Genomic DNA, 72089 nt, shown 5'->3' with positions numbered 1-72089 from the left:
TAACAGTTAACCAATGAAAGGTTTGTCTGTTATCGTTAGGAGAACTTAACTAAAAAATTTGCACTATGCACTAGTTATATAGGTCCTAAAAAGTGCTTTGTGAACTATATGGTGCCAAATGTGCAATTCACATTGCAAAAAGTTCTAACGGGTCTCAAAATGTTTATTAGAGTCTAATAAGTAAATAATAAAAGTATAACAGTTAACCAATAAAAGCTTTGTCTGTTATCGTTAAAAGAACTTAACTAAAAAATTTGCACTATACATTAGTTATATAGGTCCTAAAAAGTACCTTGTGAACAATATGGTGCCAAATGTGCAATTCACATTGCAAAAAGTTCTAACTGGTCTCAAAATGTTTATTAGAGTCTAATAAGTAAATAATAAAAGTATAACAGTTAACCAATGAAAGGTGTGTCTGTTATCGTTAAAAGAACTTAACTAAAAATTTGCACTATACATTAGTTATATAGGTCCTAAAAAGTACCTTGTGAACTATATGGTGCCAAATGTGCAATTCACATTGCAAAAAGTTCTAACGGGTCTCAAAATGTTTATTAGAGTCTAATAAGTAAATAATAAAAGTATAACAGTTAACCAATAAAAGCTTTGTCTGTTATCGTTAAAAGAACTTAACTAAAAAATTTGCACTATACATTAGTTATATAGGTCCTAAAAAGTACCTTGTGAACTATATGGTGCCAAATGTGCAATTCACATTGCAAAAAGTTCTAAATGGTCTCAAAATGTTTATTAGAGTCTAATAAGTAAATAATAAAAGTATAACAGTTAACCAATAAAAGCTTTGTCTGTTATCGTTAAAAGAACTTAACTAAAAAATTTGCACTATACATTAGTTATATATGTCCTAAAAAGTACCTTGTGAACAATATGGTGCCAAATGTGCAATTCACATTGCAAAAAGTTCTAACTGGTCTCAAAATGTTTATTAGAGTCTAATAAGTAAATAATAAAAGTATAACAGTTAACCAATGAAAGGTGTGTCTGTTATCGTTAAAAGAACTTAACTAAAAATTTGCACTATACATTAGTTATATAGGTCCTAAAAAGTACCTTGTGAACTATATGGTGCCAAATGTGCAATTCACATTGCAAAAAGTTCTAACTGGTCTCAAAATGTTTATTAGAGTCTAATAAGTAAATAATAAAAGTATAACAGTTAACCAATAAAAGCTTTGTCTGTTATCGTTAAAAGAACTTAACTAAAAAATTTGCACTATACATTAGTTATATAGGTCCTAAAAAGTACCTTGTGAACAATATGGTGCCAAATGTGCAATTCACATTGCAAAAAGTTCTAACGGGTCTCTAAATGTTTATTAGAGTCTAATAAGTAAATAATAAAAGTATAATAGTTAACAAATAAAAGGTTTGTCTGTTATCGTTAAAAAAACTTAACTAAAAAATTTGCACTATACATTAGTTATATAGGTCCTAAAAAGTGCTTTGTGAACTATATGGTGCCAAATGTGCAATTCACATTGCAAAAAGTTCTAACGGGTCTCAAAATGTTTATTAGAGTCTAATAAGTAAATAATAAAAGTATAACAGTTAACCAATAAAAGCTTTGTCTGTTATCGTTAAAAGAACTTAACTAAAAAATTTGCACTATACATTAGTTATATAGGTCCTAAAAAGTGCTTTGTGAACTATATGGTGCCAAATGTGCAATTCACATTGCAAAAAGTTCTAACTGGTCTCAAAATGTTTATTAGAGTCTAATAAGTAAATAATAAAAGTATAACAGTTAACCAATGAAAGGTTTGTCTGTTATTGTTAAAAGAACTTAACTAAAAAATTTGCACTATACATTAGTTACATAGGTCCTAAAAAGTACTTTGTGAACAATATGGTGCCAAATGTGCAATTCACATTGCAAAAAGTTCTAACTGGTCTCAAAATGTTTATTAGAGTCTAATAAGTAAATAATAAAAGTATAACAGTTAACCAATGAAAGGTTTGTCTGTTATCGTTAAAAGAACTTAACTAAAAAATTTGCACTATACATTAGTTATATAGGTCCTGAAAAGTACCTTGTGAACTATATGGTGCCAAATGTGCAATTCACATTGCAAAAAGTTCTAACAAGTCTTAAAATGTTTATTAGAGTCTAATAAGTAAATAATAAAAGTATAACAGTTAACCAATGAAAGGTTTGTCTGTTATTGTTAAAAGAACTTAACTAAAAAATTTGCACTATACATAAGTTACATAGGTCCTAAAAAGTACTTTGTGAACAATATGGTGCCAAATGTGCAATTCACATTGCAAAAAGTTCTAACTGGTCTCAAAATGTTTATTAGAGTCTAATAAGTAAATAATAAAAGTATAACAGTTAACCAATAAAAGCTTTGTCTGTTATCGTTAAAAGAACTTAACTAAAAAATTTGCACTATACATTAGTTATATATGTCCTAAAAAGTACCTTGTGAACAATATGGTGCCAAATGTGCAATTCACATTGCAAAAAGTTCTAACTGGTCTCAAAATGTTTATTAGAGTCTAATAAGTAAATAATAAAAGTATAACAGTTAACCAATGAAAGGTGTGTCTGTTATCGTTAAAAGAACTTAACTAAAAATTTGCACTATACATTAGTTATATAGGTCCTAAAAAGTACCTTGTGAACTATATGGTGCCAAATGTGCAATTCACATTGCAAAAAGTTCTAACTGGTCTCAAAATGTTTATTAGAGTCTAATAAGTAAATAATAAAAGTATAACAGTTAACCAATAAAAGCTTTGTCTGTTATCGTTAAAAGAACTTAACTAAAAAATTTGCACTATACATTAGTTATATAGGTCCTAAAAAGTACCTTGTGAACAATATGGTGCCAAATGTGCAATTCACATTGCAAAAAGTTCTAACGGGTCTCTAAATGTTTATTAGAGTCTAATAAGTAAATAATAAAAGTATAATAGTTAACAAATAAAAGGTTTGTCTGTTATCGTTAAAAAAACTTAACTAAAAAATTTGCACTATACATTAGTTATATAGGTCCTAAAAAGTGCTTTGTGAACTATATGGTGCCAAATGTGCAATTCACATTGCAAAAAGTTCTAACGGGTCTCAAAATGTTTATTAGAGTCTAATAAGTAAATAATAAAAGTATAACAGTTAACCAATAAAAGCTTTGTCTGTTATCGTTAAAAGAACTTAACTAAAAAATTTGCACTATACATTAGTTATATAGGTCCTAAAAAGTGCTTTGTGAACTATATGGTGCCAAATGTGCAATTCACATTGCAAAAAGTTCTAACTGGTCTCAAAATGTTTATTAGAGTCTAATAAGTAAATAATAAAAGTATAACAGTTAACCAATGAAAGGTTTGTCTGTTATTGTTAAAAGAACTTAACTAAAAAATTTGCACTATACATTAGTTACATAGGTCCTAAAAAGTACTTTGTGAACAATATGGTGCCAAATGTGCAATTCACATTGCAAAAAGTTCTAACTGGTCTCAAAATGTTTATTAGAGTCTAATAAGTAAATAATAAAAGTATAACAGTTAACCAATGAAAGGTTTGTCTGTTATCGTTAAAAGAACTTAACTAAAAAATTTGCACTATACATTAGTTATATAGGTCCTGAAAAGTACCTTGTGAACTATATGGTGCCAAATGTGCAATTCACATTGCAAAAAGTTCTAACAAGTCTTAAAATGTTTATTAGAGTCTAATAAGTAAATAATAAAAGTATAACAGTTAACCAATGAAAGGTTTGTCTGTTATTGTTAAAAGAACTTAACTAAAAAATTTGCACTATACATAAGTTACATAGGTCCTAAAAAGTACTTTGTGAACAATATGGTGCCAAATGTGCAATTCACATTGCAAAAAGTTCTAACTGGTCTCAAAATGTTTATTAGAGTCTAATAAGTAAATAATAAAAGTATAACAGTTAACCAATAAAAGCTTTGTCTGTTATCGTTAAAAGAACTTAACTAAAAAATTTGCACTATACATTAGTTATGGTACTACGACACCTTATCGAAAGACACTTTATCGAAAGACACTTTATCGAACGACACCTGATCGAAACGACAGCTGATCGAAAGACACTTTATCGAACGACAGTTAATCGAGCCGACAGTTGATCGAACGACACTTTATCGAAACGACAGCTGATCGAACGACACTTTATCGAACCGACAGTTAATCAAAACGACAGTTGATCGAACGACACTTTATCGAACCGACAGTTCAAGCAAGATTTTTGCGTGTTTCTCAAACATTGAAACAATGAGCCATTGTGATGTGCGGTCTTTGTAATGGTGTGCATTAATGAATTGTGATGTATATATCATAAAGTTGACGATTTATATTTTATATCTATATTTTATATTTGTATCATAAAGTGTTCGATTTCGCATGGCGGCCGGCCCGCCCACATATTAATAAGATATCACAAGAATACGCACGAGAATTGCTAAGTACGAGATTGTCTGTACAGTAGACTAGACTAGTCATTATAGATACAAAGAGTAAGGAATTGAAGGCAAAATTTTATAGGAAGGGGCATGTCGCTGCCTGACTTTTACACAAAGTAGCTTCTTGAAAGTAGTCTTTGTCCCAGCTTGACCGACAGCGCAAAATAAATGGCTTCGATGCTTGGTAGCACGTACACATGTGAACAAATATTTTCAACAATGAAATTCACGAAAAGCAAGCTAAGATCACGCATTTCCGACGCCTATTTAGAAAATGTTCTGGTTCTTGCTTCATATGACTTGTCACCAGATGTTGAAAAACTTTCACAAAGCAAACAGCATCAAGTGTCACTTTAATGCTGTGTTGTTGAAGTGTGAATACAGATATTTTGCGCTTCTTGTGATTGGTACGATTGAGATTGCAGAGTCAATGTACTGAAGTGAGTGTGAATTATTGTATTAATGAGGCGTCAGGTAAGTAAATAAAGTGACTAACCGCTAGAAGGGAAAAAGTGTTACCGTAGTCTGTGATATAAATTCATAATCAACAGGAAATATTTCATTTATTTATATGTTATTATTTATTTATGAGTAGGGCAACCAAAAGTCATTATGGTCAATTTTTTTACCTGCTCAGAATGCTATGAAACAAGCACAAAACAAATTTCAGCTTTGTACGACGTGTGGTATAGAAGTTATTAGGTCAGATAAAGTCAAAATGTTACGTTAGGTCAAAATACAGCATATAATGCTCTTTCTTCCAGCTTCCCTCGGGCAGAAATTCTCGGCTACCTTTTCCATTTTGGCCAATGTAGCTTCCGGAAAATTCAGGCTCTCTCTCTGCAGCGGTGGTTCAATGAAGATGCAGAGCACGCCCTTCGCATAAAATGCTTCCAGGCACTGGCATTCGTTCCGCCTGACGACGTTGTACAACGGTTCGAGGACTTCCTGGCCACGTTCAGTGACGACGATGAGCAGCACTTGTCTGAATACATTGACTATTTTGAAACTACTTGGATTGGACGATTGTGTCGCAGGAATCGTCGTCAACCTCTATTTCCTATCCGGTGTTGGAATGTTTTCCACCGGGTTCAAGATGACCTTCCAAGAACGAATAATAGCATTGAAGGATGGCACAATGCGTTCAGCAAGCGTGTCTCATTATCCCATCCGACGCTTCGAAGACTCGTCAAAAAAATTAAGCGGGAACAAGGTTCCAACGAAATGTTAATTGAGCAATTGAGTGCTGGAATCGATGGCCCACCTCGGAAGAAGCGCTACGACGCTGTCAACCAACGGCTGAAGAGCATAGTTGAAAATTATGACTCAACAAATATGGACATAAAAAGTTATCTTCGAGCAATTGCACACAACTTGTAATTAAATGAATGCGATTGAAATGTGCACTTCGTCAGTTGTCGTGCTTTTAACAGTGCATATCGTCAGTTGTTTCGATAAATTGTGGTTCTTTTAATAAATTGTCGTTCTTTTAACAGTGCATATCGTCAGTTGTTTCGATAAATTGTGGATCTTTTAACCCTATCCTAACCAGGCTCGCGAGTTTACTAAAAAAGCTAGGTGTGGCCAACCCCGCACACACATTTGCAATCGTTAATTACTAGAAACCTATGCGTCGTAGACTGATGAGATTATTACAGGTTAGTAGAAACATCATCTGGCTTCCTGTATACATCATAATTGTAAAACTAAAGAAAGTGAATTTAGTGTAAATTAGGTATTTCTAAAAGTGACACATTTCTATAAATTCTTCTTGTTACGCCGCGCCCCCGCTGTGAGAAGAGAACGAAAAAGAATAGTTAGTCAAGTTATTGGTGCGTAAATGAGTAATACGTTTCAATGCGGAGAGAGAGCAAAATTATATAAATATCACAATATCTCAAAAATTACACAATCCAACTTTATCAAACAAACATGGACAGATAGCTGAACATCACAATGACCCATTGTTTCAATGTTTGAGAAACACGCAAAAATCTTGCTTGAACTGTCGGTTCGATAAAGTGTCGTTCGATCAACTGTCGTTTTGATTAACTGTCGGTTCGATAAAGTGTCGTTTGATCAACTTTCGGTTCGATAAAGTGTCTTTCGATCAACTGTCGTTTCGATCAGGTGTCGTTTCGATCAGGTGTCGTTCGATTAAGTGTCTTTCGATAAAGTGTCGTTCGATTAAGTGTCGTTCGATAAAGTGTCTTTCGATAAGGTGTCGGGTCACGATTAGTTATATAGGTCCTAAAAAGTACCTTGTGAACAATATGGTGCCAAATGTGCAATTCACATTGCAAAAAGTTCTAACTGGTCTCTAAATGTTTATTAGAGTCTAATAAGTAAATAATAAAAGTATAACAGTTAACCAATGAAAGGTGTGTCTGTTATCGTTAAAAGAACTTAACTAAAAATTTGCACTATACATTAGTTATATAGGTCCTAAAAAGTACCTTGTGAACTTTATGGTGCCAAATGTGCAATTCACATTGCAAAAAGTTCTAACGGGTCTCAAAATGTTTATTAGAGTCTAATAAGTAAATAATAAAAGTATAACAGTTAACCAATAAAAGCTTTGTCTGTTATCGTTAAAAGAACTTAACTAAAAAATTTGCACTATACATTAGTTATATAGGTCCTAAAAAGTACCTTGTGAACAATATGGTGCCAAATGTGCAATTCACATTGCAAAAAGTTCTAACGGGTCTCTAAATGTTTATTAGAGTCTAATAAGTAAATAATAAAAGTATAATAGTTAACAAATAAAAGGTTTGTCTGTTATCGTTAAAAAAACTTAACTAAAAAATTTGCACTATACATTAGTTATATAGGTCCTAAAAAGTGCTTTGTGAACTATATGGTGCCAAATGTGCAATTCACATTGCAAAAAGTTCTAACTGGTCTCAAAATGTTTATTAGAGTCTAATAAGTAAATAATAAAAGTATAACAGTTAACCAATGAAAGGTTTGTCTGTTATTGTTAAAAGAACTTAACTAAAAAATTTGCACTATACATTAGTTACATAGGTCCTAAAAAGTACCTTGTGAACAATATGGTGCCAAATGTGCAATTCACATTGCAAAATGTTCTAACTGGTCTCAAAATGTTTATTAGAGTCTAATAAGTAAATAATAAAAGTATAACAGTTAACCAATGAAAGGTTTGTCTGTTATCGTTAGGAGAACTTAACTAAAATATTTGCACTATACACTAGTTATATAGGTCCTAAAAAGTGCTTTGTGAACTATATGGTGCCAAATGTGCAATTCACATTGCAAAAAGTTCTAACGGGTCTCAAAATGTTTATTAGAGTCTAATAAGTAAATAATAAAAGTATAACAGTTAACCAATAAAAGCTTTGTCTGTTATCGTTAAAAGAACTTAACTAAAAAATTTGCACTATACATTAGTTATATAGGTCCTAAAAAGTACCTTGTGAACAATATGGTGCCAAATGTGCAATTCACATTGCAAAAAGTTCTAACTGGTCTCAAAATGTTTATTAGAGTCTAATAAGTAAATAATAAAAGTATAACAGTTAACCAATGAAAGGTGTGTCTGTTATCGTTAAAAGAACTTAACTAAAAATTTGCACTATACATTAGTTATATAGGTCCTAAAAAGTACCTTGTGAACTATATGGTGCCAAATGTGCAATTCACATTGCAAAAAGTTCTAACGGGTCTCAAAATGTTTATTAGAGTCTAATAAGTAAATAATAAAAGTATAACAGTTAACCAATAAAAGCTTTGTCTGTTATCGTTAAAAGAACTTAACTAAAAAATTTGCACTATACATTAGTTATATAGGTCCTAAAAAGTACCTTGTGAACAATATGGTGCCAAATGTGCAATTCACATTGCAAAAAGTTCTAACGGGTCTCTAAATGTTTATTAGAGTCTAATAAGTAAATAATAAAAGTATAATAGTTAACAAATAAAAGGTTTGTCTGTTATCGTTAAAAAAACTTAACTAAAAAATTTGCACTATACATTAGTTATATAGGTCCTAAAAAGTGCTTTGTGAACTATATGGTGCCAAATGTGCAATTCACATTGCAAAAAGTTCTAACTGGTCTCAAAATGTTTATTAGAGTCTAATAAGTAAATAATAAAAGTATAACAGTTAACCAATGAAAGGTTTGTCTGTTATTGTTAAAAGAACTTAACTAAAAAATTTGCACTATACATTAGTTACATAGGTCCTAAAAAGTACCTTGTGAACAATATGGTGCCAAATGTGCAATTCACATTGCAAAATGTTCTAACTGGTCTCAAAATGTTTATTAGAGTCTAATAAGTAAATAATAAAAGTATAACAGTTAACCAATAAAAGGTTTGTCTGTTATCGTTAAAAGAACTTAACTAAAAAATTTGCACTATACATTAGTTATATAGGTCCTGAAAAGTACCTTGTGAACTATATGGTGCCAAATGTGCAATTCACATTGCAAAAAGTTCTAACGGGTCTCAAAATGTTTATTAGAGTCTAATAAGTAAATAATAAAAGTATAACAGTTAACCAATAAAAGCTTTGTCTGTTATCGTTAAAAGAACTTAACTAAAAAATTTGCACTATACATTAGTTATATAGGTCCTAAAAAGTACCTTGTGAACTATATGGTGCCAAATGTGCAATTCACATTGCAAAAAGTTCTAAATGGTCTCAAAATGTTTATTAGAGTCTAATAAGTAAATAATAAAAGTATAACAGTTAACCAATAAAAGCTTTGTCTGTTATCGTTAAAAGAACTTAACTAAAAAATTTGCACTATACATTAGTTATATAGGTCCTAAAAAGTACCTTGTGAACAATATGGTGCCAAATGTGCAATTCACATTGCAAAAAGTTCTAACTGGTCTCAAAATGTTTATTAGAGTCTAATAAGTAAATAATAAAAGTATAACAGTTAACCAATGAAAGGTGTGTCTGTTATCGTTAAAAGAACTTAACTAAAAATTTGCACTATACATTAGTTATATAGGTCCTAAAAAGTACCTTGTGAACTATATGGTGCCAAATGTGCAATTCACATTGCAAAAAGTTCTAACTGGTCTCTAAATGTTTATTAGAGTCTAATAAGTAAATAATAAAAGTATAACAGTTAACCAATGAAAGGTTTGTCTGTTATCGTTAGGAGAACTTAACTAAAAAATTTGCACTATACACTAGTTATATAGGTCCTAAAAAGTGCTTTGTGAACTATATGGTGCCAAATGTGCAATTCACATTGCAAAAAGTTCTAACTGGTCTCAAAATGTTTATTAGAGTCTAATAAGTAAATAATAAAAGTATAACAGTTAACCAATGAAAGGTTTGTCTGTTATCGTTAAAAGAACTTAACTAAAAAATTTGCACTATACATTAGTTATATAGGTCCTGAAAAGTACCTTGTGAACTATATGGTGCCAAATGTGCAATTCACATTGCAAAAAGTTCTAACTGGTCTCAAAATGTTTATTAGAGTCTAATAAGTAAAGAATAAAAGTATAACAGTTAACCAATAAAAGCTTTGTCTGTTATCGTTAAAAGAACTTAACTAAAAAATTTGCACTATACATTAGTTATATAGGTCCTAAAAAGTACCTTGTGAACAATATGGTGCCAAATGTGCAATTCACATTGCAAAAAGTTCTAACTGGTCTCAAAATGTTTATTAGAGTCTAATAAGTAAATAATAAAAGTATAACAGTTAACCAATGAAAGGTGTGTCTGTTATCGTTAAAAGAACTTAACTAAAAATTTGCACTATACATTAGTTATATAGGTCCTAAAAAGTACCTTGTGAACTTTATGGTGCCAAATGTGCAATTCACATTGCAAAAAGTTCTAACGGGTCTCAAAATGTTTATTAGAGTCTAATAAGTAAATAATAAAAGTATAACAGTTAACCAATAAAAGCTTTGTCTGTTATCGTTAAAAGAACTTAACTAAAAAATTTGCAATATACATTAGTTATATAGGTCCTAAAAAGTACCTTGTGAACAATATGGTGCCAAATGTGCAATTCACATTGCAAAAAGTTCTAACGGGTCTCTAAATGTTTATTAGAGTCTAATAAGTAAATAATAAAAGTATAATAGTTAACAAATAAAAGGTTTGTCTGTTATCGTTAAAAAAACTTAACTAAAAAATTTGCACTATACATTAGTTATATAGGTCCTAAAAAGTGCTTTGTGAACTATATGGTGCCAAATGTGCAATTCACATTGCAAAAAGTTCTAACTGGTCTCAAAATGTTTATTAGAGTCTAATAAGTAAATAATAAAAGTATAACAGTTAACCAATGAAAGGTTTGTCTGTTATTGTTAAAAGAACTTAACTAAAAAATTTGCACTATACATTAGTTACATAGGTCCTAAAAAGTACCTTGTGAACAATATGGTGCCAAATGTGCAATTCACATTGCAAAATGTTCTAACTGGTCTCAAAATGTTTATTAGAGTCTAATAAGTAAATAATAAAAGTATAACAGTTAACCAATGAAAGGTTTGTCTGTTATCGTTAGGAGAACTTAACTAAAAAATTTGCACTATGCACTAGTTATATAGGTCCTAAAAAGTGCTTTGTGAACTATATGGTGCCAAATGTGCAATTCACATTGCAAAAAGTTCTAACGGGTCTCAAAATGTTTATTAGAGTCTAATAAGTAAATAATAAAAGTATAACAGTTAACCAATAAAAGCTTTGTCTGTTATCGTTAAAAGAACTTAACTAAAAAATTTGCACTATACATTAGTTATATAGGTCCTAAAAAGTACCTTGTGAACAATATGGTGCCAAATGTGCAATTCACATTGCAAAAAGTTCTAACTGGTCTCAAAATGTTTATTAGAGTCTAATAAGTAAATAATAAAAGTATAACAGTTAACCAATGAAAGGTTTGTCTGTTATCGTTAGGAGAACTTAACTAAAAAATTTGCACTATGCACTAGTTATATAGGTCCTAAAAAGTGCTTTGTGAACTATATGGTGCCAAATGTGCAATTCACATTGCAAAAAGTTCTAACGGGTCTCAAAATGTTTATTAGAGTCTAATAAGTAAATAATAAAAGTATAACAGTTAACCAATAAAAGCTTTGTCTGTTATCGTTAAAAGAACTTAACTAAAAAATTTGCACTATACATTAGTTATATAGGTCCTAAAAAGTACCTTGTGAACAATATGGTGCCAAATGTGCAATTCACATTGCAAAAAGTTCTAACTGGTCTCAAAATGTTTATTAGAGTCTAATAAGTAAATAATAAAAGTATAACAGTTAACCAATGAAAGGTGTGTCTGTTATCGTTAAAAGAACTTAACTAAAAATTTGCACTATACATTAGTTATATAGGTCCTAAAAAGTACCTTGTGAACTATATGGTGCCAAATGTGCAATTCACATTGCAAAAAGTTCTAACGGGTCTCAAAATGTTTATTAGAGTCTAATAAGTAAATAATAAAAGTATAACAGTTAACCAATAAAAGCTTTGTCTGTTATCGTTAAAAGAACTTAACTAAAAAATTTGCACTATACATTAGTTATATAGGTCCTAAAAAGTACCTTGTGAACTATATGGTGCCAAATGTGCAATTCACATTGCAAAAAGTTCTAAATGGTCTCAAAATGTTTATTAGAGTCTAATAAGTAAATAATAAAAGTATAACAGTTAACCAATAAAAGCTTTGTCTGTTATCGTTAAAAGAACTTAACTAAAAAATTTGCACTATACATTAGTTATATATGTCCTAAAAAGTACCTTGTGAACAATATGGTGCCAAATGTGCAATTCACATTGCAAAAAGTTCTAACTGGTCTCAAAATGTTTATTAGAGTCTAATAAGTAAATAATAAAAGTATAACAGTTAACCAATGAAAGGTGTGTCTGTTATCGTTAAAAGAACTTAACTAAAAATTTGCACTATACATTAGTTATATAGGTCCTAAAAAGTACCTTGTGAACTATATGGTGCCAAATGTGCAATTCACATTGCAAAAAGTTCTAACTGGTCTCAAAATGTTTATTAGAGTCTAATAAGTAAATAATAAAAGTATAACAGTTAACCAATAAAAGCTTTGTCTGTTATCGTTAAAAGAACTTAACTAAAAAATTTGCACTATACATTAGTTATATAGGTCCTAAAAAGTACCTTGTGAACAATATGGTGCCAAATGTGCAATTCACATTGCAAAAAGTTCTAACGGGTCTCTAAATGTTTATTAGAGTCTAATAAGTAAATAATAAAAGTATAATAGTTAACAAATAAAAGGTTTGTCTGTTATCGTTAAAAAAACTTAACTAAAAAATTTGCACTATACATTAGTTATATAGGTCCTAAAAAGTGCTTTGTGAACTATATGGTGCCAAATGTGCAATTCACATTGCAAAAAGTTCTAACGGGTCTCAAAATGTTTATTAGAGTCTAATAAGTAAATAATAAAAGTATAACAGTTAACCAATAAAAGCTTTGTCTGTTATCGTTAAAAGAACTTAACTAAAAAATTTGCACTATACATTAGTTATATAGGTCCTAAAAAGTGCTTTGTGAACTATATGGTGCCAAATGTGCAATTCACATTGCAAAAAGTTCTAACTGGTCTCAAAATGTTTATTAGAGTCTAATAAGTAAATAATAAAAGTATAACAGTTAACCAATGAAAGGTTTGTCTGTTATTGTTAAAAGAACTTAACTAAAAAATTTGCACTATACATTAGTTACATAGGTCCTAAAAAGTACTTTGTGAACAATATGGTGCCAAATGTGCAATTCACATTGCAAAAAGTTCTAACTGGTCTCAAAATGTTTATTAGAGTCTAATAAGTAAATAATAAAAGTATAACAGTTAACCAATGAAAGGTTTGTCTGTTATCGTTAAAAGAACTTAACTAAAAAATTTGCACTATACATTAGTTATATAGGTCCTGAAAAGTACCTTGTGAACTATATGGTGCCAAATGTGCAATTCACATTGCAAAAAGTTCTAACAAGTCTTAAAATGTTTATTAGAGTCTAATAAGTAAATAATAAAAGTATAACAGTTAACCAATGAAAGGTTTGTCTGTTATTGTTAAAAGAACTTAACTAAAAAATTTGCACTATACATAAGTTACATAGGTCCTAAAAAGTACTTTGTGAACAATATGGTGCCAAATGTGCAATTCACATTGCAAAAAGTTCTAACTGGTCTCAAAATGTTTATTAGAGTCTAATAAGTAAATAATAAAAGTATAACAGTTAACCAATAAAAGCTTTGTCTGTTATCGTTAAAAGAACTTAACTAAAAAATTTGCACTATACATTAGTTATATATGTCCTAAAAAGTACCTTGTGAACAATATGGTGCCAAATGTGCAATTCACATTGCAAAAAGTTCTAACTGGTCTCAAAATGTTTATTAGAGTCTAATAAGTAAATAATAAAAGTATAACAGTTAACCAATGAAAGGTGTGTCTGTTATCGTTAAAAGAACTTAACTAAAAATTTGCACTATACATTAGTTATATAGGTCCTAAAAAGTACCTTGTGAACTATATGGTGCCAAATGTGCAATTCACATTGCAAAAAGTTCTAACTGGTCTCAAAATGTTTATTAGAGTCTAATAAGTAAATAATAAAAGTATAACAGTTAACCAATAAAAGCTTTGTCTGTTATCGTTAAAAGAACTTAACTAAAAAATTTGCACTATACATTAGTTATATAGGTCCTAAAAAGTACCTTGTGAACAATATGGTGCCAAATGTGCAATTCACATTGCAAAAAGTTCTAACGGGTCTCTAAATGTTTATTAGAGTCTAATAAGTAAATAATAAAAGTATAATAGTTAACAAATAAAAGGTTTGTCTGTTATCGTTAAAAAAACTTAACTAAAAAATTTGCACTATACATTAGTTATATAGGTCCTAAAAAGTGCTTTGTGAACTATATGGTGCCAAATGTGCAATTCACATTGCAAAAAGTTCTAACGGGTCTCAAAATGTTTATTAGAGTCTAATAAGTAAATAATAAAAGTATAACAGTTAACCAATAAAAGCTTTGTCTGTTATCGTTAAAAGAACTTAACTAAAAAATTTGCACTATACATTAGTTATATAGGTCCTAAAAAGTGCTTTGTGAACTATATGGTGCCAAATGTGCAATTCACATTGCAAAAAGTTCTAACTGGTCTCAAAATGTTTATTAGAGTCTAATAAGTAAATAATAAAAGTATAACAGTTAACCAATGAAAGGTTTGTCTGTTATTGTTAAAAGAACTTAACTAAAAAATTTGCACTATACATTAGTTACATAGGTCCTAAAAAGTACTTTGTGAACAATATGGTGCCAAATGTGCAATTCACATTGCAAAAAGTTCTAACTGGTCTCAAAATGTTTATTAGAGTCTAATAAGTAAATAATAAAAGTATAACAGTTAACCAATGAAAGGTTTGTCTGTTATCGTTAAAAGAACTTAACTAAAAAATTTGCACTATACATTAGTTATATAGGTCCTGAAAAGTACCTTGTGAACTATATGGTGCCAAATGTGCAATTCACATTGCAAAAAGTTCTAACAAGTCTTAAAATGTTTATTAGAGTCTAATAAGTAAATAATAAAAGTATAACAGTTAACCAATGAAAGGTTTGTCTGTTATTGTTAAAAGAACTTAACTAAAAAATTTGCACTATACATAAGTTACATAGGTCCTAAAAAGTACTTTGTGAACAATATGGTGCCAAATGTGCAATTCACATTGCAAAAAGTTCTAACTGGTCTCAAAATGTTTATTAGAGTCTAATAAGTAAATAATAAAAGTATAACAGTTAACCAATAAAAGCTTTGTCTGTTATCGTTAAAAGAACTTAACTAAAAAATTTGCACTATACATTAGTTATGGTACTACGACACCTTATCGAAAGACACTTTATCGAAAGACACTTTATCGAACGACACCTGATCGAAACGACAGCTGATCGAAAGACACTTTATCGAACGACAGTTAATCGAGCCGACAGTTGATCGAACGACACTTTATCGAAACGACAGCTGATCGAACGACACTTTATCGAACCGACAGTTAATCAAAACGACAGTTGATCGAACGACACTTTATCGAACCGACAGTTCAAGCAAGATTTTTGCGTGTTTCTCAAACATTGAAACAATGAGCCATTGTGATGTGCGGTCTTTGTAATGGTGTGCATTAATGAATTGTGATGTATATATCATAAAGTTGACGATTTATATTTTATATCTATATTTTATATTTGTATCATAAAGTGTTCGATTTCGCATGGCGGCCGGCCCGCCCACATATTAATAAGATATCACAAGAATACGCACGAGAATTGCTAAGTACGAGATTGTCTGTACAGTAGACTAGACTAGTCATTATAGATACAAAGAGTAAGGAATTGAAGGCAAAATTTTATAGGAAGGGGCATGTCGCTGCCTGACTTTTACACAAAGTAGCTTCTTGAAAGTAGTCTTTGTCCCAGCTTGACCGACAGCGCAAAATAAATGGCTTCGATGCTTGGTAGCACGTACACATGTGAACAAATATTTTCAACAATGAAATTCACGAAAAGCAAGCTAAGATCACGCATTTCCGACGCCTATTTAGAAAATGTTCTGGTTCTTGCTTCATATGACTTGTCACCAGATGTTGAAAAACTTTCACAAAGCAAACAGCATCAAGTGTCACTTTAATGCTGTGTTGTTGAAGTGTGAATACAGATATTTTGCGCTTCTTGTGATTGGTACGATTGAGATTGCAGAGTCAATGTACTGAAGTGAGTGTGAATTATTGTATTAATGAGGCGTCAGGTAAGTAAATAAAGTGACTAACCGCTAGAAGGGAAAAAGTGTTACCGTAGTCTGTGATATAAATTCATAATCAACAGGAAATATTTCATTTATTTATATGTTATTATTTATTTATGAGTAGGGCAACCAAAAGTCATTATGGTCAATTTTTTTACCTGCTCAGAATGCTATGAAACAAGCACAAAACAAATTTCAGCTTTGTACGACGTGTGGTATAGAAGTTATTAGGTCAGATAAAGTCAAAATGTTACGTTAGGTCAAAATACAGCATATAATGCTCTTTCTTCCAGCTTCCCTCGGGCAGAAATTCTCGGCTACCTTTTCCATTTTGGCCAATGTAGCTTCCGGAAAATTCAGGCTCTCTCTCTGCAGCGGTGGTTCAATGAAGATGCAGAGCACGCCCTTCGCATAAAATGCTTCCAGGCACTGGCATTCGTTCCGCCTGACGACGTTGTACAACGGTTCGAGGACTTCCTGGCCACGTTCAGTGACGACGATGAGCAGCACTTGTCTGAATACATTGACTATTTTGAAACTACTTGGATTGGACGATTGTGTCGCAGGAATCGTCGTCAACCTCTATTTCCTATCCGGTGTTGGAATGTTTTCCACCGGGTTCAAGATGACCTTCCAAGAACGAATAATAGCATTGAAGGATGGCACAATGCGTTCAGCAAGCGTGTCTCATTATCCCATCCGACGCTTCGAAGACTCGTCAAAAAAATTAAGCGGGAACAAGGTTCCAACGAAATGTTAATTGAGCAATTGAGTGCTGGAATCGATGGCCCACCTCGGAAGAAGCGCTACGACGCTGTCAACCAACGGCTGAAGAGCATAGTTGAAAATTATGACTCAACAAATATGGACATAAAAAGTTATCTTCGAGCAATTGCACACAACTTGTAATTAAATGAATGCGATTGAAATGTGCACTTCGTCAGTTGTCGTGCTTTTAACAGTGCATATCGTCAGTTGTTTCGATAAATTGTGGTTCTTTTAATAAATTGTCGTTCTTTTAACAGTGCATATCGTCAGTTGTTTCGATAAATTGTGGATCTTTTAACCCTATCCTAACCAGGCTCGCGAGTTTACTAAAAAAGCTAGGTGTGGCCAACCCCGCACACACATTTGCAATCGTTAATTACTAGAAACCTATGCGTCGTAGACTGATGAGATTATTACAGGTTAGTAGAAACATCATCTGGCTTCCTGTATACATCATAATTGTAAAACTAAAGAAAGTGAATTTAGTGTAAATTAGGTATTTCTAAAAGTGACACATTTCTATAAATTCTTCTTGTTACGCCGCGCCCCCGCTGTGAGAAGAGAACGAAAAAGAATAGTTAGTCAAGTTATTGGTGCGTAAATGAGTAATACGTTTCAATGCGGAGAGAGAGCAAAATTATATAAATATCACAATATCTCAAAAATTACACAATCCAACTTTATCAAACAAACATGGACAGATAGCTGAACATCACAATGACCCATTGTTTCAATGTTTGAGAAACACGCAAAAATCTTGCTTGAACTGTCGGTTCGATAAAGTGTCGTTCGATCAACTGTCGTTTTGATTAACTGTCGGTTCGATAAAGTGTCGTTTGATCAACTTTCGGTTCGATAAAGTGTCTTTCGATCAACTGTCGTTTCGATCAGGTGTCGTTTCGATCAGGTGTCGTTCGATTAAGTGTCTTTCGATAAAGTGTCGTTCGATTAAGTGTCGTTCGATAAAGTGTCTTTCGATAAGGTGTCGGGTCACGATTAGTTATATAGGTCCTAAAAAGTACCTTGTGAACAATATGGTGCCAAATGTGCAATTCACATTGCAAAAAGTTCTAACTGGTCTCTAAATGTTTATTAGAGTCTAATAAGTAAATAATAAAAGTATAACAGTTAACCAATGAAAGGTGTGTCTGTTATCGTTAAAAGAACTTAACTAAAAATTTGCACTATACATTAGTTATATAGGTCCTAAAAAGTACCTTGTGAACTTTATGGTGCCAAATGTGCAATTCACATTGCAAAAAGTTCTAACGGGTCTCAAAATGTTTATTAGAGTCTAATAAGTAAATAATAAAAGTATAACAGTTAACCAATAAAAGCTTTGTCTGTTATCGTTAAAAGAACTTAACTAAAAAATTTGCACTATACATTAGTTATATAGGTCCTAAAAAGTACCTTGTGAACAATATGGTGCCAAATGTGCAATTCACATTGCAAAAAGTTCTAACGGGTCTCTAAATGTTTATTAGAGTCTAATAAGTAAATAATAAAAGTATAATAGTTAACAAATAAAAGGTTTGTCTGTTATCGTTAAAAAAACTTAACTAAAAAATTTGCACTATACATTAGTTATATAGGTCCTAAAAAGTGCTTTGTGAACTATATGGTGCCAAATGTGCAATTCACATTGCAAAAAGTTCTAACTGGTCTCAAAATGTTTATTAGAGTCTAATAAGTAAATAATAAAAGTATAACAGTTAACCAATGAAAGGTTTGTCTGTTATTGTTAAAAGAACTTAACTAAAAAATTTGCACTATACATTAGTTACATAGGTCCTAAAAAGTACCTTGTGAACAATATGGTGCCAAATGTGCAATTCACATTGCAAAATGTTCTAACTGGTCTCAAAATGTTTATTAGAGTCTAATAAGTAAATAATAAAAGTATAACAGTTAACCAATGAAAGGTTTGTCTGTTATCGTTAGGAGAACTTAACTAAAATATTTGCACTATACACTAGTTATATAGGTCCTAAAAAGTGCTTTGTGAACTATATGGTGCCAAATGTGCAATTCACATTGCAAAAAGTTCTAACGGGTCTCAAAATGTTTATTAGAGTCTAATAAGTAAATAATAAAAGTATAACAGTTAACCAATAAAAGCTTTGTCTGTTATCGTTAAAAGAACTTAACTAAAAAATTTGCACTATACATTAGTTATATAGGTCCTAAAAAGTACCTTGTGAACAATATGGTGCCAAATGTGCAATTCACATTGCAAAAAGTTCTAACTGGTCTCAAAATGTTTATTAGAGTCTAATAAGTAAATAATAAAAGTATAACAGTTAACCAATGAAAGGTGTGTCTGTTATCGTTAAAAGAACTTAACTAAAAATTTGCACTATACATTAGTTATATAGGTCCTAAAAAGTACCTTGTGAACTATATGGTGCCAAATGTGCAATTCACATTGCAAAAAGTTCTAACGGGTCTCAAAATGTTTATTAGAGTCTAATAAGTAAATAATAAAAGTATAACAGTTAACCAATAAAAGCTTTGTCTGTTATCGTTAAAAGAACTTAACTAAAAAATTTGCACTATACATTAGTTATATAGGTCCTAAAAAGTACCTTGTGAACAATATGGTGCCAAATGTGCAATTCACATTGCAAAAAGTTCTAACTGGTCTCAAAATGTTTATTAGAGTCTAATAAGTAAATAATAAAAGTATAACAGTTAACCAATGAAAGGTTTGTCTGTTATTGTTAAAAGAACTTAACTAAAAAATTTGCACTATACATTAGTTACATAGGTCCTAAAAAGTACCTTGTGAACAATATGGTGCCAAATGTGCAATTCACATTGCAAAATGTTCTAACTGGTCTCAAAATGTTTATTAGAGTCTAATAAGTAAATAATAAAAGTATAACAGTTAACCAATAAAAGGTTTGTCTGTTATCGTTAAAAGAACTTAACTAAAAAATTTGCACTATACATTAGTTATATAGGTCCTGAAAAGTACCTTGTGAACTATATGGTGCCAAATGTGCAATTCACATTGCAAAAAGTTCTAACGGGTCTCAAAATGTTTATTAGAGTCTAATAAGTAAATAATAAAAGTATAACAGTTAACCAATAAAAGCTTTGTCTGTTATCGTTAAAAGAACTTAACTAAAAAATTTGCACTATACATTAGTTATATAGGTCCTAAAAAGTACCTTGTGAACTATATGGTGCCAAATGTGCAATTCACATTGCAAAAAGTTCTAAATGGTCTCAAAATGTTTATTAGAGTCTAATAAGTAAATAATAAAAGTATAACAGTTAACCAATAAAAGCTTTGTCTGTTATCGTTAAAAGAACTTAACTAAAAAATTTGCACTATACATTAGTTATATAGGTCCTAAAAAGTACCTTGTGAACAATATGGTGCCAAATGTGCAATTCACATTGCAAAAAGTTCTAACTGGTCTCAAAATGTTTATTAGAGTCTAATAAGTAAATAATAAAAGTATAACAGTTAACCAATGAAAGGTGTGTCTGTTATCGTTAAAAGAACTTAACTAAAAATTTGCACTATACATTAGTTATATAGGTCCTAAAAAGTACCTTGTGAACTATATGGTGCCAAATGTGCAATTCACATTGCAAAAAGTTCTAACTGGTCTCTAAATGTTTATTAGAGTCTAATAAGTAAATAATAAAAGTATAACAGTTAACCAATAAAAGCTTTGTCTGTTATCGTTAAAAGAACTTAACTAAAAAATTTGCACTATACATTAGTTATATAGGTCCTAAAAAGTACCTTGTGAACAATATGGTGCCAAATGTGCAATTCACATTGCAAAAAGTTCTAACGGGTCTCTAAATGTTTATTAGAGTCTAATAAGTAAATAATAAAAGTATAATAGTTAACAAATAAAAGGTTTGTCTGTTATCGTTAAAAAAACTTAACTAAAAAATTTGCACTATACATTAGTTATATAGGTCCTAAAAAGTGCTTTGTGAACTATATGGTGCCAAATGTGCAATTCACATTGCAAAAAGTTCTAACGGGTCTCAAAATGTTTATTAGAGTCTAATAAGTAAATAATAAAAGTATAACAGTTAACCAATAAAAGCTTTGTCTGTTATCGTTAAAAGAACTTAACTAAAAAATTTGAACTATACATTAGTTATATAGGTCCTAAAAAGTGCTTTGTGAACTATATGGTGCCAAATGTGCAATTCACATTGCAAAAAGTTCTAACTGGTCTCAAAATGTTTATTAGAGTCTAATAAGTAAATAATAAAAGTATAACAGTTAACCAATGAAAGGTTTGTCTGTTATTGTTAAAAGAACTTAACTAAAAAATTTGCACTATACATTAGTTACATAGGTCCTAAAAAGTACCTTGTGAACAATATGGTGCCAAATGTGCAATTCACATTGCAAAATGTTCTAACTGGTCTCAAAATGTTTATTAGAGTCCAATAAGTAAATAATAAAAGTATAACAGTTAACCAATGAAAGGTTTGTCTGTTATCGTTAAAAGAACTTAACTAAAAAATTTGCACTATACATTAGTTATATAGGTCCTAAAAAGTGCTTTGTGAACTATATGGTGCTAAATGTGCAATTCACATTGCAAAAAGTTCTAACGGGTCTCTAAATGTTTATTAGAGTCTAATAAGTAAATCATAAAAGTATAACAGTTAACCAATAAAAGCTTTGTCTGTTATCGTTAAAAGAACTTAACTAAAAAATTTGCACTATACATTAGTTATATAGGTCCTAAAAAGTGCTTTGTGAACTATATGGTGCTAAATGTGCAATTCACATTGCAAAAAGTTCTAACGGGTCTCTAAATGTTTATTAGAGTCTAATAAGTAAATAATAAAAGTATAACAGTTAACCAATGAAAGGTTTGTCTGTTATCGTTAAAAGAACTTAACTAAAAAATTTGCACTATACATTAGTTATATAGGTCCTAAAAAGTGCTTTGTGAACTATATGGTGCTAAATGTGCAATTCACATTGCAAAAAGTTCTAACGGGTCTCTAAATGTTTATTAGAGTCTAATAAGTAAATAATAAAAGTATAACAGTTAACCAATAAAAGCTTTGTCTGTTATCGTTAAAAGAACTTAACTAAAAAATTTGCACTATACATTAGTTATATAGGTCCTAAAAAGTGCTTTGTGAACTATATGGTGCCAAATGTGCAATTCACATTGCAAAAAGTTCTAACTGGTCTCAAAATGTTTATTAGAGTCTAATAAGTAAATAATAAAAGTATAACAGTTAACCAATGAAAGGTTTGTCTGTTATTGTTAAAAGAACTTAACTAAAAAATTTGCACTATACATTAGTTATATAGGTCCTAAAAAGTACCTTGTGAACAATATGGTGCCAAATGTGCAATTCACATTGCAAAATGTTCTAACTGATCTCAAAATGTTTATTAGAGTCCAATAAGTAAATAATAAAAGTATAACAGTTAACCAATGAAAGGTTTGTCTGTTATCGTTAAAAGAACTTAACTAAAAAATTTGCACTATACATTAGTTATATAGGTCCTAAAAAGTACTTTGTGAACTATATGGTGCTAAATGTGCAATTCACATTGCAAAAAGTTCTAACGGGTCTCTAAATGTTTATTAGAGTCTAATAAGTAAATAATAAAAGTATAACAGTTAACCAATGAAAGGTTTGTCTGTTATCGTTAAAAGAACTTAACTAAAAAATTTGCACTATACATTAGTTATATAGGTCCTGAAAAGTACCTTGTGAACTATATGGTGCCAAATGTGCAATTCACATTGCAAAAAGTTCCAACGGGTCTCAAAATGTTTATTAGAGTCTAATAAGTAAATAATAAAAGTATAACAGTTAACCAATAAAAGCTTTGTCTGTTATCGTTAAAAGAACTTAACTAAAAAATTTGCACTATACATTAGTTATATAGGTCCTAAAAAGTACCTTGTGAACAATATGGTGCCAAATGTGCAATTCACATTGCAAAAAGTTCTAACTGGTCTCAAAATGTTTATTAGAGTCTAATAAGTAAATAATAAAAGTATAACAGTTAACCAATGAAAGGTGTGTCTGTTATCGTTAAAAGAACTTAACTAAAAATTTGCACTATACATTAGTTATATAGGTCCTAAAAAGTACCTTGTGAACTATATGGTGCCAAATGTGCAATTCACATTGCAAAAAGTTCTAACTGGTCTCAAAATGTTTATTAGAGTCTAATAAGTAAATAATAAAAGTATAACAGTTAACCAATAAAAGCTTTGTCTGTTATCGTTAAAAGAACTTAACTAAAAAATTTGCACTATTCATTAGTTATATAGGTCCTAAAAAGTACCTTGTGAACAATATGGTGCCAAATGTGCAATTCACATTGCAAAAAGTTCTAACTGGTCTCTAAATGTTTATTAGAGTCTAATAAGTAAATAATAAAAGTATAACAGTTAACCAATGAAAGGTTTGTCTGTTATCGTTAAAAGAACTTAACTAAAAAATTTGCACTATACATTAGTTATATAGGTCCTAAAAAGTACCTTGTGAACAATATGGTGCCAAATGTGCAATTCACATTGCAAAATGTTCTAACTGATCTCAAAATGTTTATTAGAGTCCAATAAGTAAATAATAAAAGTATAACAGTTAACCAATAAAAGGTTTGTCTGTTATCGTTAAAAGAACTTAACTAAAAAATTTGCACTATACATTAGTTATATAGGTCCTAAAAAGTACTTTGTGAACTATATGGTGCTAAATGTGCAATTCACATTGCAAAAAGTTCTAACGGGTCTCTAAATGTTTATTAGAGTCTAATAAGTAAATAATAAAAGTATAACAGTTAACCAATGAAAGGTTTGTCTGTTATCGTTAAAAGAACTTAACTAAAAAATTTGCACTATACATTAGTTATATAGGTCCTGAAAAGTACCTTGTGAACTATATGGTGCCAAATGTGCAATTCACATTGCAAAAAGTTCCAACGGGTCTCAAAATGTTTATTAGAGTCTAATAAGTAAATAATAAAAGTATAACAGTTAACCAATAAAAGCTTTGTCTGTTATCGTTAAAAGAACTTAACTAAAAAATTTGCACTATACATTAGTTATATAGGTCCTAAAAAGTACCTTGTGAACAATATGGTGCCAAATGTGCAATTCACATTGCAAAAAGTTCTAACGGGTCTCAAAATGTTTATTAGAGTCTAATAAGTAAATAATAAAAGTATAACAGTTAACCAATGAAAGGTGTGTCTGTTATCGTTAAAAGAACTTAACTAAAAATTTGCACTATACATTAGTTATATAGGTCCTAAAAAGTACCTTGTGAACTATATGGTGCCAAATGTGCAATTCACATTGCAAAAAGTTCTAACTGGTCTCAAAATGTTTATTAGAGTCTAATAAGTAAATAATAAAAAGTATAACAGTTAACCAATAAAAGCTTTGTCTGTTATCGTTAAAAGAACTTAACTAAAAAATTTGCACTATACATTAGTTATATAGGTCCTAAAAAGTACCTTGTGAACAATATGGTGCCAAATGTGCAATTCACATTGCAAAAAGTTCTAACGGGTCTCTAAATGTTTATTAGAGTCTAATAAGTAAATAATAAAAGTATAATAGTTAACAAATAAAAGGTTTGTCTGTTATCGTTAAAAAAACTTAACTAAAAAATTTGCACTATACATTAGTTATATAGGTCCTAAAAAGTGCTTTGTGAACTATATGGTGCCAAATGTGCAATTCACATTGCAAAAAGTTCTAACGGGTCTCAAAATGTTTATTAGAGTCTAATAAGTAAATAATAAAAGTATAACAGTTAACCAATAAAAGCTTTGTCTGTTATCGTTAAAAGAACTTAACTAAAAAATTTGCACTATACATTAGTTATATAGGTCCTAAAAAGTGCTTTGTGAACTATATGGTGCCAAATGTGCAATTCACATTGCAAAAAGTTCTAACTGGTCTCAAAATGTTTATTAGAGTCTAATAAGTAAATAATAAAAGTATAACAGTTAACCAATGAAAGGTTTGTCTGTTATTGTTAAAAGAACTTAACTAAAAAATTTGCACTATACATTAGTTACATAGGTCCTAAAAAGTACCTTGTGAACAATATGGTGCCAAATGTGCAATTCACATTGCAAAATGTTCTAACTGGTCTCAAAATGTTTATTAGAGTCCAATAAGTAAATAATAAAAGTATAACAGTTAACCAATGAAAGGTTTGTCTGTTATCGTTAAAAGAACTTAACTAAAAAATTTGCACTATACATTAGTTATATAGGTCCTAAAAAGTGCTTTGTGAACTATATGGTGCTAAATGTGCAATTCACATTGCAAAAAGTTCTAACGGGTCTCTAAATGTTTATTAGAGTCTAATAAGTAAATAATAAAAGTATAACAGTTAACCAATAAAAGGTTTGTCTGTTATCGTTAAAAGAACTTAACTAAAAAATTTGCACTATACATTAGTTATATAGGTCCTAAAAAGTACCTTGTGAACAATATGGTGCCAAATGTGCAATTCACATTGCAAAAAGTTCTAACGGGTCTCAAAATGTTTATTAGAGTCTAATAAGTAAATAATAAAAGTATAACAGTTAACCAATAAAAGCTTTGTCTGTTATCGTTAAAAGAACTTAACTAAAAAATTTGCACTATACATTAGTTATATAGGTCCTAAAAAGTGCTTTGTGAACTATATGGTGCCAAATGTGCAATTCACATTGCAAAAAGTTCTAACGGGTCTCAAAATGTTTATTAGAGTCTAATAAGTAAATAATAAAAGTATAACAGTTAACCAATAAAAGCTTTGTCTGTTATCGTTAAAAGAACTTAACTAAAAAATTTGCACTATACATTAGTTATATAGGTCCTAAAAAGTACCTTGTGAACAATATGGTGCCAAATGTGCAATTCACATTGCAAAATGTTCTAACTGGTCTCAAAATGTTTATTAGAGTCCAATAAGTAAATAATAAAAGTATAACAGTTAACCAATGAAAGGTTTGTCTGTTATCGTTAAAAGAACTTAACTAAAAAATTTGCACTATACATTAGTTATATAGGTCCTAAAAAGTACTTTGTGAACTATATGGTGCTAAATGTGCAATTCACATTGCAAAAAGTTCTAACGGGTCTCTAAATGTTTATTAGAGTCTAATAAGTAAATAATAAAAGTATAACAGTTAACCAATGAAAGGTTTGTCTGTTATCGTTAAAAGAACTTAACTAAAAAATTTGCACTATACATTAGTTATATAGGTCCTGAAAAGTACCTTGTGAACTATATGGTGCCAAATGTGCAATTCACATTGCAAAAAGTTCCAACGGGTCTCAAAATGTTTATTAGAGTCTAATAAGTAAATAATAAAAGTATAACAGTTAACCAATAAAAGCTTTGTCTCTTATCGTTAAAAGAACTTAACTAAAAAATTTGCACTATACATTAGTTATATAGGTCCTAAAAAGTACCTTGTGAACAATATGGTGCCAAATGTGCAATTCACATTGCAAAAAGTTCTAACTGGTTTCAAAATGTTTATTAGAGTCTAATAAGTAAATAATAAAAGTATAACAGTTAACCAATGAAAGGTGTGTCTGTTATCGTTAAAAGAACTTAACTAAAAATTTGCACTATACATTAGTTATATAGGTCCTAAAAAGTACCTTGTGAACTATATGGTGCCAAATGTGCAATTCACATTGCAAAAAGTTCTAACTGGTCTCAAAATGTTTATTAGAGTCTAATAAGTAAATAATAAAAGTATAACAGTTAACCAATAAAAGCTTTGTCTGTTATCGTTAAAAGAACTTAACTAAAAAATTTGCACTATACATTAGTTATATAGGTCCTAAAAAGTACCTTGTGAACAATATGGTGCCAAATGTGCAATTCACATTGCAAAAAGTTCTAACGGGTCTCTAAATGTTTATTAGAGTCTAATAAGTAAATAATAAAAGTATAATAGTTAACAAATAAAAGGTTTGTCTGTTATCGTTAAAAAAACTTAACTAAAAAATTTGCACTATACATTAGTTATATAGGTCCTAAAAAGTGCTTTGTGAACTATATGGTGCCAAATGTGCAATTCACATTGCAAAAAGTTCTAACGGGTCTCAAAATGTTTATTAGAGTCTAATAAGTAAATAATAAAAGTATAACAGTTAACCAATAAAAGCTTTGTCTGTTATCGTTAAAAGAACTTAACTAAAAAATTTGCACTATACATTAGTTATATAGGTCCTAAAAAGTGCTTTGTGAACTATATGGTGCCAAATGTGCAATTCACATTGCAAAAAGTTCTAACTGGTCTCAAAATGTTTATTAGAGTCTAATAAGTAAATAATAAAAGTATAACAGTTAACCAATGAAAGGTTTGTCTGTTATTGTTAAAAGAACTTAACTAAAAAATTTGCACTATACATTAGTTACATAGGTCCTAATAAGTACCTTGTGAACAATATGGTGCCAAATGTGCAATTCACATTGCAAAATGTTCTAACTGGTCTCAAAATGTTTATTAGAGTCCAATAAGTAAATAATAAAAGTATAACAGTTAACCAATGAAAGGTTTGTCTGTTATCGTTAAAAGAACTTAACTAAAAAATTTGCACTATACATTAGTTATATAGGTCCTAAAAAGTGCTTTGTGAACTATATGGTGCTAAATGTGCAATTCACATTGCAAAAAGTTCTAACTGGTCTCAAAATGTTTATTAGAGTCTAATAAGTAAATAATAAAAGTATAACAGTTAACCAATGAAAGGTGTGTCTGTTATCGTTAAAAGAACTTAACTAAAAATTTGCACTATACATTAGTTATATAGGTCCTAAAAAGTACCTTGTGAACAATATGGTGCCAAATGTGCAATTCACATTGCAAAAAGTTCTAACGGGTCTCAAAATGTTTATTAGAGTCTAATAAGTAAATAATAAAAGTATAACAGTTAACCAATGAAAGGTTTGTCTGTTATTGTTAAAAGAACTTAACTAAAAAATTTGCACTATACATTAGTTACATAGGTCCTAAAAAGTACCTTGTGAACAATATGGTGCCAAATGTGCAATTCACATTGCAAAATGTTCTAACTGATCTCAAAATGTTTATTAGAGTCCAATAAGTAAATAATAAAAGTATAACAGTTAACCAATGAAAGGTTTGTCTGTTATCGTTAAAAGAACTTAACTAAAAAATTTGCACTATACATTAGTTATATAGGTCCTAAAAAGTACTTTGTGAACTATATGGTGCTAAATGTGCAATTCACATTGCAAAAAGTTCTAACGGGTCTCTAAATGTTTATTAGAGTCTAATAAGTAAATAATAAAAGTATAACAGTTAACCAATGAAAGGTTTGTCTGTTATCGTTAAAAGAACTTAACTAAAAAATTTGCACTATACATTAGTTATATAGGTCCTGAAAAGTACCTTGTGAACTATATGGTGCCAAATGTGCAATTCACATTGCAAAAAGTTCCAACGGGTCTCAAAATGTTTATTAGAGTCTAATAAGTAAATAATAAAAGTATAACAGTTAACCAATAAAAGCTTTGTCTGTTATCGTTAAAAGAACTTAACTAAAAAATTTGCACTATACATTAGTTATATAGGTCCTAAAAAGTACCTTGTGAACAATATGGTGCCAAATGTGCAATTCACATTGCAAAAAGTTCTAACTGGTCTCAAAATGTTTATTAGAGTCTAATAAGTAAATAATAAAAGTATAACAGTTAACCAATGAAAGGTGTGTCTGTTATCGTTAAAAGAACTTAACTAAAAATTTGCACTATACATTAGTTATATAGGTCCTAAAAAGTACCTTGTGAACTATATGGTGCCAAATGTGCAATTCACATTGCAAAAAGTTCTAACTGGTCTCAAAATGTTTATTAGAGTCTAATAAGTAAATAATAAAAGTATAACAGTTAACCAATAAAAGCTTTGTCTGTTATCGTTAAAAGAACTTAACTAAAAAATTTGCACTATACATTAGTTATATAGGTCCTAAAAAGTACCTTGTGAACAATATGGTGCCAAATGTGCAATTCACATTGCAAAAAGTTCTAACGGGTCTCTAAATGTTTATTAGAGTCTAATAAGTAAATAATAAAAGTATAATAGTTAACAAATAAAAGGTTTGTCTGTTATCGTTAAAAAAACTTAACTAAAAAATTTGCACTATACATTAGTTATATAGGTCCTAAAAAGTGCTTTGTGAACTATATGGTGCCAAATGTGCAATTCACATTGCAAAATGTTCTAACTGGTCTCAAAATGTTTATTAGAGTCCAATAAGTAAATAATAAAAGTATAACAGTTAACCAATGAAAGGTTTGTCTGTTATCGTTAAAAGAACTTAACTAAAAAATTTGCACTATACATTAGTTATATAGGTCCTAAAAACTGCTTTGTGAACTATATGGTGCTAAATGTGCAATTCACATTGCAAAAAGTTCTAACTGGTCTCAAAATGTTTATTAGAGTCTAATAAGTAAATAATAAAAGTATAACAGTTAACCAATGAAAGGTGTGTCTGTTATCGTTAAAAGAACTTAACTAAAAATTTGCACTATACATTAGTTATATAGGTCCTAAAAAGTACCTTGTGAACAATATGGTGCCAAATGTGCAATTCACATTGCAAAAAGTTCTAACGGGTCTCAAAATGTTTATTAGAGTCTAATAAGTAAATAATAAAAGTATAACAGTTAACCAATGAAAGGTTTGTCTGTTATTGTTAAAAGAACTTAACTAAAAAATTTGCACTATACATTAGTTACATAGGTCCTAAAAAGTACCTTGTGAACAATATGGTGCCAAATGTGCAATTCACATTGCAAAATGTTCTAACTGATCTCAAAATGTTTATTAGAGTCCAATAAGTAAATAATAAAAGTATAACAGTTAACCAATGAAAGGTTTGTCTGTTATCGTTAAAAGAACTTAACTAAAAAATTTGCACTATACATTAGTTATATAGGTCCTAAAAAGTACTTTGTGAACTATATGGTGCTAAATGTGTAATTCACATTGCAAAAAGTTCTAACGGGTCTCTAAATGTTTATTAGAGTCTAATAAGTAAATAATAAAAGTATAACAGTTAACCAATGAAAGGTTTGTCTGTTATCGTTAAAAGAACTTAACTAAAAAATTTGCACTATACATTAGTTATATAGGTCCTGAAAAGTACCTTGTGAACTATATGGTGCCAAATGTGCAATTCACATTGCAAAAAGTTCCAACGGGTCTCAAAATGTTTATTAGAGTCTAATAAGTAAATAATAAAAGTATAACAGTTAACCAATAAAAGCTTTGTCTGTTATCGTTAAAAGAACTTAACTAAAAAATTTGCACTATACATTAGTTATATAGGTCCTAAAAAGTACCTTGTGAACAATATGGTGCCAAATGTGCAATTCACATTGCAAAAAGTTCTAACTGGTCTCAAAATGTTTATTAGAGTCTAATAAGTAAATAATAAAAGTATAACAGTTAACCAATGAAAGGTGTGTCTGTTATCGTTAAAAGAACTTAACTAAAAATTTGCACTATACATTAGTTATATAGGTCCTAAAAAGTACCTTGTGAACTATATGGTGCCAAATGTGCAATTCACATTGCAAAAAGTTCTAACTGGTCTCAAAATGTTTATTAGAGTCTAATAAGTAAATAATAAAAGTATAACAGTTAACCAATAAAAGCTTTGTCTGTTATCGTTAAAAGAACTTAACTAAAAAATTTGCACTATACATTAGTTATATAGGTCCTAAAAAGTACCTTGTGAACAATATGGTGCCAAATGTGCAATTCACATTGCAAAAAGTTCTAACGGGTCTCTAAATGTTTATTAGAGTCTAATAAGTAAATAATAAAAGTATAATAGTTAACAAATAAAAGGTTTGTCTGTTATCGTTAAAAAAACTTAACTAAAAAATTTGCACTATACATTAGTTATATAGGTCCTAAAAAGTGCTTTGTGAACTATATGGTGCCAAATGTGCAATTCACATTGCAAAAAGTTCTAACGGGTCTCAAAATGTTTATTAGAGTCTAATAAGTAAATAATAAAAGTATAACAGTTAACCAATAAAAGCTTTGTCTGTTATCGTTAAAAGAACTTAACTAAAAAATTTGCACTATACATTAGTTATATAGGTCCTAAAAAGTGCTTTGTGAACTATATGGTGCCAAATGTGCAATTCACATTGCAAAAAGTTCTAACTGGTCTCAAAATGTTTATTAGAGTCTAATAAGTAAATAATAAAAGTATAACAGTTAACCAATGAAAGGTTTGTCTGTTATTGTTAAAAGAACTTAACTAAAAAATTTGCACTATACATTAGTTACATAGGTCCTAAAAAGTACCTTGTGAACAATATGGTGCCAAATGTGCAATTCACATTGCAAAATGTTCTAACTGGTCTCAAAATGTTTATTAGAGTCCAATAAGTAAATAATAAAAGTATAACAGTTAACCAATGAAAGGTTTGTCTGTTATCGTTAAAAGAACTTAACTAAAAAATTTGCACTATACATTAGTTATATAGGTCCTAAAAAGTGCTTTGTGAACTATATGGTGCTAAATGTGCAATTCACATTGCAAAAAGTTCTAACGGGTCTCTAAATGTTTATTAGAGTCTAATAAGTAAATAATAAAAGTATAACAGTTAACCAATAAAAGGTTTGTCTGTTATCGTTAAAAGAACTTAACTAAAAAATTTGCACTATACATTAGTTATATAGGTCCTAAAAAGTACCTTGTGAACAATATGGTGCCAAATGTGCAATTCACATTGCAAAAAGTTCTAACGGGTCTCAAAATGTTTATTAGAGTCTAATAAGTAAATAATAAAAGTATAACAGTTAACCAATAAAAGCTTTGTCTGTTATCGTTAAAAGAACTTAACTAAAAAATTTGCACTATACATTAGTTATATAGGTCCTAAAAAGTGCTTTGTGAACTATATGGTGCCAAATGTGCAATTCACATTGCAAAAAGTTCTAACTGGTCTCAAAATGTTTATTAGAGTCTAATAAGTAAATAATAAAAGTATAACAGTTAACCAATGAAAGGTTTGTCTGTTCTTGTTAAAAGAACTTAACTAAAAAATTTGCACTATACATTAGTTACATAGGTCCTAAAAAGTACCTTGTGAACAATATGGTGCCAAATGTGCAATTCACATTGCAAAATGTTCTAACTGGTCTCAAAATGTTTATTAGAGTCCAATAAGTAAATAATAAAAGTATAACAGTTAACCAATGAAAGGTTTGTCTGTTATCGTTAAAAGAACTTAACTAAAAAATTTGCACTATACATTAGTTATATAGGTCCTAAAAAGTGCTTTGTGAACTATATGGTGCTAAATGTGCAATTCACATTGCAAAAAGTTCTAACGGGTCTCTAAATGTTTATTAGAGTCTAATAAGTAAATAATAAAAGTATAACAGTTAACCAATAAAAGGTTTGTCTGTTATCGTTAAAAGAACTTAACTAAAAAATTTGCACTATACATTAGTTATATAGGTCCTAAAAAGTACCTTGTGAACAATATGGTGCCAAATGTGCAATTCACATTGCAAAAAGTTCTAACGGGTCTCAAAATGTTTATTAGAGTCTAATAAGTAAATAATAAAAGTATAACAGTTAACCAATAAAAGCTTTGTCTGTTATCGTTAAAAGAACTTAACTAAAAAATTTGCACTATACATTAGTTATATAGGTCCTAAAAAGTGCTTTGTGAACTATATGGTGCCAAATGTGCAATTCACATTGCAAAAAGTTCTAACGGGTCTCAAAATGTTTATTAGAGTCTAATAAGTAAATAATAAAAGTATAACAGTTAACCAATAAAAGCTTTGTCTGTTATCGTTAAAAGAACTTAACTAAAAAATTTGCACTATACATTAGTTATATAGGTCCTAAAAAGTGCTTTGTGAACTATATGGTGCCAAATGTGCAATTCACATTGCAAAAAGTTCTAACGGGTCTCAAAATGTTTATTAGAGTCTAATAAGTAAATAATAAAAGTATAACAGTTAACCAATAAAAGCTTTGTCTGTTATCGTTAAAAGAACTTAACTAAAAAATTTGCACTATACATTAGTTACATAGGTCCTAAAAAGTACCTTGTGAACAATATGGTGCCAAATGTGCAATTCACATTGCAAAATGTTCTAACTGGTCTCAAAATGTTTATTAGAGTCCAATAAGTAAATAATAAAAGTATAACAGTTAACCAATGAAAGGTTTGTCTGTTATCGTTAAAAGAACTTAACTAAAAAATTTGCACTATACATTAGTTATATAGGTCCTAAAAAGTACTTTGTGAACTATATGGTGCTAAATGTGCAATTCACATTGCAAAAAGTTCTAACGGGTCTCTAAATGTTTATTAGAGTCTAATAAGTAAATAATAAAAGTATAACAGTTAACCAATGAAAGGTTTGTCTGTTATCGTTAAAAGAACTTAACTAAAAAATTTGCACTATACATTAGTTATATAGGTCCTGAAAAGTACCTTGTGAACTATATGGTGCCAAATGTGCAATTCACATTGCAAAAAGTTCCAACGGGTCTCAAAATGTTTATTAGAGTCTAATAAGTAAATAATAAAAGTATAACAGTTAACCAATAAAAGCTTTGTCTGTTATCGTTAAAAGAACTTAACTAAAAAATTTGCACTATACATTAGTTATATAGGTCCTAAAAAGTACCTTGTGAACAATATGGTGCCAAATGTGCAATTCACATTGCAAAAAGTTCTAACTGGTCTCAAAATGTTTATTAGAGTCTAATAAGTAAATAATAAAAGTATAACAGTTAACCAATGAAAGGTGTGTCTGTTATCGTTAAAAGAACTTAACTAAAAATTTGCACTATACATTAGTTATATAGGTCCTAAAAAGTACCTTGTGAACTATATGGTGCCAAATGTGCAATTCACATTGCAAAAAGTTCTAACTGGTCTCAAAATGTTTATTAGAGTCTAATAAGTAAATAATAAAAGTATAACAGTTAACCAATAAAAGCTTTGTCTGTTATCGTTAAAAGAACTTAACTAAAAAATTTGCACTATACATTAGTTATATAGGTCCTAAAAAGTACCTTGTGAACAATATGGTGCCAAATGTGCAATTCACATTGCAAAAAGTTCTAACGGGTCTCAAAATGTTTATTAGAGTCTAATAAGTAAATAATAAAAGTATAACAGTTAACCAATAAAAGCTTTGTCTGTTATCGTTAAAAGAACTTAACTAAAAAATTTGCACTATACATTAGTTATATAGGTCCTAAAAAGTGCGTTGTGAACTATATGGTGCCAAATGTGCAATTCACATTGCAAAAAGTTCTAACGGGTCTCAAAATGTTTATTAGAGTCTAATAAGTAAATAATAAAAGTATAACAGTTAACCAATAAAAGCATTGTCTGTTATCGTTAAAAGAACTTAACTAAAAAATTTGCACTATACATTAGTTATATAGGTCCTAAAAAGTACCTTGTGAACAATATGGTGCCAAATGTGCAATTCACATTGCAAAATGTTCTAACTGGTCTCAAAATGTTTATTAGAGTCCAATAAGTAAATAATAAAAGTATAACAGTTAACCAATGAAAGGTTTGTCTGTTATCGTTAAAAGAACTTAACTAAAAAATTTGCACTATACATTAGTTATATAGGTCCTAAAAAGTACGTTGTGAACTATATGGTGCCAAATGTGCAATTCACATTGCAAAAAGTTCTAACGGGTCTCTAAATGTTTATTAGAGTCTAATAAGTAAATAATAAAAGTATAACAGTTAACCAATGAAAGGTTTGTCTGTTATCGTTAAAAGAACTTAACTAAAAAATTTGCACTATACATTAGTTATATAGGTCCTGAAAAGTACCTTGTGAACTATATGGTGCCAAATGTGCAATTCACATTGCAAAAAGTTCCAACGGGTCTCAAAATGTTTATTAGAGTCTAATAAGTAAATAATAAAAGTATAACAGTTAACCAATAAAAGCTTTGTCTCTTATCGTTAAAAGAACTTAACTAAAAAATTTGCACTATACATTAGTTATATAGGTCCTAAAAAGTACCTTGTGAACAATATGGTGCCAAATGTGCAATTCACATTGCAAAAAGTTCTAACTGGTTTCAAAATGTTTATTAGAGTCTAATAAGTAAATAATAAAAGTATAACAGTTAACCAATGAAAGGTGTGTCTGTTATCGTTAAAAGAACTTAACTAAAAATTTGCACTATACATTAGTTATATAGGTCCTAAAAAGTACCTTGTGAACTATATGGTGCCAAATGTGCAATTCACATTGCAAAAAGTTCTAACTGGTCTCAAAATGTTTATTAGAGTCTAATAAGTAAATAATAAAAGTATAACAGTTAACCAATGAAAGGTTTGTCTGTTATCGTTAAAAGAACTTAACTAAAAAATTTGCACTATACATTAGTTATATAGGTCCTGAAAAGTACCTTGTGAACAATATGGTGCCAAATGTGCAATTCACATTGCAAAAAGTTCTAACGGGTCTCTAAATGTTTATTAGAGTCTAATAAGTAAATAATAAAAGTATAACAGTTAACCAATGAAAGGTTTGTCTGTTATTGTTAAAAGAACTTAACTAAAAAATTTGCACTATACATTAGTTACATAGGTCCTAAAAAGTACTTTGTGAACAATATGGTGCCAAATGTGCAATTCACATTGCAAAAAGTTCTAACTGGTCTCAAAATGTTTATTAGAGTCTAATAAGTAAATAATAAAAGTATAACAGTTAACCAATGAAAGGTTTGTCTGTTATCGTTAAAAGAACTTAACTAAAAAATTTGCACTATACATTAGTTATATAGGTCCTGAAAAGTACCTTGTGAACTATATGGTGCCAAATGTGCAATTCACATTGCAAAAAGTTCTAACGGGTCTCAAAATGTTTATTAGAGTCTAATAAGTAAATAATAAAAGTATAACAGTTAACCAATAAAAGCTTTGTCTGTTATCGTTAAAAGAACTTAACTAAAAAATTTGCACTATACATTAGTTATATAGGTCCTAAAAAGTACCTTGTGAACAATATGGTGCCAAATGCGCAATTCACATTGCAAAAAGTTCTAACTGGTCTCAAAATGTTTATTAGAGTCTAATAAGTAAATAATAAAAGTATAACAGTTAACCAATGAAAGGTGTGTCTGTTATCGTTAAAAGAACTTAACTAAAAATTTGCACTATACATTAGTTATATAGGTCCTAAAAAGTACCTTGTGAACTATATGGTGCCAAATGTGCAATTCACATTGCAAAAAGTTCTAACGGGTCTCAAAATGTTTATTAGAGTCTAATAAGTAAATAATAAAAGTATAACAGTTAACCAATAAAAGCTTTGTCTGTTATCGTTAAAAGAACTTAACTAAAAAATTTGCACTATACATTAGTTATATAGGTCCTAAAAAGTACCTTGTGAACAATATGGTGCCAAATGTGCAATTCACATTGCAAAAAGTTCTAACGGGTCTCTAAATGTTTATTAGAGTCTAATAAGTAAATAATAAAAGTATAACAGTTAACCAATGAAAGGTTTGTCTGTTATCGTTAAAAGAACTTAACTAAAAAATTTGCACTATACATTAGTTATATAGGTCCTAAAAAGTGCTTTGTGAACTATATGGTGCCAAATGTGCAATTCACATTGCAAAAAGTTCTAACGGGTCTCTAAATGTTTATTAGAGTCTAATAAGTAAATAATAAAAGTATAATAGTTAACAAATAAAAGGTTTGTCTGTTATCGTTAAAAAAACTTAACTAAAAAATTTGCACTATACATTAGTTATATAGGTCCTAAAAAGTGCTTTGTGAACTATATGGTGCCAAATGTGCAATTCACATTGCAAAAAGTTCTAACGGGTCTCTAAATGTTTATTAGAGTCTAATAAGTAAATAATAAAAGTATAACAGTTAACCAATAAAAGGTTTGTCTGTTATCGTTAAAAGAACTTAACTAAAAAATTTGCACTATACATTAGTTACATAGGTCCTAAAAAGTACCTTGTGAACTATATGGTGCCAAATGTGCAATTCACATTGCAAAAAGTTCTAACGGGTCTCAAAATGTTTATTAGAGTCTAATAAGTAAATAATAAAAGTATAACAGTTAACCAATGAAAGGTTTGTCTGTTATCGTTAAAAGAACTTAACTAAAAAATTTGCACTATACATTAGTTATATAGGTCCTAAAAAGTGCCTTGTGAACTATATGGTGCCAAATGTGCAATTCACATTGCAAAAAGTTCTAACGGGTCTCAAAATGTTTATTAGAGTCTAATAAGTAAATAATAAAAGTATAACAGTTAACCAATGAAAGGTTTGTCTGTTATCGTTAAAAGAACTTAACTAAAAAATTTGCACTATACATTAGTTATATAGGTCCTAAAAATGGCTTTGTGAACTATATGGTGCCAAATGTGCAATTCACATTGCAAAAAGTTCTAACGGGTCTCTAAATGTTTATTAGAGTCTAATAAGTAAATAAAAAAAGTATAACAGTTAACCAATGAAAGGTTTGTCTGTTATCGTTAAAAGAATTAACTAAAAAATTTGCACTATACATTAGTTATATAGGTCCTAAAAAGTACCTTGTGAACAATATGGTGCCAAATGTGCAATTCACATTGCAAAAACTTCTAACTGGTCTCAAAATGTTTATTAGAGTCTAATAAGTAAATAATAAAAGTATAACAGTTAACCAATAAAAGGTTTGTCTGTTATCGTTAAAAGAACTTAACTAAAAAATTTGCACTATACATTAGTTATATAGGTCCTAAAAAGTACCTTGTGAACTATATGGTGCCAAATGTGCAATTCACATTGCAAAAAGTTCTAACGGGTCTCAAAATGTTTATTAGAGTCTAATAAGTAAATAATAAAAGTATAACAGTTAACCAATAAAAGCTTTGTCTGTTATCGTTAAAAGAACTTAACTAAAAAATTTGCACTATACATTAGTTATATAGGTCCTAAAAAGTGCCTTGTGAACTATATGGTGCCAAATGTGCAATTCACATTGCAAAAAGTTCTAACGAGTCTTAAAATGTTTATTAGAGTCTAATAAGTAAATAATAAAAGTATAACAGTTAACCAATAAAAGCTTTGTCTGTTATCGTTAAAAGAACTTAACTAAAAAATTTGCACTATACATTAGTTATATAGGTCCTAAAAAGTACCTTGTGAACAATATGGTGCCAAATGTGCAATTCACATTGCAAAAAGTTCTAACTGGTCTCAAAATGTTTATTAGAGTCTAATAAGTAAATAATAAAAGTATAACAGTTAACCAATGAAAGGTGTGTCTGTTATCGTTAAAAGAACTTAACTAAAAATTTGCACTATACATTAGTTATATAGGTCCTAAAAAGTACCTTGTGAACTATATGGTGCCAAATGTGCAATTCACATTGCAAAAAGTTCTAACGGGTCTCAAAATGTTTATTAGAGTCTAATAAGTAAATAATAAAAGTATAACAGTTAACCAATAAAAGCTTTGTCTGTTATCGTTAAAAGAACTTAACTAAAAAATTTGCACTATACATTAGTTATATAGGTCCTAAAAAGTACCTTGTGAACAATATGGTGCCAAATGTGCAATTCACATTGCAAAAAGTTCTAACGGGTCTCTAAATGTTTATTAGAGTCTAATAAGTAAATAATAAAAGTATAATAGTTAACAAATAAAAGCTTTGTCTGTTATCGTTAAAAAAACTTAACTAAAAAATTTGCACTATACATTAGTTATATAGGTCCTAAAAAGTGCTTTGTGAACTATATCGTGCCAAATGTGCAATTCACATTGCAAAAAGTTCTAACTGGTCTCAAAATGTTTATTAGAGTCTAATAAGTAAATAATAAAAGTATAACAGTTAACCAATGAAAGGTTTGTCTGTTATTGTTAAAAGAACTTAACTAAAAAATTTGCACTATACATTAGTTACATAGGTCCTAAAAAGTACCTTGTGAACAATATGGTGCCAAATGTGCAATTCACATTGCAAAATGTTCTAACTGGTCTCTAAATGTTTATTAGAGTCTAATAAGTAAATAATAAAAGTATAACAGTTAACCAATGAAAGGTTTGTCTGTTATCGTTAAAAGAACTTAACTAAAAAATTTGCACTATACATTAGTTATATAGGTCCTAAAAAGTACCTTGTGAACAATATGGTGCCAAATGTGCAATTCACATTGCAAAAAGTTCTAACTGGTCTCAAAATGTTTATTAGAGTCTAATAAGTAAATAATAAAAGTATAACAGTTAACCAATGAAAGGTTTGTCTGTTATCGTTAAAAGAACTTAACTAAAAAATTTGCACTATACATTAGTTATATAGGTCCTAAAAAGTGCTTTGTGAACTATATGGTGCCAAATGTGCAATTCACATTGCAAAAAGTTCTAACGGGTCTCTAAATGTTTATTAGAGTCTAATAAGTAAATAATAAAAGTATAATAGTTAACAAATAAAAGGTTTGTCTGTTATCGTTAAAAAAACTTAACTAAAAAATTTGCACTATACATTAGTTATATAGGTCCTAAAAAGTGCTTTGTGAACTATATGGTGCCAAATGTGCAATTCACATTGCAAAAAGTTCTAATGGGTCTCTAAATGTTTATTAGAGTCTAATAAGTAAATAATAAAAGTATAAATGTTAACCAATAAAAGGTTTGTCTGTTATCGTTAAAAGAACTTAACTAAAAAATTTGCACTATACATTAGTTATATAGGTCCTAAAAAGTGCTTTGTGAACTATATGGTGCCAAATGTGCAATTCACATTGCAAAAAGTTCTAACGGGTCTCTAAATGTTTATTGGAGTCTAATAAGTAAATAATAAAAGTATAATAGTTAACAAATAAAAGGTTTGTCTGTTATCGTTAAAAAAACTTAACTAAAAAATTTGCACTATACATTAGTTATATAGGTCCTAAAAAGTGCTTTGTGAACTATATGGTGCCAAATGTGCAATTCACATTGCAAAAAGTTCTAATGGGTCTCTAAATGTTTATTAGAGTCTAATAAGTAAATAATAAAAGTATAAATGTTAACCAATAAAAGGTTTGTCTGTTATCGTTAAAAGAACTTAACTAAAAAATTTGCACTATACATTAGTTACATAGGTCCTAAAAAGTACCTTGTGAACTATATGGTGCCAAATGTGCAATTCACATTGCAAAAAGTTCTAACGGGTCTCAAAATGTTTATTAGAGTCTAATAAGTAAATAATAAAAGTATAACAGTTAACCAATGAAAGGTTTGTCTGTTATTGTTAAAAGAACTTAACTAAAAAATTTGCACTATACATTAGTTATATAGGTCCTAAAAAGTGCCTTGTGAACTATATGGTGCCAAATGTGCAATTCACATTGCAAAAAGTTTTAACGGGTCTCAAAATGTTTATTAGAGTCTAATAAGTAAATAATAAAAGTATAACAGTTAACCAATGAAAGGTTTGTCTGTTATCGTTAAAAGAACTTAACTAAAAAATTTGCACTATACATTAGTTATATAGGTCCTAAAAAGTGCCTTGTGAACTATATGGTGCCAAATGTGCAATTCACATTGCAAAAAGTTCTAACGGGTCTCAAAATGTTTATTAGAGTCTAATAAGTAAATAATAAAAGTATAACAGTTAACCAATGAAAGGTTTGTCTGTTATCGTTAAAAGAACTTAACTAAAAAATTTGCACTATACATTAGTTATATAGGTCCTAAAAATGGCTTTGTGAACTATATGGTGCCAAATGTGCAATTCACATTGCAAAAAGTTCTAACGGGTCTCTAAATGTTTATTAGAGTCTAATAAGTAAATAATAAAAGTATAACAGTTAACCAATGAAAGGTTTGTCTGTTATCGTTAAAAGAATTAACTAAAAAATTTGCACTATACATTAGTTATATAGGTCCTAAAAAGTACCTTGTGAACAATATGGTGCCAAATGTGCAATTCACATTGCAAAAACTTCTAACTGGTCTCAAAATGTTTATTAGAGTCTAATAAGTAAATAATAAAAGTATAACAGTTAACCAATAAAAGGTTTGTCTGTTATCGTTAAAAGAACTTAACTAAAAAATTTGCACTATACATTAGTTATATAGGTCCTAAAAAGTACCTTGTGAACTATATGGTGCCAAATGTGCAATTCACATTGCAAAAAGTTCTAACGGGTCTCAAAATGTTTATTAGAGTCTAATAAGTAAATAATAAAAGTATAACAGTTAACCAATAAAAGCTTTGTCTGTTATCGTTAAAAGAACTTAACTAAAAAATTTGCACTATACATTAGTTATATAGGTCCTAAAAAGTGCCTTGTGAACTATATGGTGCCAAATGTGCAATTCACATTGCAAAAAGTTCTAACGGGTCTTAAAATGTTTATTAGAGTCTAATAAGTAAATAATAAAAGTATAACATTTAACCAATGAAAGGTTTGTCTGTTATTGTTAAAAGAACTTAACTAAAAAATTTGCACTATACATTAGTTACATAGGTCCTAAAAAGTACCTTGTGAACAATATGGTGCCAAATGTGCAATTCACATTGCAAAAAGTTCTAACTGGTCTCAAAATGTTTATTAGAGTCTAATAAGTAAATAATAAAAGTATAACAGTTAACCAATGAAAGGTTTGTCTGTTATCGTTAAAAGAACTTAACTAAAAAATTTGCACTATACATTAGTTATATAGGTCCTAAAAATTGCTTTGTGAACTATATCGTGCCAAATGTGCAATTCACATTGCAAAAAGTTCTAACGGGTCTTAAAATGTTTATTAGAGTCTAATAAGTAAATAATAAAAGTATAACAGTTAACCAATGAAAGGTTTGTCTGTTATTGTTAAAAAAACTTAACTAAAAAATTTGCACTATACATTAGTTACATAGGTCCTGAAAAGTACCTTGAGAACAATATGGTGCCAAATGTGCAATTCACATTGCAAAAAGTTCTAACGGGTCTCAAAATGTTTATTAGAGTCTAATAAGTAAATAATAAAAGTATAACAGTTAACCAATGAAAGGTTTGTCTGTTATCGTTAAAAGAACTTAACTAAAAAATTTGCACTATACATTAGTTATATAGGTCCTAAAAAGTGCTTTGTGAACTATATGGTGCCAAATGTGCAATTCACATTGCAAAAAGTTCTAACGGGTCTCTAAATGTTTATTAGAGTCTAATAAGTAAATAATAAAAGTATAATAGTTAACAAATAAAAGGTTTGTCTGTTATCGTTAAAAAAACTTAACTAAAAAATTTGCACTATACATTAGTTATATAGGTCCTAAAAAGTGCTTTGTGAACTATATGGTGCCAAATGTGCAATTCACATTGCAAAAAGTTCTAACGGGTCTCTAAATGTTTATTAGAGTCTAATAAGTAAATAATAAAAGTATAACAGTTAACCAATAAAAGGTTTGTCTGTTATCGTTAAAAGAACTTAACTAAAAAATTTGCACTATACATTAGTTACATAGGTCCTAAAAAGTACCTTGTGAACTATATGGTGCCAAATGTGCAATTCACATTGCAAAAAGTTCTAACGGGTCTCAAAATGTTTATTAGAGTCTAATAAGTAAATAATAAAAGTATAACAGTTAACCAATGAAAGGTTTGTCTGTTATTGTTAAAAGAACTTAACTAAAAAATTTGCACTATACATTAGTTATATAGGTCCTAAAAAGTGCCTTGTGAACTATATGGTGCCAAATGTGCAATTCACATTGCAAAAAGTTTTAACGGGTCTCAAAATGTTTATTAGAGTCTAATAAGTAAATAATAAAAGTATAACAGTTAACCAATGAAAGGTTTGTCTGTTATCGTTAAAAGAACTTAACTAAAAAATTTGCACTATACATTAGTTATATAGGTCCTAAAAAGTGCCTTGTGAACTATATGGTGCCAAATGTGCAATTCACATTGCAAAAAGTTCTAACGGGTCTCAAAATGTTTATTAGAGTCTAATAAGTAAATAATAAAAGTATAACAGTTAACCAATGAAAGGTTTGTCTGTTATCGTTAAAAGAACTTAACTAAAAAATTTGCACTATACATTAGTTATATAGGTCCTAAAAATGGCTTTGTGAACTATATGGTGCCAAATGTGCAATTCACATTGCAAAAAGTTCTAACGGGTCTCTAAATGTTTATTAGAGTCTAATAAGTAAATAATAAAAGTATAACAGTTAACCAATGAAAGGTTTGTCTGTTATCGTTAAAAGAATTAACTAAAAAATTTGCACTATACATTAGTTATATAGGTCCTAAAAAGTACCTTGTGAACAATATGGTGCCAAATGTGCAATTCACATTGCAAAAACTTCTAACTGGTCTCAAAATGTTTATTAGAGTCTAATAAGTAAATAATAAAAGTATAACAGTTAACCAATGAAAGGTTTGTCTGTTATCGTTAAAAGAACTTAACTAAAAAATTTGCACTATACATTAGTTATATAGGTCCTAAAAAGTACCTTGTGAACTATATGGTGCCAAATGTGCAATTCACATTGCAAAAAGTTCTAACGGGTCTCAAAATGTTTATTAGAGTCTAATAAGTAAATAATAAAAGTATAACAGTTAACCAATAAAAGCTTTGTCTGTTATCGTTAAAAGAACTTAACTAAAAAATTTGCACTATACATTAGTTATATAGGTCCTAAAAAGTGCCTTGTGAACTATATGGTGCCAAATGTGCAATTCACATTGCAAAAAGTTCTAACGAGTCTTAAAATGTTTATTAGAGTCTAATAAGTAAATAATAAAAGTATAACAGTTAACCAATGAAAGGTTTGTCTGTTATTGTTAAAAGAACTTAACTAAAAAATTTGCACTATACATTAGTTACATAGGTCCTAAAAAGTACTTTGTGAACAATATGGTGCCAAATGTGCAATTCACATTGCAAAAAGTTCTAACTGGTCTCAAAATGTTTATTAGAGTCTAATAAGTAAATAATAAAAGTATAACAGTTAACCAATGAAAGGTTTGTCTGTTATCGTTAAAAGAACTTAACTAAAAAATTTGCACTATACATTAGTTATATAGGTCCTGAAAAGTACCTTGTGAACTATATGGTGCCAAATGTGCAATTCACATTGCAAAAAGTTCTAACGGGTCTCAAAATGTTTATTAGAGTCTAATAAGTAAATAATAAAAGTATAACAGTTAACCAATAAAAGCTTTGTCTGTTATCGTTAAAAGAACTTAACTAAAAAATTTGCACTATACATTAGTTATATAGGTCCTAAAAAGTACCTTGTGAACAATATGGTGCCAAATGTGCAATTCACATTGCAAAAAGTTCTAACTGGTCTCAAAATGTTTATTAGAGTCTAATAAGTAAATAATAAAAGTATAACAGTTAACCAATGAAAGGTGTGTCTGTTATCGTTAAAAGAACTTAACTAAAAATTTGCACTATACATTAGTTATATAGGTCCTAAAAAGTACCTTGTGAACTATATGGTGCCAAATGTGCAATTCACATTGCAAAAAGTTCTAACGGGTCTCAAAATGTTTATTAGAGTCTAATAAGTAAATAATAAAAGTATAACAGTTAACCAATGAAAGGTTTGTCTGTTATTGTTAAAAGAACTTAACTAAAAAATTTGCACTATACATTAGTTATATAGGTCCTAAAAAGTGCCTTGTGAACTATATGGTGCCAAATGTGCAATTCACATTGCAAAAAGTTTTAACGGGTCTCAAAATGTTTATTAGAGTCTAATAAGTAAATAATAAAAGTATAACAGTTAACCAATGAAAGGTTTGTCTGTTATCGTTAAAAGAACTTAACTAAAAAATTTGCACTATACATTAGTTATATAGGTCCTAAAAAGTGCCTTGTGAACTATATGGTGCCAAATGTGCAATTCACATTGCAAAAAGTTCTAACGGGTCTCAAAATGTTTATTAGAGTCTAATAAGTAAATAATAAAAGTATAACAGTTAACCAATGAAAGGTTTGTCTGTTATCGTTAAAAGAACTTAACTAAAAAATTTGCACTATACATTAGTTATATAGGTCCTAAAAATGGCTTTGTGAACTATATGGTGCCAAATGTGCAATTCACATTGCAAAAAGTTCTAACGGGTCTCTAAATGTTTATTAGAGTCTAATAAGTAAATAATAAAAGTATAACAGTTAACCAATAAAAGGTTTGTCTGTTATCGTTAAAAGAACTTAACTAAAAAATTTGCACTATACATTAGTTATATAGGTCCTAAAAAGTACCTTGTGAACAATATGGTGCCAAATGTGCAATTCACATTGCAAAAAGTTCTAACGGGTCTCAAAATGTTTATTAGAGTCTAATAAGTAAATAATAAAAGTATAACAGTTAACCAATAAAAGCTTTGTCTGTTATCGTTAAAAGAACTTAACTAAAAAATTTGCACTATACATTAGTTATATAGGTCCTAAAAAGTGCTTTGTGAACTATATGGTGCCAAATGTGCAATTCACATTGCAAAAAGTTCTAACTGGTCTCAAAATGTTTATTGGAGTCTAATAAGTAAATAATAAAAGTATAACAGTTAACCAATGAAAGGTTTGTCTGTTATTGTTAAAAGAACTTAACTAAAAAATTTGCACTATACATTAGTTACATAGGTCCTAAAAAGTACCTTGTGAACAATATGGTGCCAAATGTGCAATTCACATTGCAAAATGTTCTAACTGGTCTCAAAATGTTTATTAGAGTCCAATAAGTAAATAATAAAAGTATAACAGTTAACCAATGAAAGGTTTGTCTGTTATCGTTAAAAGAACTTAACTAAAAAATTTGCACTATACATTAGTTATATAGGTCCTAAAAAGTGCTTTGTGAACTATATGGTGCTAAATGTGCAATTCACATTGCAAAAAGTTCTAACGGGTCTCTAAATGTTTATTAGAGTCTAATAAGTAAATAATAAAAGTATAACAGTTAACCAATAAAAGGTTTGTCTGTTATCGTTAAAAGAACTTAACTAAAAAATTTGCACTATACATTAGTTATATAGGTCCTAAAAAGTACCTTGTGAACAATATGGTGCCAAATGTGCAATTCACATTGCAAAAAGTTCTAACTGGTCTCAAAATGTTTATTAGAGTCTAATAAGTAAATAATAAAAGTAAAACAGTTAACCAATGAAAGGTTTGTCTGTTATCGTTAAAAGAACTTAACTAAAAATTTGCACTATACATTAGTTATATAGGTCCTAAAAAGTGCCTTGTGAACTATATGGTGCCAAATGTGCAATTCACATTGCAAAAAGTTCTAACGGGTCTCAAAATGTTTATTAGACTCTAATAAGTAAATAATAAAAGTATAACAGTTAACCAATGAAAGGTTTGTCTGTTATTGTTAAAAGAACTTAACTAAAAAATTTGCACTATACATTAGTTACATAGGTCCTAAAAAGTACCTTGTGAACAATATGGTGCCAAATGTGCAATTCACATTGCAAAAAGTTCTAACTGGTCTCAAAATGTTTATTAGAGTCTAATAAGTAAATAATAAAAGTATAACAGTTAACCAATGAAAGGTTTGTCTGTTATCGTTAAAAGAACTTAACTAAAAAATTTGCACTATACATTAGTTATATAGGTCCTAAAAAGTGCCTTGTGAACAATATGGTGCCAAATGTGCAATTCACATTGCAAAAAGTTCTAACTGGTCTCAAAATGTTTATTAGAGTCTAATAAGTAAATAATAAAAGTATAACAGTTAACCAATGAAAGGTTTGTCTGTTATCGTTAAAAGAACTTAACTAAAAAATTTGCACTATACATTAGTTATATAGGTCCTAAAAAGTGCTTTGTGAACTATATCGTGCCAAATGTGCAATTCACATTGCAAAAAGTTCTAACGGGTCTTAAAATGTTTATTAGAGTCTAATAAGTAAATAATTAAAGTATAACAGTTAACCAATGAAAGGTTTGTCTGTTATTGTTAAAAGAACTTAACTAAAAAATGTGCACTATACATTAGTTACATAGGTCCTAAAAAGTACCTTGAGAACAATATGGTGCCAAATGTGCAATTCACATTGCAAAAAGTTCTAACTGGTCTCAAAATGTTTATTAGGGTCTAATAAGTAAATAATAAAAGTATAACAGTTAACCAATGAAAGGTTTGTCTGTTATCGTTAAAAGAACTTAACTAAAAAATTTGCACTATACATTAGTTATATAGGTCCTAAAAAGTGCTTTGTGAACTATATGGTGCCAAATGTGCAATTCACATTGCAAAAAGTTCTAACGGGTCTCTAAATGTTTATTAGAGTCTAATAAGTAAATAATAAAAGTATAATAGTTAACAAATAAAAGGTTTGTCTGTTATCGTTAAAAAAACTTAACTAAAAAATTTGCACTATACATTAGTTATATAGGTCCTAAAAAGTGCTTTGTGAACTATATGGTGCCAAATGTGCAATTCACATTGCAAAAAGTTCTAACGGGTCTCTAAATATTTATTAGAGTCTAATAAGTAAATAATAAAAGTATAACAGTTAACCAATAAAAGGTTTGTCTGTTATCGTTAAAAGAACTTAACTAAAAAATTTGCACTATACATTAGTTACATAGGTCCTAAAAAGTACCTTGTGAACAATATGGTGCCAAATGTGCAATTCACATTGCAAAAAGTTCTAACGGGTCTCTAAATGTTTATTAGAGTCTAATAAGTAAATAATAAAAGTATAACAGTTAACCAATAAAAGCTTTGTCTGTTATCGTTAAAAGAACTTAACTAAAAAATTTGCACTATACATTAGTTATATAGGTCCTAAAAAGTGCTTTGTGAACTATATGGTGCCAAATGTGCAATTCACATTGCAAAAAGTTCTAACTGGTCTCAAAATGTTTATTAGAGTCTAATAAGTAAATAATAAAAGTATAACAGTTAACCAATGAAAGGTTTGTCTGTTATTGTTAAAAGAACTTAACTAAAAAATTTGCACTATACATTAGTTACATAGGTCCTAAAAAGTACCTTGTGAACAATATGGTGCCAAATGTGCAATTCACATTGCAAAATGTCCTAACTGGTCTCAAAATGTTTATTAGAGTCTAATAAGTAAATAATAAAAGTATAACAGTTAACCAATGAAAGGTTTGTCTGTTATCGTTAAAAGAACTTAACTAAAAAATTTGCACTATACATTAGTTATATAGGTCCTGAAAAGTGCCTTGTGAACTATATGGTGCCAAATGTACAATTCACATTGCAAAAACTTCTAACGGGTCTCAAAATGTTTATTAGAGTCTAATAAGTAAATAATAAAAGTATAACAGTTAACCAATGAAAGGTTTGTCTGTTATTGTTAAAAGAACTTTACTAAAAAATTTGCACTATACATTAGTTACATAGGTCCTGAAAAGTACCTTGAGAACAATATGGTGCCAAATGTGCAATTCACATTGCAAAAAGTTCTAACGGGTCTCAAAATGTTTATTAGAGTCTAATAAGTAAATAATAAAAGTATAACAGTTAACCAATGAAAGGTTTGTCTGTTATCGTTAAAAGAACTTAACTAAAAAATTTGCACTATACATTAGTTATATAGGTCCTAAAAAGTGGTTTGTGAACTATATGGTGCCAAATGTGCAATTCACATTGCAAAAAGTTCTAACGGGTCTCTAAATGTTTATTAGAGTCTAATAAGTAAATAATAAAAGTATAATAGTTAACAAATAAAAGGTTTGTCTGTTATCGTTAAAAAAACTTAACTAAAAAATTTGCACTATACATTAGTTATATAGGTCCTAAAAAGTGCTTTGTGAACTATATGGTGCCAAATGTGCAATTCACACTGCAAAAAGTTCTAACGGGTCTCTAAATGTTTATTAGAGTCTAATAAGTAAATAATAAAAGTATAACAGTTAACCAATGAAAGGTTTGTCTGTTATTGTTAAAAGAACTTAACTAAAAAATTTGCACTATACATTAGTTATATAGGTCCTAAAAAGTGCCTTGTGAACTATATGGTGCCAAATGTGCAATTCACATTGCAAAAAGTTCTAACGGGTCTCAAAATGTTTATTAGAGTCTAATAAGTAAATAATAAAAGTATAACAGTTAACCAATAAAAGCTTTGTCTGTTATCGTTAAAAGAACTTAACTAAAAAATTTGCACTATACATTAGTTATATAGGTCCTAAAAAGTGCCTTGTGAACTATATGGTGCCAAATGTGCAATTCACATTGCAAAAAGTTCTAACGAGTCTTAAAATGTTTATTAGAGTCTAATAAGTAAATAATAAAAGTATAACAGTTAACCAATGAAAGGTTTGTCTGTTATTGTTAAAAGAACTTAACTAAAAAATTTGCACTATACATTAATTACATAGGTCCTAAAAAGTACTTTGTGAACAATATGGTGCCAAATGTGCAATTCACATTGCAAAAAGTTCTAACTGGTCTCAAAATGTTTATTAGAGTCTAATAAGTAAATAATAAAAGTATAACAGTTAACCAATGAAAGGTTTGTCTGTTATCGTTAAAAGAACTTAACTAAAAAATTTGCACTATACATTAGTTATATAGGTCCTGAAAAGTACCTTGTGAACTATATGGTGCCAAATGTGCAATTCACATTGCAAAAAGTTCTAACGGGTCTCAAAATGTTTATTAGAGTCTAATAAGTAAATAATAAAAGTATAACAGTTAACCAATAAAAGCTTTGTCTGTTATCGTTAAAAGAACTTAACTAAAAAATTTGCACTATACATTAGTTATATAGGTCCTAAAAAGTACCTTGTGAACAATATGGTGCCAAATGTGCAATTCACATTGCAAAAAGTTCTAACTGGTCTCAAAATGTTTATTAGAGTCTAATAAGTAAATAATAAAAGTATAACAGTTAACCAATGAAAGGTGTGTCTGTTATCGTTAAAAGAACTTAACTAAAAATTTGCACTATACATTAGTTATATAGGTCCTAAAAAGTACCTTGTGAACTATATGGTGCCAAATGTGCAATTCACATTGCAAAAAGTTCTAACGGGTCTCAAAATGTTTATTAGAGTCTAATAAGTAAATAATAAAAGTATAACAGTTAACCAATAAAAGCTTTGTCTGTTATCGTTAAAAGAACTTAACTAAAAAATTTGCACTATACATTAGTTATATAGGTCCTAAAAAGTGCCTTGTGAACTATATGGTGCCAAATGTGCAATTCACATTGCAAAAAGTTCTAACGAGTCTTAAAATGTTTATTAGAGTCTAATAAGTAAATAATAAAAGTATAACAGTTAACCAATGAAAGGTTTGTCTGTTATTGTTAAAAGAACTTAACTAAAAAATTTGCACTATACATTAGTTACATAGGTCCTAAAAAGTACTTTGTGAACAATATGGTGCCAAATGTGCAATTCACATTGCAAAAAGTTCTAACTGGTCTCAAAATGTTTATTAGAGTCTAATAAGTAAATAATAAAAGTATAACAGTTAACCAATGAAAGGTTTGTCTGTTATCGTTAAAAGAACTTAACTAAAAAATTTGCACTATACATTAGTTATATAGGTCCTGAAAAGTACCTTGTGAACTATATGGTGCCAAATGTGCAATTCACATTGCAAAAAGTTCTAACGGGTCTCAAAATGTTTATTAGAGTCTAATAAGTAAATAATAAAAGTATAACAGTTAACCAATAAAAGCTTTGTCTGTTATCGTTAAAAGAACTTAACTAAAAAATTTGCACTATACATTAGTTATATAGGTCCTAAAAAGTACCTTGTGAACGATATGGTGCCAAATGTGCAATTCACATTGCAAAAAGTTCTAACTGGTCTCAAAATGTTTATTAGAGTCTAATAAGTAAATAATAAAAGTATAACAGTTAACCAATGAAAGGTGTGTCTGTTATCGTTAAAAGAACTTAACTAAAAATTTGCACTATACATTAGTTATATAGGTCCTAAAAAGTACCTTGTGAACTATATGGTGCCAAATGTGCAATTCACATTGCAAAAAGTTCTAACGGGTCTCAAAATGTTTATTAGAGTCTAATAAGTAAATAATAAAAGTATAACAGTTAACCAATAAAAGCTTTGTCTGTTATCGTTAAAAGAACTTAACTAAAAAATTTGCACTATACATTAGTTATATAGGTCCTAAAAAGTACCTTGTGAACAATATGGTGCCAAATGTGCAATTCACATTGCAAAAAGTTCTAACGGGTCTCTAAATGTTTATTAGAGTCTAATAAGTAAATAATAAAAAAGTATAATAGTTAACAAATAAAAGGTTTGTCTGTTATCGTTAAAAAAACTTAACTAAAAAATTTGCACTATACATTAGTTATATAGGTCCTAAAAAGTGCTTTGTGAACTATATGGTGCCAAATGTGCAATTCACATTGCAAAAAGTTCTAACGGGTCTCTAAATGTTTATTAGAGTCTAATAAGTAAATAATAAAAGTATAACAGTTAACCAATAAAAGGTTTGTCTGTTATCGTTAAAAGAACTTAACTAAAAAATTTGCACTATACATTAGTTATATAGGTCCTAAAAAGTACCTTGTGAACAGGTACTACGACACCTTATCGAAAGACACTTTATCGAAAGACACTTTATCGAACGACACCTGATCGAAACGACAGTTGATCGAAAGACACTTTATCGAACGACAGTTAATCGAGCCGACAGTTGATCGAACGACACTTTATCGAACCGACAGCTGATCGAACGACACTTTATCGAACCGACAGTTAATCAAAACGACAGTTGATCGAACGACACTTTATCGAACCGACAGTTCAAGCAAGATTTTTGCGTGTTTCTCAAACATTGAAACAATGAGCCATTGTGATGTGCGGTCTTTGTAATGGTGTGCATTAATGAATTGTGATGTATATATCATAAAGTTGACGATTTATATTTTATATCTATATTTTATATTTGTATCATAAAGTGTACGATTTCGCATGGCGGCCGGCCCGCCCACATATTAATAAGATATCACAAGAATACGCACGAGAATTACTAAGTACGAGATTGTCTGTACAGTAGACTAGACTAGTCATTATAGATACAAAGAGTAAGGAATTGAAGGCAAAATTTTATAGCAAGGGGCATGTCGCTGCCTGACTTTTACACAAAGTAGCTTCTTGAAAGTAGTCTTTATCCCAGCTTGACCGACAGCGCAAAATAAATGGCTTCGATGCTTGGTAGCACGTACACATGTGAACAAATATTTTCAACAATGAAATTCACGAAAAGCAAGCTAAGATCACGCTCAGCTAATACACCGAGGGGAGAAGCCTTCGTTATCGAGGAAGACGATGAGAACGAATTCTATATGTTTGCATCTCAAAAGAATCTGGATATACTGAACAACTGCGCTAATTGGTTTTGTGACGGTACATTTGATGTTGCCCCACTTGGATACCAGCTGTACACGATACACGCGCTGGTCGATGAAAATCGCACGGTGCCACTCGTATACACCATTACCGAGAACAAATCTGAAGCTGTGTACAATCGCATCTTTTGTTTATTGGAACAACAGCGACCAGGAATAGCCCCAGAAACCGTAACAATAGACTTTGAAATGGCAGCATATAATGCTCTTTCTTCCAGCTTCCCTCGGGCAGAAATTCTCGGCTGCCTTTTCCATTTTGGCCAATGGCCAATTTCGCTTCCTTCCAAGAACGAATAATAGCATTGAAGGATGGCACAATGCGTTCAGCAAGCGTGTCTCATTATCCCATCCGACGCTTCGAAGACTCGTCAAAAAAATTAAGCGGGAACAAGGTTCCAACGAAATGTTAATTGAGCAATTGAGTGCTGGAATCGATGGCCCACCTCGGAAGAAGCGCTACGACGCTGTCAACCAACGGCTGAAGAGCATAGTTGAAAATTATGACTCAACAAATATGGACATAAAAAGTTATCTTCGAGCAATGGCACACAACTTGTAATTAAATGAATGCGATTGAAATGTGCACTTCGTCAGTTGTCGTGCTTTTAACAGTGCATGTTGTCAGTTCTTTTAATAAATTGTCGTTCTTTTAACAGTGCATATCGTCAGTTGTTTCAATAAATTGTGGATCTTTTAACCCTATCCTAACCAGGCTCGCGAGTTTACTAAAAAAACTAGGTGTGGCCAACCCCGCACACACATTTGCAATCGTTAATTACTAGAAACCTATGCGTCGTAGACGATGAGATTATTACAGGTTAGTAGAAACATCATCTGGCTTCCTGTATACATCATAATTGTAAAACTAAAGAAAGTGAATTTAGTGTAAATTAGGTATTTCTAAAAGTGACACATTTCTATAAATTCTTCTTGTTACGCCGCGCCCCCGCTGTGAAAAGAGAACGAAAAAGAATAGTTAGTCAAGTTATTGGTGCGTAAATGAGTAATACGTTTCAATGCGGAGAGAGAGCAAAATTATATAAATATCACAATATCTCAAAAATTACAAAATCCAACTTTATCAAACAAACATGGACAGATAGCTGAACATCACAATGACCCATTGTTTCAATGTTTGAGAAACACGCAAAAATCTTGCTTGAACTGTCGGTTCGATAAAGTGTCGTTCGATCAACTGTCGTTTTGATTAACTGTCGGTTCGATAAAGTGTCGTTGGATCAAATTTCGGTTCGATAAAGTGTCGTTCGATCAACTGTCGTTTCGATCAGGTGTCGTTTCGATCAGGTGTCGTTCGATTAAGTGTCTTTCGATAAAGTGTCGTTCGATTAAGTGTCGTTCGATAAAGTGTCTTTCGATAAGGTGTCGCGTCACGTTGTGAACAATATGGTGCCAAATGTGCAATTCACATTGCAAAAAGTTCTAACGGGTCTCAAAATGTTTATTAGAGTCTAATAAGTAAATAATAAAAGTATAACAGTTAACCAATAAAAGCTTTGTCTGTTATCGTTAAAAGAACTTAACTAAAAAATTTGCACTATACATTAGTTATATAGGTCCTAAAAAGTGCTTTGTGAACTATATGGTGCCAAATGTGCAATTCACATTGCAAAAAGTTCTAACTGGTCTCAAAATGTTTATTAGAGTCTAATAAGTAAATAATAAAAGTATAACAGTTAACCAATGAAAGGTTTGTCTGTTATTGTTAAAAGAACTTAACTAAAAAATTTGCACTATACATTAGTTACATAGGTCCTAAAAAGTACCTTGTGAACAATATGGTGCCAAATGTGCAATTCACATTGCAAAATGTTCTAACTGGTCTCAAAATGTTTATTAGAGTCCAATAAGTAAATAATAAAAGTATAACAGTTAACCAATGAAAGGTTTGTCTGTTATCGTTAAAAGAACTTAACTAAAAAATTTGCACTATACATTAGTTATATAGGTCCTAAAAAGTGCTTTGTGAACTATATGGTGCTAAATGTGCAATTCACATTGCAAAAAGTTCTAACGGGTCTCTAAATGTTTATTAGAGTCTAATAAGTAAATAATAAAAGTATAACAGTTAACCAATAAAAGGTTTGTCTGTTATCGTTAAAAGAACTTAACTAAAAAATTTGCACTATACATTAGTTATATAGGTCCTAAAAAGTACCTTGTGAACAATATGGTGCCAAATGTGCAATTCACATTGCAAAAAGTTCTAACTGGTCTCAAAATGTTTATTAGAGTCTAATAAGTAAATAATAAAAGTAAAACAGTTAACCAATGAAAGGTTTGTCTGTTATCGTTAAAAGAACTTAACTAAAAATTTGCACTATACATTAGTTATATAGGTCCTAAAAAGTGCCTTGTGAACTATATGGTGCCAAATGTGCAATTCACATTGCAAAAAGTTCTAACGGGTCTCAAAATGTTTATTAGAGTCTAATAAGTAAATAATAAAAGTATAACAGTTAACCAATGAAAGGTTTGTCTGTTATTGTTAAAAGAACTTAACTAAAAAATTTGCACTATACATTAGTTACATAGGTCCTAAAAAGTACCTTGTGAACAATATGGTGCCAAATGTGCAATTCACATTGCAAAAAGTTCTAACTGGTCTCAAAATTTTATTAGAGTCTAATAAGTAAATAATAAAAGTATAACAGTTAACCAATGAAAGGTTTGTCTGTTATCGTTAAAAGAACTTAACTAAAAAATTTGCACTATACATTAGTTATATAGGTCCTAAAAAGTGCCTTGTGAACAATATGGTGCCAAATGTGCAATTCACATTGCAAAAAGTTCTAACTGGTCTCAAAATGTTTATTAGAGTCTAATAAGTAAATAATAAAAGTATAACAGTTAACCAATGAAAGGTTTGTCTGTTATCGTTAAAAGAACTTAACTAAAAAATTTGCACTATACATTAGTTATATAGGTCCTAAAAAGTGCTTTGTGAACTATATCGTGCCAAATGTGCAATTCACATTGCAAAAAGTTCTAACGGGTCTTAAAATGTTTATTAGAGTCTAATAAGTAAATAATTAAAGTATAACAGTTAACCAATGAAAGATTTGTCTGTTATTGTTAAAAGAACTTAACTAAAAAATTTGCACTATACATTAGTTACATAGGTCCTAAAAAGTACCTTGAGAACAATATGGTGCCAAATGTGCAATTCACATTGCAAAAAGTTCTAACTGGTCTCAAAATGTTTATTAGAGTCTAATAAGTAAATAATAAAAGTATAACAGTTAACCAATGAAAGGTTTGTCTGTTATCGTTAAAAGAACTTAACTAAAAAATTTGCACTATACATTAGTTATATAGGTCCTAAAAAGTGCTTTGTTAACTATATGGTGCCAAATGTGCAATTCACATTGCAAAAAGTTCTAACGGGTCTCTAAATGTTTATTAGAGTCTAATAAGTAAATAATAAAAGTATAATAGTTAACAAATAAAAGGTTTGTCTGTTATCGTTAAAAAAACTTAACTAAAAAATTTGCACTATACATTAGTTATATAGGTCCTAAAAAGTGCTTTGTGAACTATATGGTGCCAAATGTGCAATTCACATTGCAAAAAGTTCTAACGGGTCTCTAAATGTTTATTAGAGTCTAATAAGTAAATAATAAAAGTATAACAGTTAACCAATAAAAGGTTTGTCTGTTATCGTTAAAAGAACTTAACTAAAAAATTTGCACTATACATTAGTTACATAGGTCCTAAAAAGTACCTTGTGAACAATATGGTGCCAAATGTGCAATTCACATTGCAAAAAGTTCTAACGGGTCTCAAAATGTTTATTAGAGTCTAATAAGTAAATAATAAAAGTATAACAGTTAACCAATAAAAGCTTTGTCTGTTATCGTTAAAAGAACTTAACTAAAAAATTTGCACTATACATTAGTTATATAGGTCCTAAAAAGTGCTTTGTGAACTATATGGTGCCAAATGTGCAATTCACATTGCAAAAAGTTCTAACTGGTCTCAAAATGTTTATTAGAGTCTAATAAGTAAATAATAAAAGTATAAAAGTTAACCAATGAAAGGTTTGTCTGTTATTGTTAAAAGAACTTAACTAAAAAATTTGCACTATACATTAGTTACATAGGTCCTAAAAAGTACCTTGTGAACAATATGGTGCCAAATGTGCAATTCACATTGCAAAATGTTCTAACTGGTCTCAAAATGTTTATTAGAGTCTAATAAGTAAATAATAAAAGTATAACAGTTAACCAATGAAAGGTTTGTCTGTTATCGTTAAAAGAACTTAACTAAAAAATTTGCACTATACATTAGTTATATAGGTCCTGAAAAGTGCCTTGTGAACTATATGGTGCCAAATGTACAATTCACATTGCAAAAACTTCTAACGGGTCTCAAAATGTTTATTAGAGTCTAATAAGTAAATAATAAAAGTATAACAGTTAACCAATAAAAGCTTTGTCTGTTATCGTTAAAAGAACTTAACTAAAAAATTTGCACTATACATTAGTTATATAGGTCCTAAAAAGTACCTTGTGAACAATATGGTGCCAAATGTGCAATTCACATTGCAAAAAGTTCTAACTGGTCTCAAAATGTTTATTAGAGTCTAATAAGTAAATAATAAAAGTATAACAGTTAACCAATGAAAGGTTTGTCTGTTATCGTTAAAAGAACTTAACTAAAAAATTTGCACTATACATTAGTTATATAGGTCCTAAAAAGTACCTTGTGAACTATATGGTGCCAAATGTGCAATTCATATTGCAAAAAGTTCTAACGGGTCTCAAAATGTTTATTAGAGTCTAATAAGTAAATAATAAAAGTATAACAGTTAACCAATAAAAGCTTTGTCTGTTATCGTTAAAAGAAATTAACTAAAAAATTTGCAATATACATTAGTTACATAGGTCCTTAAAAGTACCTTGTGAACAATATGGTGCCAAATGTGCAATTCACATTGCAAAAAGTTCTAACGGGTCTCAAAATGTTTATTAGAGTCTAATAAGTAAATAATAAAAGTATAACAGTTAACCAATGAAAGGTTTGTCTGTTATCGTTAAAAGAACTTAATTAAAAAATTTGCACTATACATTAGTTATATAGGTCCTAAAAAGTGCTTTGTGAACTATATGGTGCCAAATGTGCAATTCAAATTGCAAAAAGTTCTAACTGGTCTCAAAATGTTTATTAGAGTCTAATAAGTAAATAATAAAAGTATAACAGTTAACCAATGAAAGGTTTGTCTGTTATTGTTAAAAGAACTTAACTAAAAAATTTGCACTATACATTAGTTATATAGGTCCAAAAAAGTGCTTTGTGAACTATATGGTGCTAAATGTGCAATTCACATTGCAAAAAGTTCTAACGGGTCTCTAAATGTTTATTAGAGTCTAATAAGTAAATAATAAAAGTATAACAGTTAACCAATGAAAGGTTTGTCTGTTATCGTTAAAAGAACTTAACTAAAAAATTTGCACTATACATTAGTTATATAGGTCCTAAAAAGTGCCTTGTGATCTATATAGTGCCAAATGTGCAATTCACATTGCAAAAAGTTCTAACGGGTCTCAAAATGTTTACTAGAGTCTAATAAGTAAATAATAAAAGTATAACAGTTAACCAATGAAAGGTTTGTCTGTTATCGTTAAAAGAACTTAACTAAAAAATTTGCACTATACATTAGTTATATAGGTCCTAAAAAGTGCTTTGTGAACTATATGGTGCCAAATGTGCAATTCACATTGCAAAAAGTTCTAACGGGTCTCTAAATGTTTATTAGAGACTAATAAGTAAATAATAAAAGTATAACAGTTAACCAATGAAAGGTTTGTCTGTTATCGTTAAAAGAACTTAACTAAAAAATTTGCACTATACATTAGTTATATAGGTCCTAAAAAGTGCCTTGTGAACTATATGGTGCCAAATGTGCAATTCACATTGCAAAAAGTTCTAACGGGTCTCAAAATGTTTATTAGAGGCTAATAAGTAAATAATAAAAGTATAACAGTTAACCAATAAAAGGTTTGTCTGTTATCGTTAAAAGAACTTAACTAAAAAATTTGCACTATACTTTAGTTATATAGGTCCTAAAAAGTGCTTTGTGAACTATATGGTGCCAAATGTGCAATTCACATTGCAAAAAGTTCTAACGGGTCTCTAAATGTTTATTAGAGTCTAATAAGTAAATAATAAAAGTATAACAGTTAACCAATAAAAGGTTTGTCTGTTATCGTTAAAAGAACTTAACTAAAAAATTTGCACTATACATGAGTTATATAGGTCCTAAAAAGTACCTTGTGAACAATATGGTGCCAAATGTGAAATTCACATTGCAAAAAGTTCTAACTGGTCTCAAAATGTTTATTAGAGTCTAATAAGTAAATAATAAAAGTATAACAGTTAACCAATGAAAGGTTTGTCTGTTATCGTTAAAAGAACTTAACTAAAAAATTTGCACTATACATTAGTTATATAGGTCCTAAAAAGTATTTTGTGAACAATATGGTGCCAAATGTGCAATTCACATTGCAAAAAGTTCTAACTGGTCTCAAAATGTTTATTAGAGTCTAATAAGTAAATAATAAAAGTATAACAGTTAACCAATGAAAGGTTTGTCTGTTATCGTTAAAAGAACTTAACTAAAAAATTTGCACTATACATTAGTTATATAGGTCCTGAAAAGTACCTTGTGAACTATATGGTGCCAAATGTGCAATTCACATTGCAAAAAGTTCTAACGGGTCTCAAAATGTTTATTAGAGTCTAATAAGTAAATAATAAAAGTATAACAGTTAACCAATAAAAGCTTTGTCTGTTATCGTTAAAAGAACTTAACTAAAAAATTTGCACTATACATTAGTTGTATAGGTCCTGAAAAGTACTTTGTGAACAATATGGTGCCAAATGTGCAATTCACATTGCAAAAAGTTCTAACTGGTCTCAAAATGTTTATTAGAGTCTAATAAGTAAATAATAAAAGTATAACAGTTAACCAATAAAAGCTTTGTCTGTTATCGTTAAAAGAACTTAACTAAAAAATTTGCACTATACATTAGTTATATAGGTCCTAAAAAGTGCCTTGTGATCTATATGGTGCCAAATGTGCAATTCACATTGCAAAAAGTTCTAACGGGTCTCAAAATGTTTATTAGAGTCTAATAAGTAAATAATAAAAGTATAACAGTTAACCAATGAAAGGTTTGTCTGTTATCGTTAAAAGAACTTAACTAAAAAATTTGCACTATACATTAGTTATATAGGTCCTAAAAAGTGCTTTGTGAACTATATGGTGCCAAATGTGCAATTCACATTGCAAAAAGTTCTAACGGGTCTCTAAATGTTTATTAGAGTCTAATAAGTAAATAATAAAAGTATAACAGTTAACCAATGAAAGGTTTGTCTGTTATCGTTAAAAGAACTTAACTAAAAAATTTGCACTATACATTAGTTATATAGGTCCTAAAAAGTGCCTTGTGAACTATATGGTGCCAAATGTGCAATTCACATTGCAAAAAGTTCTAACGGGTCTCAAAATGTTTATTAGAGGCTAATAAGTAAATAATAAAAGTATAACAGTTAACCAATAAAAGGTTTGTCTGTTATCGTTAAAAGAACTTAACTAAAAAATTTGCACTATACTTTAGTTATATAGGTCCTAAAAAGTGCTTTGTGAACTATATGGTGCCAAATGTGCAATTCACATTGCAAAAAGTTCTAACGGGTCTCTAAATGTTTATTAGAGTCTAATAAGTAAATAATAAAAGTATAACAGTTAACCAATAAAAGGTTTGTCTGTTATCGTTAAAAGAACTTAACTAAAAAATTTGCACTATACATTAGTTATATAGGTCCTAAAAAGTACCTTGTGAACAATATGGTGCCAAATGTGCAATTCACATTGCAAAAAGTTCTAACTGGTCTCAAAATGTTTATTAGAGTCTAATAAGTAAATAATAAAAGTATAACAGTTAACCAATGAAAGGTTTGTCTGTTATTGTTAAAAGAACTTAACTAAAAAATTTGCACTATACATTAGTTACATAGGTCCTAAAAAGTACCTTGTGAACAATATGGTGCCAAATGTGCAATTCACATTGCAAAATGTTCTAACTGGTCTCAAAATGTTTATTAGAGTCTAATAAGTAAATAATAAAAGTATAACAGTTAACCAATGAAAGGTTTGTCTGTTATCGTTAAAAGAACTTAACTAAAAAATTTGCACTATACATTAGTTATATAGGTCCTGAAAAGTGCCTTGTGAACTATATGGTGCCAAATGTACAATTCACATTGCAAAAACTTCTAACGGGTCTCAAAATGTTTATTAGAGTCTAATAAGTAAATAATAAAAGTATAACAGTTAACCAATAAAAGCTTTGTCTGTTATCGTTAAAAGAACTTAACTAAAAAATTTGCACTATACATTAGTTATATAGGTCCTAAAAAGTACCTTGTGAACTATATGGTGCCAAATGTGCAATTCATATTGCAAAAAGTTCTAACGGGTCTCAAAATGTTTATTAGAGTCTAATAAGTAAATAATAAAAGTATAACAGTTAACCAATAAAAGCTTTGTCTGTTATCGTTAAAAGAAATTAACTAAAAAATTTGCAATATACATTAGTTACATAGGTCCTTAAAAGTACCTTGTGAACAATATGGTGCCAAATGTGCAATTCACATTGCAAAAAGTTCTAACGGGTCTCAAAATGTTTATTAGAGTCTAATAAGTAAATAATAAAAGTATAACAGTTAACCAATGAAAGGTTTGTCTGTTATCGTTAAAAGAACTTAATTAAAAAATTTGCACTATACATTAGTTATATAGGTCCTAAAAAGTACTTTGTGAACTATATGGTGCCAAATGTGCAATTCAAATTGCAAAAAGTTCTAACTGGTCTCAAAATGTTTATTAGAGTCTAATAAGTAAATAATAAAAGTATAACAGTTAACCAATGAAAGGTTTGTCTGTTATTGTTAAAAGAACTTAACTAAAAAATTTGCACTATACATTAGTTACATAGGTCCTAAAAAGTACCTTGTGAACAATATGGTGCCAAATGTGCAATTCAAATTGCAAAATGTTCTAACTGGTCTCAAAATGTTTATTAGAGTCTAATAAAAAAATAATAAAAGTATAACAGTTAACCAATGAAAGGTTTGTCTGTTATCGTTAAAAGAACTTAACTAAAAAATTTGCACTATACATTAGTTATATAGGTCCATAAAAGTGCTTTGTGAACTATATGGTGCTAAATGTGCAATTCACATTGCAAAAAGTTCTAACGGGTCTCTAAATGTTTATTAGAGTCTAATAAGTAAATAATAAAAGTGTAACAGTTAACCAATGAAAGGTTTGTCTGTTATCGTTAAAAGAACTTAACTAAAAAATTTGCACTATACATTAGTTATATAGGTCCTAAAAAGTGCCTTGTGATCTATATAGTGCCAAATGTGCAATTCACATTGCAAAAAGTTCTAACGGGTCTCAAAATGTTTATTAGAGTCTAATAAGTAAATAATAAAAGTATAACAGTTAACCAATGAAAGGTTTGTCTGTTATCGTTAAAAGAACTTAACTAAAAAATTTGCACTATACATTAGTTATATAGGTCCTAAAAAGTGCTTTGTGAACTATATGGTGCCAAATGTGCAATTCACATTGCAAAAAGTTCTAACGGGTCTCTAAATGTTTATTAGAGACTAATAAGTAAATAATAAAAGTATAACAGTTAACCAATGAAAGGTTTGTCTGTTATCGTTAAAAGAACTTAACTAAAAAATTTGCACTATACATTAGTTATATAGGTCCTAAAAAGTGCCTTGTGAACTATATGGTGCCAAATGTGCAATTCACATTGCAAAAAGTTCTAACGGGTCTCAAAATGTTTATTAGAGGCTAATAAGTAAATAATAAAAGTATAACAGTTAACCAATAAAAGCTTTGTCTGTTATCGTTAAAAGAACTTAACTAAAAAATTTGCACTATACTTTAGTTATATAGGTCCTAAAAAGTGCTTTGTGAACTATATGGTGCCAAATGTGCAATTCACATTGCAAAAAGTTCTAACGGGTCTCTAAATGTTTATTAGAGTCTAATAAGTAAATAATAAAAGTATAACAGTTAACCAATAAAAGCTTTGTCTGTTATCGTTAAAAGAACTTAACTAAAAAATTTGCACTATACATTAGTTATATAGGTCCTAAAAAGTGCCTTGTGATCTATATGGTGCCAAATGTGCAATTCACATTGCAAAAAGTTCTAACGGGTCTCAAAATGTTTATTAGAGTCTAATAAGTAAATAATAAAAGTATAACAGTTAACCAATGAAAGGTTTGTCTGTTATCGTTAAAAGAACTTAACTAAAAAATTTGCACTATACATTAGTTATATAGGTCCTAAAAAGTGCTTTGTGAACTATATGGTGCCAAATGTGCAATTCACATTGCAAAAAGTTCTAACGGGTCTCTAAATGTTTATTAGAGTCTAATAAGTAAATAATAAAAGTATAACAGTTAACCAATGAAAGGTTTGTCTGTTATCGTTAAAAGAACTTAACTAAAAAATTTGCACTATACATTAGTTATATAGGTCCTAAAAAGTGCCTTGTGAACTATATGGTGCCAAATGTGCAATTCACATTGCAAAAAGTTCTAACGGGTCTCAAAATGTTTATTAGAGGCTAATAAGTAAATAATAAAAGTATAACAGTTAACCAATAAAAGGTTTGTCTGTTATCGTTAAAAGAACTTAACTAAAAAATTTGCACTATACTTTAGTTATATAGGTCCTAAAAAGTGCTTTGTGAACTATATGGTGCCAAATGTGCAATTCACATTGCAAAAAGTTCTAACGGGTCTCTAAATGTTTATTAGAGTCTAATAAGTAAATAATAAAAGTATAACAGTTAACCAATAAAAGGTTTGTCTGTTATCGTTAAAAGAACTTAACTAAAAAATTTGCACTATACATTAGTTATATAGGTCCTAAAAAGTGCCTTGTGATCTATATGGTGCCAAATGTGCAATTCACATTGCAAAAAGTTCTAACGGGTCTCAAAATGTTTATTAGAGTCTAATAAGTAAATAATAAAAGTATAACAGTTAACCAATGAAAGGTTTGTCTGTTATCGTTAAAAGAACTTAACTAAAAAATTTGCACTATACATTAGTTATATAGGTCCTAAAAAGTGCTTTGTGAACTATATGGTGCCAAATGTGCAATTCACATTGCAAAAAGTTCTAACGGGTCTCTAAATGTTTATTAGAGTCTAATAAGTAAATAATAAAAGTATAACAGTTAACCAATGAAAGGTTTGTCTGTTATCGTTGAAAGAACTTAACTAAAAAATTTGCACTATACATTAGTTATATAGGTCCTAAAAAGTGCCTTGTGAACTATATGGTGCCAAATGTGCAATTCACATTGCAAAAAGTTCTAACGGGTCTCAAAATGTTTATTAGAGGCTAATAAGTAAATAATAAAAGTATAACAGTTAACCAATAAAAGGTTTGTCTGTTATCGTTAAAAGAACTTAACTAAAAAATTTGCACTATACTTTAGTTATATAGGTCCTAAAAAGTGCTTTGTGAACTATATGGTGCCAAATGTGCAATTCACATTGCAAAAAGTTCTAACGGGTCTCTAAATGTTTATTAGAGTCTAATAAGTAAATAATAAAAGTATAACAGTTAACCAATAAAAGGTTTGTCTGTTATCGTTAAAAGAACTTAACTAAAAAATTTGCACTATACATTAGTTATATAGGTCCTAAAAAGTACCTTGTGAACAATATGGTGCCAAATGTGCAATTCACATTGCAAAAAGTTCTAACTGGTCTCAAAATGTTTATTAGAGTCTAATAAGTAAATAATAAAAGTATAACAGTTAACCAATGAAAGGTTTGTCTGTTATCGTTAAAAGAACTTAACTAAAAAATTTGCACTATACATTAGTTATATAGGTCCTGAAAAGTACCTTGTGAACTATATGGTGCCAAATGTGCAATTCACATTGCAAAAAGTTCTAACGGGTCTCAAAATGTTTATTAGAGTCTAATAAGTAAATAATAAAAGTATAACAGTTAACCAATAAAAGCTTTGTCTGTTATCGTTAAAAGAACTTAACTAAAAAATTTGCACTATACATTAGTTGTATAGGTCCTGAAAAGTACTTTGTGAACAATATGGTGCCAAATGTGCAATTCACATTGCAAAAAGTTCTAACTGGTCTCAAAATGTTTATTAGAGTCTAATAAGTAAATAATAAAAGTATAACAGTTAACCAATAAAAGCTTTGTCTGTTATCGTTAAAAGAACTTAACTAAAAAATTTGCACTATACATTAGTTATATAGGTCCTAAAAAGTATTTTGTGAACAATATGGTGCCAAATGTGCAATTCACATTGCAAAAAGTTCTAACTGGTCTCAAAATGTTTATTAGAGTCTAATAAGTAAATAATAAAAGTATAACAGTTAACCAATGAAAGGTTTGTCTGTTATCGTTAAAAGAACTTAACTAAAAAATTTGCACTATACATTAGTTATATAGGTCCTGAAAAGTACCTTGTGAACTATATGGTGCCAAATGTGCAATTCACATTGCAAAAACTTCTAACTGGTCTCAAAATGTTTATTAGAGTCTAATAAGTAAATAATAAAAGTATAACAGTTAACCAATGAAAGGTTTGTCTGTTATCGTTAAAAGAACTTAACTAAAAAATTTGCACTATACATTAGTTATATAGGTCCTAAAAAGTGCTTTGTGAACTATATGGTGCCAAATGTGCAATTCACATTGCAAAAAGTTCTAACGGGTCTCAAAATGTTTATTAGAGTCTAATAAGTAAATAATAAAAGTATAACAGTTAACCAATGAAAGGTTTGTCTGTTATCGTTAAAAGAACTTAACTAAAAAATTTGCACTATACATTAGTTATATAGGTCCTAAAAAGTGCTTTGTGAACTATATGGTGCCAAATGTGCAATTCACATTGCAAAAAGTTCTAACGGGTCTCTAAATGTTTATTAGAGTCTAATAAGTAAATAATAAAAGTATAACAGTTAACCAATGAAAGGTTTGTCTGTTATCGTTAAAAGAACTTAACTAAAAAATTTGCACTATACATTAGTTATATAGGTCCTAAAAAGTGCCTTGTGAACTATATGGTGCCAAATGTGCAATTCACATTGCAAAAAGTTCTAACGGGTCTCAAAATGTTTATTAGAGGCTAATAAGTAAATAATAAAAGTATAACAGTTAACCAATAAAAGGTTTGTCTGTTATCGTTAAAAGAACTTAACTAAAAAATTTGCACTATACTTTAGTTATATAGGTCCTAAAAAGTGCTTTGTGAACTATATGGTGCCAAATGTGCAATTCACATTGCAAAAAGTTCTAACGGGTCTCTAAATGTTTATTAGAGTCTAATAAGTAAATAATAAAAGTATAACAGTTAACCAATAAAAGGTTTGTCTGTTATCGTTAAAAGAACTTAACTAAAAAATTTGCACTATACATTAGTTATATAGGTCCTAAAAAGTACCTTGTGAACAATATGGTGCCAAATGTGCAATTCACATTGCAAAAAGTTCTAACTGGTCTCAAAATGTTTATTAGAGTCTAATAAGTAAATAATAAAAGTATAACAGTTAACCAATGAAAGGTTTGTCTGTTATCGTTAAAAGAACTTAACTAAAAAATTTGCACTATACATTAGTTATATAGGTCCTAAAAAGTATTTTGTGAACAATATGGTGCCAAATGTGCAATTCACATTGCAAAAAGTTCTAACTGGTCTCAAAATGTTTATTAGAGTCTAATAAGTAAATAATAAAAGTATAACAGTTAACCAATGAAAGGTTTGTCTGTTATCGTTAAAAGAACTTAACTAAAAAATTTGCACTATACATTAGTTATATAGGTCCTGAAAAGTACTTTGTGAACAATATGGTGCCAAATGTGCAATTCACATTGCAAAAAGTTCTAACTGGTCTCAAAATGTTTATTAGAGTCTAATAAGTAAATAATAAAAGTATAACAGTTAACCAATAAAAGCTTTGTCTGTTATCGTTAAAAGAACTTAACTAAAAAATTTGCACTATACATTAGTTATATAGGTCCTAAAAAGTATTTTGTGAACAATATGGTGCCAAATGTGCAATTCACATTGCAAAAAGTTCTAACTGGTCTCAAAATGTTTATTAGAGTCTAATAAGTAAATAATAAAAGTATAACAGTTAACCAATGAAAGGTTTGTCTGTTATCGTTAAAAGAACTTAACTAAAAAATTTGCACTATACATTAGTTATATAGGTCCTGAAAAGTACCTTGTGAACTATATGGTGCCAAATGTGCAATTCACATTGCAAAAAGTTCTAACGGGTCTCAAAATGTTTATTAGAGTCTAATAAGTAAATAATAAAAGTATAACAGTTAACCAATAAAAGCTTTGTCTGTTATCGTTAAAAGAACTTAACTAAAAAATTTGCACTATACATTAGTTATATAGGTCCTAAAAAGTACCTTGTGAACAATATGGTGCCAAATGTGCAATTCACATTGCAAAAACTTCTAACTGGTCTCAAAATGTTTATTAGAGTCTAATAAGTAAATAATAAAAGTATAACAGTTAACCAATGAAAGGTTTGTCTGTTATCGTTAAAAGAACTTAACTAAAAAATTTGCACTATACACTAGTTATATAGGTCCTAAAAAGTGCTTTGTGAACTATATGGTGCCAAATGTGCAATTCACATTGCAAAAAGTTCTAACGAGTCTTAAAATGTTTATTAGAGTCTAATAAGTAAATAATAAAAGTATAACAGTTAACCAATGAAAGGTTTGTCTGTTATTGTTAAAAGAACTTAACTAAAAAATTTACACTATACATTAGTTACATAGGTCCTAAAAAGTACTTTGTGAACAATATGGTGCCAAATGTGCAATTCACATTGCAAAAAGTTCTAACTGGTCTCAAAATGTTTATTAGAGTCTAATAAGTAAATAATAAAAGTATAACAGTTAACCAATGAAAGGTTTGTCTGTTATCGTTAAAAGAACTTAACTAAAAAATTTGCACTATACATTAGTTATATAGGTCCTGAAAAGTACCTTGTGAACTATATGGTGCCAAATGTGCAATTCACATTGCAAAAAGTTCTAACGGGTCTCAAAATGTTTATTAGAATCTAATAAGTAAATAATAAAAGTATAACAGTTAACCAATAAAAGCTTTGTCTGTTATCGTTAAAAGAACTTAACTAAAAAATTTGCACTATACATTAGTTATATAGGTCCTAAAAAGTACCTTGTGAACAATATGGTGCCAAATGTGCAATTCACATTGCAAAAAGTTCTAACTGGTCTCAAAATGTTTATTAGAGTCTAATAAGTAAATAATAAAAGTATAACAGTTAACCAATGAAAGGTGTGTCTGTTATCGTTAAAAGAACTTAACTAAAAATTTGCACTATACATTAGTTATATAGGTCCTAAAAAGTACCTTGTGAACTATATGGTGCCAAATGTGCAATTCACATTGCAAAAAGTTCTAACGGGTCTCAAAATGTTTATTAGAGTCTAATAAGTAAATAATAAAAGTATAACAGTTAACCAATAAAAGCTTTGTCTGTTATCGTTAAAAGAACTTAACTAAAAAATTTGCACTATACATTAGTTATATAGGTCCTAAAAAGTACCTTGTGAACAATATGGTGCCAAATGTGCAATTCACATTGCAAAAAGTTCTAACGGGTCTCTAAATGTTTATTAGAGTCTAATAAGTAAATAATAAAAGTATAATAGTTAACAAATAAAAGGTTTGTCTGTTATCGTTAAAAAAACTTAACTAAAAAATTTGCACTATACATTAGTTATATAGGTCCTAAAAAGTGCTTTGTGAACTATATGGTGCCAAATGTGCAATTCACATTGCAAAAAGTTCTAACGGGTCTCAAAATGTTTATTAGAGTCTAATAAGTAAATAATAAAAGTATAACAGTTAACCAATAAAAGCTTTGTCTGTTATCGTTAAAAGAACTTAACTAAAAAATTTGCACTATACATTAGTTATATAGGTCCTAAAAAGTACCTTGTGAACAATATGGTATTTGTGCAATTCACATTGCAAAAAGTTCTAACGGGTCTCAAAATGTTTATTAGAGTCTAATAAGTAAATAATAAAAGTATAACAGTTAACCAATAAAAGCTTTGTCTGTTATCGTTAAAAGAACTTAACTAAAAAATTTGCACTATACATTAGTTATATAGGTCCTAAAAAGTGCTTTGTGAACTATATGGTGCCAAATGTGCAATTCACATTGCAAAAAGTTCTAACTGGTCTCAAAATGTTTATTAGAGTCTAATAAGTAAATAATAAAAGTATAACAGTTAACCAATGAAAGGTTTGTCTGTTATTGTTAAAAGAACTTAACTAAAAAATTTGCACTATACATTAGTTACATAGGTCCTAAAAAGTACCTTGTGAACAATATGGTGCCAAATGTGCAATTCACATTGCAAAATGTTCTAACTGGTCTCAAAATGTTTATTAGAGTCCAATAAGTAAATAATAAAAGTATAACAGTTAACCAATGAAAGGTTTGTTTGTTATCGTTAAAAGAACTTAACTAAAAAATTTGCACTATACATTAGTTATATAGGTCCTAAAAAGTGCTTTGTGAACTATATGGTGCTAAATGTGCAATTCACATTGCAAAAAGTTCTAACGGGTCTCTAAATGTTTATTAGAGTCTAATAAGTAAATAATAAAAGTATAACAGTTAACCAATAAAAGGTTTGTCTGTTATCGTTAAAAGAACTTAACTAAAAAATTTGCACTATACATTAGTTATATAGGTCCTAAAAAGTACCTTGTGAACAATATGGTGCCAAATGTGCAATTCACATTGCAAAAAGTTCTAACTGGTCTCAAAATGTTTATTAGAGTCTAATAAGTAAATAATAAAAGTAAAACAGTTAACCAATGAAAGGTTTGTCTGTTATCGTTAAAAGAACTTAACTAAAAATTTGCACTATACATTAGTTATATAGGTCCTAAAAAGTGCCTTGTGAACTATATGGTGCCAAATGTGCAATTCACATTGCAAAAAGTTCTAACGGGTCTCAAAATGTTTATTAGAGTCTAATAAGTAAATAATAAAAGTATAACAGTTAACCAATGAAAGGTTTGTCTGTTATTGTTAAAAGAACTTAACTAAAAAATTTGCACTATACATTAGTTACATAGGTCCTAAAAAGTACCTTGTGAACAATATGGTGCCAAATGTGCAATTCACATTGCAAAAAGTTCTAACTGGTCTCAAAATGTTTATTAGAGTCTAATAAGTAAATAATAAAAGTATAACAGTTAACCAATGAAAGGTTTGTCTGTTATCGTTAAAAGAACTTAACTAAAAAATTTGCACTATACATTAGTTATATAGGTCTTAAAAAGTGCCTTGTGAACAATATGGTGCCAAATGTGCAATTCACATTGCAAAAAGTTCTAACCGGTCTTAAAATGTTTATTAGAGTCTAATAAGTAAATAATAAAAGTATAACAGTTAACCAATGAAAGGTTTGTCTGTTATCGTTAAAAGAACTTAACTAAAAAATTTGCACTATACATTAGTTACATAGGTCCTAAAAAGTACCTTGTGAACTATATGGTGCCAAATGTGCAATTCACATTGCAAAAAGTTCTAACTGGTCTCAAAATGTTTATTAGAGTCTAATAAGTAAATAATAAAAGTATAACAGTTAACCAATGAAAGGTTTGTCTGTTATCGTTAAAAGAACTTAACTAAAAAATTTGCACTATACATTAGTTATATAGGTCCTGAAAAGTACCTTGTGAACTATATGGTGCCAAATGTGCAATTCACATTGCAAAAAGTTCTAACTGGTCTCAAAATGTTTATTAGAGTCTAATAAGTAAATAATAAAAGTATAACAGTTAACCAATGAAAGGTTTGTCTGTTATCGTTAAAAGAACTTAACTAAAAAATTTGCACTATACATTAGTTATATAGGTCCTAAAAAGTACCTTGTGAACTATATGGTGCCAAATGTGCAATTCACATTGCAAAAAGTTCTAACGGGTCTCAAAATGTTTATTAGAGTCTAATAAGTAAATAATAAAAGTATAACAGTTAACCAATAAAAGGTTTGTCTGTTATCGTTAAAAGAACTTAACTAAAAAATTTGCACTATACATTAGTTATATAGGTCCTAAAAAGTGCCTTGTGAACTATATGGTGCCAAAAGTGCAATTCACATTGCAAAAAGTTCTAACGGGTCTTAAAATGTTTATTAGAGTCTAATAAGTAAATAATAAAAGTATAACAGTTAACCAATGAAAGGTTTGTCTGTTATCGTTAAAAGAACTTAACTAAAAAATTTGCACTATACATTAGTTATATAGGTCCTGAAAAGTACCTTGTGAACTATATGGTGCCAAATGTGCAATTCACATTGCAAAAAGTTCTAACTGGTCTCAAAATGTTTATTAGAGTCTAATAAGTAAATAATGAAAGTATAACAGTTAACCAATAAAAGCTTTGTCTGTTATCGTTAAAAGAACTTAACTAAAAAATTTGCACTATACATTAGTTATATAGGTCCTAAAAAGTACCTTGTGAACAATATGGAGCCAAATGTGCAATTCACATTGCAAAAAGTTCTAACGGGTCTCAAAATGTTTATTAGAGTCTAATAAGTAAATAATAAAAGTATAACAGTTAACCAATAAAAGGTTTGTCTGTTATCGTTAAAAGAACTTAACTAAAAAATTTGCACTATACATTAGTTATATAGGTCCTAAAAAGTACCTTGTGAACTATATGGTGCCAAATGTGCAATTCACATTGCAAAAAGTTCTAACGGGTCTCAAAATGTTTATTAGAGTCTAATAAGTAAATAATAAAAGTATAACAGTTAACCAATAAAAGCTTTGTCTGTTATCGTTAAAAGAACTTAACTAAAAAATTTGCACTATACATTAGTTATATAGGTCCTAAAAAGTGCCTTGTGAACTATATGGTGCCAAATGTGCAATTCACATTGCAAAAAGTTCTAACGGGTCTTAAAATGTTTATTAGAGTCTAATAAGTAAATAATAAAAGTATAACAGTTAACCAATAAAAGGTTTGTCTGTTATCGTTAAAAGAACTTAACTAAAAAATTTGCACTATACATTAGTTACATAGGTCCTAAAAAGTACCTTGTGAACTATATGGTGCCAAATGTGCAATTCACATTGCAAAAAGTTCTAACTGGTCTCAAAATGTTTATTAGAGTCTAATAAGTAAATAATAAAAGTATAACAGTTAACCAATGAAAGGTTTGTCTGTTATCGTTAAAAGAACTTAACTAAAAAATTTGCACTATACATTAGTTATATAGGTCCTAAAAAGTGCCTTGTGAACTATATGGTGCCAAATGTGCAATTCACATTGCAAAAAGTTCTAACGGGTCTCAAAATGTTTATTAGAGTCTAATAAGTAAATAATAAAAGTATAACAGTTAACCAATGAAAGGTTTGTCTGTTATCGTTAAAAGAACTTAACTAAAAATTTGCACTATACATTAGTTATATAGGTCCTAAAAAGTGCTTTGTGAACTATATGGTGCCAAATGTGCAATTCAAATTGCAAAAAGTTCTAACGGGTCTCAAAATGTTTATTAGAGTCTAATAAGTAAATAATAAAAGTATAAC

The sequence above is a fragment of the Clavelina lepadiformis genome, chromosome 3 (assembly GCF_947623445.1).
Source record: "Clavelina lepadiformis chromosome 3, kaClaLepa1.1, whole genome shotgun sequence".
NCBI classification, from domain to species: domain Eukaryota; kingdom Metazoa; phylum Chordata; class Ascidiacea; order Aplousobranchia; family Clavelinidae; genus Clavelina; species Clavelina lepadiformis.
This window is presented reverse-complemented; position numbering follows the sequence as displayed.